Consider the following 72089-nt stretch of genomic DNA (forward strand, 5'->3'; position numbering starts at 1 on the left):
TGCCGGATACCCTCCCGGGAGATGGGGTGCTGTATAGCATAATAAAACCCGTCTAAAATGCATCCTTAAAGATGTGAGTTTTGCTGGGTGAGACAGTGGAATGTTCAACTTTGTTTATAGGGCGCTGCTTTTTCTCCAGTTGAAGGAAATGAATGAGTGGATCTGGCATTTGGGGCCTTACAATATTTAGCCTAAAAGGGGCGAAAGCCAGAATACTTTTAGTATTTGGTAAAAGGTACTTTATATTAGCTCAGTTGCACATCAACAGCTTTTCAGCAGCAGTGGACAAATATCGTATCCAGTATCTGAGACTATTTCGTACTCAGCCTCTCAGGGGTGAGATTTTCAATGTTCGAGAAATGCACTTTATATTAGCTTGTCTGCACACTAATGCTTTAATAACAGTAGACGGAAAATTAGTGAGTAGAATCAGCACTCTACAGGAACCTTTCCTGTAGACCTGAAAAAGGCATACATACGACTATTATTAAAGAAAACAAACTTAGACCCGCAAGACCCCAACAACTACAGACCAATCACAAATGGACTTTTCCTGGGCAAATTGATAGAAAGAGCAGCATTCGCCCAGATGTCAAAATTCATTGAAGACAATTCTATACTTTCAGGCTTCCAAACTGGATTCCGCCCAGGAAGAGGCACTGAATCGGCACTCATAGCAATCTGGGGTGATCTTAAAAACACAGTCGACTGCAATGGAGTTGCTGCACTACTTCTCTTGGACCTCTCGGCTGCCTTTGATACGGTTGACCATGACACCCTAATTCAAAGACTCCACGAAGCCGGCATACAAGGGACTGCTCTCGACTGGATTACTTCTTATCTTCAAAAAAGATCTAATATCATCTACTCACCCCCCCCCCTTCTTGTCCAAACCCTACCTCACAAAAGCAGGGGTCCCCCAAGGATCAATCATCTCACCTTTGCTTTTCAACATCTACATGATATCATTACCAGAACTGATCAATGATTTTCATCTCACATGCTACAACTATGCAGATGACACACAAATACTAGTTAAATTAGAATGCCCCAAAAACATTGAAAACTCAGAAATCTTCAGTTGCCTCAGAGCCATTGATCAGTGGATGACCTGGAGCCATCTCAAACTAAATACCTCCAATACAGAAATACTCATATGTAGTGACTGGAAAAGTTATGACCCTCTGTGAGTCTGGCCTGATGATCTCGGACCACCTCCTCAATTATCCAAGGAAGTTAAAAACCTTGGAATCACCATGGATTCCAAGTTAACTATGAATGCCCAAGTGGACAAATTAGCACGAACAAGCTTCATCACCTTGAAGACTCTAAGACACATCTTCCCCCACCTCGGATTTCCACACAAGTTGCAAGCTACTATCTTGCTTGTACTATCCAAACTGGATTATGCCAATGGCCTCTACCATGGATCATCTCTATCTATTATGAAAAAACTACAACATATCCAGAACTCCGCAGCCAGGCTACTATTACATGTAAAGCCATACGCCCACATCTCCCCTGCCTTGAGAGCACTACACTGGTTACCCGTTGCCAGAAGATGCACTTTCAAGCTGCTTAGTATCACCCACAAAGCTATACATGGAACAGGACCGCTTTTTATCAGAAACAAAATCACCAAATACATCCAACAAAGAAACCTCCGCTCAAGATTGGCACCCCGCCTTAGAACACCACCATACAAGAAAAAGGCTATAGGTGGTACATCCTTCTCAGTTCAAGCAGCCAAACTATGGAATTCATTACCCCCAACTATAAGAGCCACAGATAACTTTCTTGTCTTCAGAAAACTACTCAAGAGTTGGTTCTTTCCTTCATAACCACCATATTCATACAACTATGGACTGCATATGCCTATGTTGAGTTCTTTAGGAAATATATATCGCTACTAGGTCAAAACAATAAAATACACACACTCTTTAAACCTGTTTGACTAAGTATATTTATCCGTGGTTCTAATTATGTATTGTATGTACATATATGTGTGCATATGTTTGTATGTATTTATATGTGTGTGTGTATATGTTGTTTCTGTGCTTGGCGTGTTCGTGGGTCATTGCATGGCTCCTGGGTCGGTTGTTATACTAGATATCTATGAATCCCTGCTCTCATCTTATCACATTTATCTACCCACCATCATATGTCATGTCTCTATCAATCTATCCTCCATCCCCACTCTGACTCATCCCAAATCCATTCTACTACTTTCATCTCCTAAATAACTCTGCCTAAGCTCTTCCCTCCGCTTCCACATCTATCTAACTTACAAAACCTCACTCTACTACCATGACCTCCCAAACAACCCTACTAAATTTGCCCTCATTTATCTCACCCTGCTACTATGATCTCCCTAACCCTTCCACAGGATCTTCCCTCCTCCATCCCCCTTTACTCATCCCATACCCCTGGGATGAGTAAATGAGGGATATACTCCCAATTAACACTTCTGGATTTCTTTCCTCCTCCACCGTTCCATTACTCCTTGCAATCTAACTAACAAACTCTCATATCCACGGCTCAAATTAACTCATAATAATACTAAAACTGTACTCATATTTCCCGATACTAATCCATCACTAATTCTTGTTGGGTTCCGGAGTGGCGTGCTACTTGCCGAAAAGCACTTCAACTCCTCATCAGGGTTAGTACGTGCTATATAAATACCATTACAATACAATATTGCACTTAGCCTTGCTGGGGGACACGTGTAAATTATTTAAGCATTTGACTGGAGCACTTTGTGGCAGCTGATTTGAACACCAGTATTTTTGTTTTATCACGAGCCCTTTTATAATAGCTTACTTAGTCTGGTGTATAATTGTACAATTTTATCTGAGGAGAAACTTTGTATTTATTGCAAATATGGTTTTACTTTTTGGCGTAAGAACTGCTTATTTCTATGAGGAAGAGCCGCAATTTGCATGTGTTTTTATTTGTTTGCTATGCCAATCCGTTCAACACTGCTGCTTTGGCGGTAAAAGATTCAAAGGGTTATGGCAAGCGGACAGCATCTTCTGAAATTACAGTACTTTTTACTTTGCTAAATGATTCCGCATGTGGCGTGAGATGATTTGTGAATATGGATGGAGCTCAATGTAATTTTAAACGTTGTGGCAATTCATGATTCATCTTACGCTGTATGCATTACATTTGTAAAGTTAAAGCAATAATGATGAAAGATGCACTATTTGAGATTTTCCTTGTGCTTCGATTTAGATTTCCTGATCGCATTATTGATTCTTGATTGTAACGTCACACATTGAAGACAGCTCAAGGTGTTCATTTTTGAAGGTACATTTGGCAAGTGAGCTTAACCCACACAGGACAACCTCTCAACTGGCCATCCTTCTAAAGTCGAAGATGGGTAATAGCAACATCCCTTGGAATGCACCATGCAGAAGTGACTTATTATTGATGGCATACCAAAGATTGCATTTGATTAACATCACAAATGATTGTGAAGTTATTGCATTAAAGCACATGATATTAAATCGACAAAGCATGAGCAACCAGCTGATTATGACCATCTGTTCATTTAATATTAAACTAGTAGCTGGGGTCATTAAAGAAAACACAGGGTGGTAAAAATACTTAAGAGAATTCGAAGGTAAATGAAACCTGCTGCCAACTTACAAAATGTTATTCCAAAATATTGTACAGACTGCAAGATACTACATTCTTCTTAAATTAAGAATTAACATGCTTAAACATTCTCATTTTTTTCATCATAAAACGTTCGGAGCTGTGAAAGTAAACAGTCAATGTTGCTTCTCCTCGAGGTACCAATTTCCCCTAATACTTTTTTTTTTTAATAAATAAAGGATTTAGGCTCTGACTCTTTCTCACGAATGGGTTTAATAAAATCATCCGTTGTCCTCCCAACGAGGTAATGCTGCAATGTACTTTTGTGATACTGCTCAACATATTCCATTAGTATTTAGACTGCAAAGAAAAGAATATAAGTAATAAAACTCATTTAATGGGTTAGGGCCTCATCATGATTTTGGCAGTCCGACAGCAGGACTGTCAATACGACTGTGGGGAGGCACCTGGCAAGCCGACTGCCTCCCCACGCCGTATCAAGTGTACCCCGCCAGGCTGGCCAGTGCAGACAATGGGGCGGCATTGGCTTCGGCTCTCAGGGCAGTATGGCAGATGGTGCGCATTCCAAGTGTGCTGACAGGGAGGCCCTGTTCCTGCCTTTCCACCAGCCTTCTCATGGCGCTGAGCATGCCATGAAAAGGTGGGCAGAAAGGCAATTCGTGATTAGTACGGCGGTGTCGTCATCGGTATCCCCGCGCTTGACGACGACTTGCGCCACCGCCAACCCTGCAGGATTCATGATCCTGGTGGAGGCAGCATTCGGACCACCAGGATTGCAGTTGAACCGCCAAGACTGCTGCTGTCGTCCCACCACCAGAAGTAAGGCGGGCTTAGGACCGCCGTACTCATAATTAGGCCCTTAGTGTTTTATGCGCAGTTTGACATTGACAGCTAGAAGACATCGTGCCAGAGGCTTCTGAGCTAATTGCTTCAATGGATGCCTGCACCTCATGCTAGAGAGGCATGACAAAAATCACACGTTTATGGGCATGTGTGGTTGTTGTACAAGCACATTAAAAGCAAATGCATATACCTAGAGCATACATGTATCCATATGTATTTATTTATACCCATAAATCCTTGTACTGAACTGTACAATATATTCACTTTTCCCTCCACCTTTTAACTGACAAATTGTCCTACAATCAATATTTAGCACTGTTGAAACTATGAACAGAGGCTCAATGCATAATACAATTCAGTTTCCCCACAGAACACCACTACTGGATTATTCATGAATTTCTGTTGTTGGTTACTGTTCTATAAACAAGTAAAGAAAGTATATGATTCTACTCAAAATAATCAAAAGAGAAAAGAAAATCTAACAGCATTTTAATTTGCTTGTTAGTGCCATAGGAATTCATGCATAATTATGCAAACATTTAAGTGGCAAATATTAGTTTAGAGTTCCTTATAACAGTATTTAAAGGGAAATAAAAAAAATGTAATGAGATATTGATGAAAAGGCCCCAGGATTAAATGTATAGTGGAAGCATTATGATAAAAGTGGGAGTAAAGTATGTGAGGCCCTTCCGATTTTTGACTATGTGAACTGGGACTTAGCTCGAAGAAAAGTATCAGATATGGCTACTTAGATGTTAGCAAGATTGTTGGCATCATAACACACAATTATGATGGTCTATGCTAATGAATCTCAATGTGGGTGCCAGATAGGTGAACAAGACTACAAACTAGAAAGTGAAAAGAAACAAAGGTGGAAAGATGTCAAGGGATATAGTATTACAAGTACTGGGTCTCTTCATTTTCGATGCGATTCTTGGCGACACTCCACAAGAGCTGAACATTTATGGACAGTAAACAGAGGTCTACAACAAAGATGATACTGCAAAGGAGTGACAAAAGGAGGCAATGTCTCAGTAAAATGTGAATGGGAGTCTGAAAGTTGACATTACATAAAACTGGGGAAGAGGTTGGAGGCCAAATATTGTAGACAGATGCTGAAGTTATCTTACCTAGCTAACTCAAGGTTTCCAAACAGTAGCCCAAGGCTGTGTTGAGAGACTGGAATAATGAGTTGCATAGCCAGTTATATTCTCAAGAGGAAGCCACGTTTGCAGTACGAGTGGTTTCTTTGGTTTAGAAGAGGTGGGTGGGGGGAGGATTTATCACAAGTAATCCAACAGTACAGGGTTGGGAAGAGGAAACACATTTTGAAGGAGGTCTAAACTGCTTACCAACAGGAAAAACAAGGAGAAAATTTGGGTCGGAATAAAAATAAATGGGACAGCTACTGGAATACCCAGTGTTTGACTAAGCTTTGTTTCTATGGTGTCGAGTTAAGCAGTGAAACTACGCAATAGGAAAATAACTTAAACCAATGTCATGAAAGCATCAGATTCGACACGTTGAATGTCATACAAAAGCAAAGTATGTCAGAATAAAATGGGACTGTCTCCATTGTATTTCAGTCGCACCTAAGAACTTATGACTCTTACATAGTGTGCTTGGAAGGTAAATAAAGGACAGCAGTCATTTTATTGCGATAGTGGTATTTACGATTTAGGAGGAAAGAAACATGTATTAATACCAGCCCAATTATAGTTTACTGGCTAACGGCTCCTTATCTAAATGGTTTCGGAAAAAGTCTTGTATTTTCTTCCAAGCCTCCTCCTGTGCCCGAGAATGGGCTCTTGGTTCTCCCCCCCACATGACAGGCATGCCCACGAGGAAATGCATTGAGGCAGCACACATTGGGAAATATGGAGGTTCAATATAATGCCCTGTCCCGGGGTAGACAACAATATCTGGCCTTTCCTTTCCATGTGCCTGTAAAATGTCAGCTGCTGCATTGGCCATGAACTCACTCTTCCAGTTCTGATCATCCTCTCCGACAATGAAGAGTAATTTCCCTTCTGACTTCTCAACTGGAATCAAACTTTTGCGGTTCTCGGGTGCCAAGAGGTTATCCATGCATTCCACAATGTTCACAATGCCAGGCTGTGGAAAAGTGCGACGTTTTACGTCAAAGCTGATTGGAGGTAGAATCAGATCTTTGTAGTGAAGTGCAGCGCCAACAGTGGTGACAGCGCCATTGATGGTGGCAGCCGCTGTTATTCCTTTCAGCAGAGATGCCATGCTGAGGACAAGGTCACCTCCTTTGGAGTGTCCTAGGAGCCCGATCCCTGGGCCCTTGATCTGGAAGGAAAGCAACAAGGTTATAGAACATTTGGAAAAAAAAATAAAAAAAGATTGTGGTGAGCAGAGTTTCAAAGGCATTGCTCATGCCAGAAGTATCCTGTAGGAATAAGTGCCCATATTATTAATAAATACTAAGCACGGTAAACTGTACTTTTTCAAGGGCTATTTAGACAACGCAGTATGGTATTAAGTATTTTGACTTAAGTATACACATGAACAAGTTCTTAAATGTATTTATGTAAGTATTAATTAAAGAAAGTATGTGTAATGTGAAAATAAAAACAAACTGTGCCCAAATCTCTGCCAAATTTGATATCATTACTTAAAATCCCACAAATAAACACAATTATCCCACCTCTTTATGAAGCTGATATCATTTATTGAAATGCACTAAATATTCACAAAATCAGTTTACATCCTATTTCATGCGTAGCACAAACCACTATGCACTTCTATGTCTCTCATCTTGGAACACTGCACTTAATATGAAAAGGCCACACTTACTACTACTGGACAAAATGTTAAATCCTGCTCATTAAACTTCAACAAACGGAGAAACCTAGGTAACAAACTTGACTCCTATGTAGTGAAAGTTAAACCACCCTAAATAATCTCATGGTATGACTTCTCTAATGCGCTTTATACCTATCCTTTCTTTCTCATGGTCCAAATGTTAGTGTATAGGGTCATCCTGATCCTACATAATTTGGGACTTGACAGAGGACAAAGCTACAATACTTATTTGCTTCATGCTCTATAACTGTCTCCTCTCCCTTATATTTTCCTCCTCCTGTCGTCCATCTCTTTATGCTAGACAAGGATCCCATTTGGTTTTAAAACAAAAAAACTTTTCGAACTAAAAAAAACAAGAAAAAAAAAAAAAAAAAACTTGCATCTTGACGTCCAAACTGTGCCCTTTCCTTTTTTTAGGTTTTGCCTGCAGGCGCTGTGCTTGTGAAATCTATTCTATTCAATATATCTTTAAAAGGACCAACATCCTGCCTTCAATTCTTATTCGTCTGTGTGCTTGTCACTTTACCTTTCCTTTGGTTCTATTGGTTGAAGCTTCTTTTTTATACTATATCCCTTTTTTTGGCCAGGGATATAGTATTACAAATATTGTAGTCAGATGCTGAAGTTATCTTACCTAGCTAACTCAAGGTTTCCAAATAGTAGCCCAAAGCTGTGTTGAGAGACTGGAATAATGAGTTGCATAGCCAGTTATATTCAAAAGGAAGCCATGTTTGCACTACAAGTGGTTTCTTTGGTTTGTCATTATCCCGAGGCCTAAGTACTGTTTTCATACGCTTTTGGGGAAACTTTTTTTTTTTTTATGTTTTGCTTGCAGTGCTTTTTTACTGAATCTCCATGTTGGTGCCTTATGCATTTTGCTGCAGCTGTAACTAGGAAAGACCACGAGAACTCTCCCACACCCTGGGTCCAACACTGCAGGGCTTTCCTGCTTTTAACTACACAGAGTCCCCGGCAGGACCGTAAAACACTGTATAGAAGTGCAATGATGCTGCTACCATTGATTTCATGTGGATGGGCCATTCACCACGCGCTCTTCAACACAGGCAACCCTCGTGTTCCCTATCATTCATTATTTTAATTCTGGGTACTTACATTTTTTTTTTTTTAAAGTGTTTAGAATAAACTAAACAAGTGACTCCAACAGCCAAAGGTCCGCTTTTGGGGGACTTCAATGTTTTGCCTGCACGGCGCTTGCGCTGTACTTATTTACTTAATCTCCCCCAGTAGCTGCATAATGCATTTTGCTGCAGCGGCAACCAGGAGAGACCACAGGACGTCTCCCACACCCCTGGTCTGACATTAAAAGACTTACACTGAGACCCTGACGGAACCGATAAACCCTGAATAGAAGCGAACGGATGCTTTCAACATTGATCTCACGTTGACGGGCCATTCATCACGTGCTCTGCAACAAAGACGCCTCTTATATTTACTATAATTTCACTTCTGGGCACTTGAATAAAAAAAAACAAAAAAACAAAAAAAACACTGAGAATAAATTAAACAAGCTACTCCAACAACTAAAGACTGGAAAAAGCTGACAGTGCGCACACCTACCATACAATTATTTCATGTGCCCAATGTTCATATGCCTAAATTCAGACGCACACAGGCCCTTGAACAGAAATTAGTAATTGTCCTGTTGTGATGAAAAAAAATAATCTTTCGTATACTACCAGGGGAGAATCTGTAACGCAGGAAGAGAAGTGTCCGCAGCTTGACTGTCAATGGAGCGCAACTTGTAAACGGTGCCTCTAGGTCGGACCACTTTTGCTCTGGCAGCTTATACAAGCCATTTTCGCTTTTCGTGTCAGTGGTGCTCCAATTCACAAGAAATGTTTACTCTGCGTTTCAGTGAGTCTGCATGGTTTGTAACATGCGCGCTGGCTCATGTTACAGGAAACAATGATTTATTGTTTGATGATTTGCAAGCCCTTATTAACAATGTAGGATCAGAGCTGCTTTTCACTTAAGTTTTAGAAAGTGTGCTGTACAAATGCCTTGTGTAAGACTAGTCCGGACCCCATGGTGGGGGCAATGTTCACAATCTCTCTCTCTTCCCTTCTCCCCCTCCCCCCCACCCCTTATCAATTCAGGTATGAGGCTCTGGACGAGGCTGCCAAAAATAAAATAATGAAATCGCTATGTTTTCCAATCGACTGGAAGCCGGTTCCATGTACTGACTTCGACCCAGCACAAAGAAGTTGGTAATAATTGCAATTTTTCAAAATCTCACTACTGCTTTTTGTTGTGGATACCTAGAATGTTGGGCACTGTCTAGAATTTATAGGTTATCCAAGTTCCAGATGATGTCATTGGATCTGGGAGAGAAGCTGACAGTTGTGGAGGGTGAAGACGTGTTTGTGCTTGCTGTGGGTTGGTGGTATTCAATAAAGCTCATCTCGCAAACCATGTGTCTAGAGCTCAACACTGGCGACGAGGAGTCACCACCAACCCAGAACCCGTAGTTTGCCTACCTGTTTACATCTGCTATCCTGTTCTCGTTGGAGTCGGTTTATCAACGGTACCCGGCTGATGGCGATTGGGACGCTGATGGAGTTCTAGTGGCGCCGACCCTGTTCCTGTGACCCAGCAGATGTAATTTAATAGTGGCCCCCAAGCGGTGATTGAAGTGGTGAAGCGGTGAGATCTTACGCGGAGATCGAGACCTGATGTCCTGCACTCAGACGCATAGTGCTGTCTTCGAGGACAGCGTGGTATTTTTCTTTCATGCCTGAAGGTCTGTTTTACTTATTTTTTCTCAACTCCCTGAATCTTCAAGCGTGCAAGCCTTTTAACGGTCCTCTCTGCGCGAGGGGAGCTTTCTCCGAGCGCCAGAGTGCGCGAGCTCGGCAACCGTTCTTTCTTCCGGCATTGAGCTGTGTGGGTAACCATAGCGACGCGGGAGGCACGAGTGCGTGCTGCTTATCTTCTAACACACGCGTACGCGTTGTGCAACACTAGACTGTGGACTACACTTGTTTTATACGTTGTGCAACACTGGACTGTGGGCTCCCCTTGTTTTTTTGTGTCTCCAAACATTGGATGAACTTTGTTTTGAATTTAAAGACACTCACCTTCAATTGTTACTATATATATTTCTGGTTTACCTTGGAAGCAAAGTGTTTCAAATAATCTAGTATACTCACCTTTATTCTTCTGGTGCCTATTTCTATATATTGTCTGTACCTTCACCTGTCCAACTATTCTAAGGACTAAATTATTATTTTTACTAAACTTATTTAGTGCAGCACAGTGAGCCCATTATGGCTTCTCCCACGATGTCTCATTCCCCCCCCCCCTTTTTAATCAGACAAAGGAGACCCTATTCTTAATTGGAAACGCTGGAAGAATCTTTTTGACTCCTACCTTATAGCGATTGGGGGGGGAAGTTCTCTCCAGCCGCAAACAGGCTGTTCTTTTGCACAATTTGGGAATTGAGGGTAGGAACATCTATGACAGCCTGGAAACCCTATCAGTGGGAGGGGCGGAGGGAAAGCCTAGAGATATTTATGAAATGTCAGTAGCAGTTTTGGCAGCACACTTTGAATCCAAGCTCAATGTAGTTTTGGAAAGACATACATTTTTTGCAAGAGCCCAAGGGAAATTAGAGAATGTGGCGAACTTTGTTGCTGCATTGCGCACATTGGCACGCAAATGTGACATTGGCGATATCATGGATTCTCTCATCCGTGACCAGTTGGTCCGCTGTACAAACAGTAAGAGAGTTCAGGAAAAGTTGTTAATGAAGAACCCTGATTTGAAGGAGGCCATTGCAATTGTCGAGGGAATGGAGAGTACCAGCAATTGGATTAAGGAGATGAATGACCATGAGGAGGATAAGTTGTGCATGGTGCAAGCACCTCAGGTTCGGGAAGAAGTTTCGAGGGTCAGCAACGACACGGCAAACAGCTCAAATTGTTTTCAACTGAATTCTCTTTGTAGGAAGTGTGGAAAAAAGGGCCACTATGCCAGGGTCTGCAATAGTGACAAATGTAACAGATTCTGTAACTGACAATGTCAGCAAAATTATTTTGTGTATCGAACCTGATATTAACCAAATTGAGAACAATGGTAGTATCGTGGATGTTGGGCCTGTCGTCATGCCTGAGTATGCCATTAAGCTTGATGGCAAAATAATTACAGTCTTAGCTGATTCGGGATCTCCTTACACCATGGTGGGGGAAAAGAACTGGCGAGCGTTTTGGGGAGGACTTTCATTCTCTAATTGAACCCGATATTAATCCTGTTAGTTATGGTGGCACTAAGATAGAAGTAATCGGGTACAAGGTCATGAGGATCCAATTTCAGGATAAAACCACTTTAGGGAAGGTTTACGTAGCGAAGCGTGGTAATAATTTGCTAGGTTGGTGCCACCAGCGTGACATGGGAATTAAGTTAGATACCAATTCTCAGTGTCAGGTTATGGTGGTGAATGAAGATCTTGAAATTCTTAAGCAGTTTCCCCAAGTATTTAGTGACAATTTAGGATGTCTGGCTAACTTTGAACACAAGATTATACTCAAGAAGGGAGCTATTCCATCTGTGCACAAGGTGAGGAGAGTTCCTAAGTTCATGCTAGAACCTCTCAGGGCAGAATTGAATAAGCTTTTGAGCGCAGGTGTAATTGAAGAGATAGAATCATCTGAGTGGTTGGCTCCCATTGTCCTTGCACCGAAAGACAATGGGAGACAGATCCGTATGTGTGTGGATCTGAGAGATCTTAACAAGCATATATGGGTAGATCGCCAACCCTTACCTCACATTTCTGAAGAATTGTCAGGCCTGGGTGGATCGAGAGGGTTTAGTGTGTTAGACCTATCTTCAGCCTATCACCAAATAGTTTTACATCCAGATTCTAGGCATCTCACGTCATTTGTGACGCCTTTGGGAGCCTACCAATTTTTAAGAATGCCCTTTGGGTTGGCCTCCTCAGCTGCCTGTTTCCAACGAATTATGAAGAAGATCTTAGGGGAAGTCTCTGGTGTCTTATTGTTCCAAGATGATATCTTAGTCCATGGTAAGATCCTTTCTAGGTTTTGCAGAGTAATACACTAAATTTATTGCCAACTTCTCGAGTGTGACGGAACCACTGAGATCTCTCCTAAAGAAAGGGTGTGAATTTGTTTGGACAGATGAGTGTACAGCTGCCTTCACTTTTGTGAAGGATTGTATTGGAAAAATGCCCACTTTAGGACATTTTGATACGCATGCCAAAACCTTCTTGTACACAGATGCCAGTATTAAGGGACTGGGAGCGGTTTTGATCCAAAGGGTTAACCAAGAGGAGAAGGTAATTGCCTTTGCGTCCCGATCCCTCAAAGGAGCAGAACAACAGTATTCTGTTTTAGAAAGAGAGGCACTTGCGTGCACTTGGGCAGTTAAGCACTTCAGATTCTACTAGTGGGGCTTACCTTTTATTGTAAGAACAGATCACAGACCCCTTGTTCAAATATTTTCTTCTAAGAAAGGGGAAGAATTGACTCCCAGGATAAAAAGGTGGATTGAAGGATTAATGGAATATCATTTCTCTGTTGAATATGTGCCTGGGCCAAAGAATATGGTGGCTGATTTCTTGTCCCGAACGTCGGTTGATGGTGATGATGAGTCTGAAGATGAGGTGGAAGTTAATTGGGTGAGGGAGATGGCTGTAAGTGAAGATGAATGGAAGACTGCGGCCACTCAGGATTCCGATAGACGTGATCTTACTGGATTCATTGTGAGTGGTTGGCATGAGTACAAGAACGTTTCCGATTCTTTAAAGGGGTACTGGAACGTAAGGGATGAACTGTCGCTAAGTGGGGGTGAATTATTTTGTGGTACCAAGTCCATACGTCCTATGAGTCTGAGGAGTAAAATTGTCAATTTGGATCATGAGGGTCACTTAGCCAGGAATATGACTAAATCTAGACTAAGAACAATATATTGGTGGCCAGGTTTAGATCGAGATGTTGAAGCAGTGGTCAAGGATTGCTTGACCTGTGCACGAAATGACAAAAGCAAAGTTGTGACAAAATCTCCACTCTCTCCTGTCGCAGTTCCAGAGAAACCTTGGGTGAAATTAGGTCTTGACTTTATGGGTCCATTCCATCTCTTACCAGCTAATGAGCGTTATGTCATGCTCTTAGTAGATTATACCTCGAAGTGGGTGGTGACTAAATGTGTGAATTTTGTGGACACCAGAACTGTGATTGAGTTCTTAAAGGAAGAATTCTCGCGGGAGGGTGTACCAAGTCATTTAATCACTGATAACGGTGTAGAGTTAACTTCTCAGGAGATGAAGTTCTTTTTGGATTCACTAGCCATTGTACACCTGAAAACAGCCTTGTATTTACCTCAGGCCAATGGCCTTGCTGAATGCATGAACAGATTGGTAAAATCCTGTGTCCAAGAAGCAACTGAAAGCAGAGCTTCCCTGGCGGATCTTCTGAGGGACCAGTGGTGGGCATATCGTAATACCCCCAATTGTATCACTGGTATCACCCCTTTTGAATATATGAGTGGGAGGTCTGGATGTACCAAAATGTCTCCTGCCTGGTTTAGAAATAAGTTTGGTCAAGGAGATCTTGATCAAGAGAAACTTAGTAGGGCGTCTAGTTGTAGAGAGAGTTACCAATATAAGTACAAATTGCGGTATGATGACAAATATGGTGTTTCAGGTGTTAAATGGAAGGTTGATGGCATGGTGTTGCTGAAGGATCTCGGGTTCAGGACTAAGGGCAGGTCAAACTTCAAAGGTCCTTTCTGCATTAAGGAAGTCAGAAAGAATGTGGTTGTCCTGGACAATGGAGATGTGTGGAGTATGTCCAGAATAGTGAAATGGAATAACCGGGTGGCAGATTTCCCTGACTCGGGAGAATATCACCTCCTGAGGGAGCCTGAGCCTAAGACAACACCATGCATCAAAGCTTCTTCTAGATTACGCTCCAAACCAGTACGGTTGAGAGATTATGTATTTTACTAATTTTTGTAACCTTGTTATTATTTAACCTTGTGCATTGCGAGTATTGTTGTTTTCACTATACGGTTATTGCTATGTTATAATCTTTTATCCTTTTGATTCTTTAATTTTTTTTTTTGTATGTAAAGGGGATGTGTTATGGATACCTAGAATGTTGGGCACTGTCTAGAATTTATAGGTTATCCAAGTTCCAGATGATGTCACTGGATCTGGGAGAGAAGCTGACAGTTGTGGAGGGTCAAGACGTGTTTGTGCTTGCTGTGGGTTGGTGGTATTCAATAAAGCTCATCTCGCAAACCATGTGTCTAGAGCTCAACCCTTTTTTAATGTTTTCTTTGTTTCACATAACACAAGATGGATTAATGCTGTTTCTGTGTGTGTTCAATCAGGGCCAACTTTACGACGATGGTGTAGTTGCACCTGGCACTGCCTTGAGGGGTGTATGTGGTGGGACTGCTGTCTTAAAAATAGCTTTTATGTTTGAAAGCAGGTGCTGCTAATTACCTTGGGTGTCCATCAGTCTTCAGGCAACAATAAAAATAGCAAGATAATGATGGTGGTTACTGCTCATGTCTCATTTAACTCACTCAGCCTCCTCTACAATTCTTTATTTTAAAAGAGTTGTCAAAGATGCACAGCACATAAAAAAATGTCACAGTTGCAAACAACTGGAGATGCACTGAAGACCGCAGAACTGTTTTTAAGTTTCAGTAATTTATATTGCACAACTGCTCACTAAGCTACAACGGCAAAACCTAATGCATTTACCAATGCTTGTTATTCATACTGCAGATTTAATTGGAAACATTAAAGCAAAGCTTCCAAAGAGCAAGCACAACTAACCTTTAATACTAGAGGGAAAGGCAAGGGAGGAGACCCAGCTTCAGACCCTCTGTTTGAAAAACCTATCACACTGAATGTCCACCGAAATTATGTAAACTGATCGGGCTACTACAAGGGGCATCAACATAAGGGCCCCCCCATCAGTTAATCTCACCATTGAATAACACAGCTAAGACAATGAGGAACCCGAGACGACAGGCCGCACTAGGCAGACATACGGGTGAACATATGATGCAGGACACCAGGTTAGCACAAGTACAGACCAGGAACCAAACTCAGGAGTGTAGCTTGATCAATAAGATTGGGTGTGGGCGGAGCTTCAGATTTCCCAACAATCAGCTGGAATATCGCATTAAAACACATAATATGCTAAACAACACATGAGCTGGGGCGTATGAGGCAGTCAAAAGAGATGGATGTACTGTGAGGGAGAGAGGGAGAGGTGGGAGAGAGGGAGAGGTGTGAGAGAGAGGTGAGAGAGAGGGAGAGAGAGGGAGAGAGAGAGAGAGAGTGCCTACAAGAATCCCAGGTGAAATCCGACAGACATACCATACTCGACTGAAAGCACTTGTATCCAACTATTTAATAAAATTTTTAGGGGGTGTAACACCCCAAACATCCTCCCCTGAAGCTACGCTCTTGACCAAACCACCAAAATATAGTTCAATGACATACAGGGGATATACATTTGTAAGGCACTACATAAAAATGTAGTTGCAAAAGTGATATATTAACTATACAACTTGACCCAAGGAAAATACATAGAACCTGATTAAGAGTTTGGTGGTTATCCCGTCCACCTTATTACAAGTGCATTAGGATATAATGCACTTGCAATTGGATAGATGGGATATTTGCCACATACACGACGGAGTTCTCATCCGCCAAACACTAAATCAGGCACTTAAATTTGATAAACCGGTCACAGAATATACAAATTATGAATCGCTGATTATGTGAGGATGAAAACACACAAGCTGTCTCTTGAGCTTGATGACAAGAGATACATACACAAGACGATATGTACCCCATTCTGTTTTTTTTATTGTTTTATTAGTACCAACTAATGCACTACATAGAATGTCTGTCTATTTCTCTTGAGATACAAATGCACTAAATGTTCTGAGATTAAGATAGCGTAATGTTATGAAGTCAATGAGGGCCATACAGAGTATTGATCAATCAAATCTTTATTTAAATGAACAATTTGGCACCCAAATCCGTAGTCAAGAAATTATGACACAAACATCTCTGAAAAAGTTTTCCCAGACAGAGCTCAGTATTTCTATTAGCATATTTTATCGGATATGGGACACAGAGGAATGAAAAAGAACAAATTTCTGTGAAGCCCTCAAGGAGTAGATAATGAGGAGGTGATGAAAGAGCTGTCTTCTGTATCCTGGTCTTCATCAAGGAGCAAACAAATATCCAAAAAAGTAAAATTATTCATCTGGGTAACTGACTATTTTATGGTCTAATTCCCATCAATTGTCAACGTAAAGAGAGATACAAAAGAGGAGCTCTGGTGTTTCCGCCTGTCAAAAATTTAATAAAAACAATACCTTATCTGATTGCAGCACACATTTCCATTAACCACTGGAAACCATCGGTCAATGCAATGTGGTCTGTAGGCAAGAAAGTGTGTATCTGGAATGCACATGTATCATTAACATTACATACAAATAGATAATAGTTCAAATTAACGATCAAAATAGCCACCTGTTGCTGGGTAAAAAAAAAAAAAAAAAAAAAAAAAAAAAAGAAATAAACCATACACAAATATGCACATACTCATCTCCCTGTTAAGGCGGTGAATATGTTCTTGGTGTGGAATGCTGAAAAGAGACAATGCCCTCTTCAGGAACTGTAAATACAATATGAACCACACGCGTCATAATTTTTTTTTTTTTTTTTAATAAGTAGACATCTTCAAAAGGTCTATTAGCAATTTGAGTTCAAGGGACTGGGTGTAGAGTAGTAAATGGTTTGACTAACGGTTGCTGCAGTAGGCGGAGATGTCAGCAGAAACATATGCAGAGAGTCCTTGGGGGTCAGTCACAGGGCACAGGTGCGGTATTGGCAGTCACAGTCAAATACAATTGAAGGCAAGAAGGAACCACCAAGATTGGTCACAGTCCTGGCCAAGAAGTGGGGAAGCAGACCTGGGCAATCCACGTCTTCTGCAGCAGTCTACATCTACACTGGTGCCTTTATGACCCTTTCCTCCTCTCACAAGCTGGATGAAGTTTTTCTCTCTCCTAGGGGATTTATGGAGAGATGCAGCAATCGTGCTCTGTTTTTTGGCAGTGGCCACAATGCCCAGTCTATGCCTGCTTTACAACTCAAAGGTCCTCATAGAGGAGCTAGGCCTGGAGCTTGTGGCTTAGAATAAGGCAGGCAGTCAGCTCAGCAGTCAATCTACCTCTTCTATCGGGTCAAAGGAGCAGCAGAACTTTTTCTCATTCCTGGTGTAAAGTCCCTACTACATCAGAGGAGACAGACAAGTTTTCCTGCTTCTGGTTTAGTCTTTTCTCTGTGCATTTGCACAGACCTTCTTTTAATAAAATGGTGAACTTTGTTCTTGCTCACAAACCATTCAAGGAACCAAGCCACTAAAGCTTATATTGTCACTATGGTGCTCTCGGAGATGCTAGGAATCCCATAATGTCCAGTGTGTAGTTTATTAGAGGAAGTTACTAGGCTCTTGAGATGAATGTGAGAAAGAACACAGAGGACAGGAAGGAGGACTGAGTGTACATGTTACATTGGCCAACCCACTGGCGAACGTCCTGCAGGAACTTGCTTGATCCATGGGAAGATGGACACAAAGAAACCTTCTGTTAATTGAAAAGGATGTGACTCAAAATCAGATAGAAAAACTTGGCTTACAGCGAGAGGAGGATGGGACTGCAGCTAGAGGGGCAAGTAGGGAATGGGAGATAGCAGAAGTCTGACTACCACTAAACCTAAGGAGCAAGAATCCGAGTTGCATGTTCATTTATGTTAATCCATCAAGTCATTTTATAACTGTGTGTTGATCACAGATTGTTTTCCTTCTCGATTGTTGTTATGCTTCAAAATAACAACATATGTTCTGCCCAAATACACAGTAGGCTTTTTCAGGGCTCAGTGTCGACCATATAGTACAACAACAAAGAAAAGAGTTCAGAACTATTCTTGGATGTCCTCCATTGACTGATAGGGCATTGAATATTGTTTGTGGTGAATCTTACTATTCATATCAGGGCTCGAAAAATCCACTCGACCACTCGCACTGGTGAGTCTTATTTTTTCAGGTCAAGCTATTTTTAATACTTACTCATCCCTTCTGGCGAGTTGACACTGAACATGTGTTCTGTTCAGTTGAAAATTTGAGGGGCAATAAAAGATGCCTTTAAATCTTGTTCATTTGTTACATCTGCTCTATGTTCACAGACAGAGCTCAAAAGTCAGTTTTTCTTACAATTATTTTTCCTTATAACCGCAGAGTTCCAGGCCTTTGTAAGGTGAACTATGTGACCTGCTGCTTAGAATTTAAAATAAAAAGATATAGGATGTCAGGTTTTTCCTAACACACAACATTTAAATGACAAAGTCAACTGTGCAAACATTTCAAAATATATTTCAGTAGTTGTGAAAGTCCTTTTTTATATTTCTGTGTGATGAAAAAAAATATTTTAATAGGATGAAAACAAATCGGAATACTCCGCATATTGATGTGCAAAGGATATGTTTTCTAAAACCCAATGTTCAAAGATTGTTATTGCACTATATAGTTTTATCAGTAAATCTGCAAGTTAGTGGAGAGGTTTTTAGACATCTCTTGGAAAGTTACTGTGTGTAGATGTCAATATATTACCACATCATGGTTTAATAATATATTTATTAAAACTGAGTGTTTAAACAAACTGAGAAACACTCCTGCCCTGATGGCAATGTTGTTAGTAAACTAAAAGAAGTCCTACTAGGTTTTTTGGGCTAGACGTCATGGGTATGTGGGCTAGATTCTTATGATGCATGCAGCAAACTTTAGTCTACTTAATCAAACAAAAGAGTTTTTTTGTTCTGCAGAAATGCTGAGCTCATGTTTAAAGGTGCAATCGTGTGAGAATGAAGAAAAAGGTGATTCTGTAAACTATTTGAAAAAGGAGACTGTCACATAATTTGAGACCAGTTTACGAGTCAAGTACATTACCGTTAAGTCGAGTAGAGTATTTAAGTAACTTGACTTGCAAGTCTAGTAACATTTTTATAATTTTACGAGCCCTGCATATAGTGTAACCTCTTCATATGGCGAATATCCCGAGATAATAGTCTGAGATTTGCCTTATGAGGTGTTGTCTTTTATTTCCTTACTCAGACACACCACTGGGACAGAGTTTAGACAGAGCATAACACTACCACTTTATCTGTTGTGTCCTCATTTAGTCTGGAGCTGTTTCACACCCTTCTTTCAACCAAACCGATCATGCCTACTTTCAGCCCTAATGTCGGACTAGTGAGTACAAAAGAATACAAGGAATCGGGGAGGAGCCAAGATGGCACCGTAGTCGGACGCGTCTTGCGGAGCTCCGAGACGGCCTCCAGAAAAAGAGATCCTACATGCAGTAATCGCCCTCCGGAAACCGCCAACTGAGAAAAGAAAAATCCCTGTACTCCCCAGTCACCACAGATCCTGAGAGAACGGCCACGAAACGGAAAACGGCCCTCGAAAAGAACCGAAGGAAATGCGGACTAGGCCGGACAGGGCCTGAATAAAAGCGGTGCGTAGAGGGAAGCAATAGCGGAGCGGAGAAAGCAGTGAGAAGGGGTGATAGGATCCCGAGGTCCCCCTCAGAGACGCCATCATCCAGAAAGAGATTTGAAAACGGCACGAAGACCGTTGAATGATCGGAGGCGGCCTGAAGGTGAGATCCGAAAGCAGTGCTACGCAGGGAGCGGACACCGGCACTGACGACGGGGGGAACAGAAGCAAAACGGACGGGAGATCCAAGCCCCCTGAGATGCCTCAAAATGGGCAAGGGTCTGACAAGGGCCACTAAGGCCCTGAGTGCCCCACAAACGGCCTGAAGGTGAGTTCGCCAAGGCATGCCCAGGCAGGATGCAGATATCGGCTCGGTAATAGGGAGGAGCCCTAGAATCGAAGAGGAATCCGGGACGAGGGAATAAACGAGAAGCCCCCGGGGCGGTGAAGCCACCCCCCCTCCACTGCATAGATCGAAGACTAGCTGGCACCGGGACGGGGCCCCGGTGATCGACTGAGGTGGCAGACCCCTTAGACAGCAGACCAGATCCTACGACGCCCGGAGCGCAGGTGAAAAATCCAGACAAGAGACCTTGGAGGGGGGAAAGACCGGGAAAATATTTGATATGAGCTGAGGCGCCCCAGAAAAGAAGTAAGAAGCGACGATCGGAGCTGGGAATTGGCAGTTCTGGGGATGAATGTAAAAGGCCCCCCAGGGGAGTATACGACTGACTGATGTGGGATCGGTAGAGGACTCCCTCCCCCTCTGATTCCGCCCGAAGTGACCAAAAGATCTGAATATAACAAAATAGAGAGAGAAAGAAAGGTGGTCGGGAGAGACGCGGCATCGGGAGAGGTACTATCTTTATGACGAAGTAAGATCTGAACAAACAAACCCACAAGAATAAAAGGGAGGAATGAGAACCGGGTTCGGCCAAAGTTCTAGAGTCCTGGTATCCTCAGCTGGAACGGACCCACTACGGCTTTAGATAGACAGTGCCTTAGGTAAGAGATAGTACAGGACTTAGGGCCTGTGGCCCGGAACTTCTTGGCCAAGGTGGAGGCGGACACTGGATGGCAAGAGACAAAAACCCCAAACCCCCCCGCCAGGGCAAAATGGACAGATACACAAAAGTGGTAACCCCGCCGGTCCCGATCGCCGATGCAACTCCTGCTACGGACAACAATGTGCTTTTGGTGGCAATACAGGCCTCCAGGGGTGCCCTGGAGGAACGAATGGGTGAGGTGCACTCGGAGGTAACACTGCTAAGACAGGACTTGCGGAAAATAGCTGAGAGGGTCACAACAGCGGAGGCGCGCATATCAGAAATAGAAGATACTATAAGGAGTCTAAGGAAGGATGTATCGGAGCTCAAAGTAATTAACAAGGATGTAGTGTGGCGCCTTGAAGACTCGGAAAACAGAGCACGCCGTAACAACCTCCGTTTTGTGGGTTTTGCTGAAGGAATAAAAGGAACGGACATGAACGGTTTCCTTGTGAAATGGCTGAAGAAAATACTGCCACCAGATAAGTTGTCGACATGTTTCATAATAGAGAGAGCCCACAGAGCATTGGGTGCCCCCCCCCCCCCCCAGGACCCCACCCTCCAGACCAGTGATAGCCCGTTTTCTCAATTACCAAGACAGAGACACAATTTTAACGGAGGCCAGAAAGCTGGGAGAAATAAGGCACGAAAACTCGAAGATACTAGTTTTCCCGGACTATACTAGAGAAGTACAAAGACATGCCTTTGACGCGGTCAAAGCCAGGCTACGTGGCCTCCAGCTCAGATATATGCTCCTCTTCCCGGCAAAACTAAAGGTCATGTTCCAAGGGAAAACCTTATTTTTTCAGTCCCCAGAAGAAGCCTGGGACTGGATTGAGGAACGACCCAGGCTAAGGAAAGAAGAAACTGCCGAATCTAACAGGACACCTAAAGGAACTGAGGGAGCGAGACCAAAGGATTGGTCCCTCCTGGTGCGCAAAGGCAGAAGAAGACAGAGGACAAGTAGAAACACGCCCTGGAGAAATCCAAGGAGAGCTGAGGGAAGAGCAGACACTACTGACTCAGAGGGAAATTATGAAAAGAGGAACTGGTCACAAAACAAGCAGCATGATGAAGATCAGCAAACCCCAAACAAAAGATCCGGACTGAGAGAGAGTTCCCCGCACCCATTAATGGAGGCCATAGACAGGATGGAAGTTGAAAAAGACCCACAGACGATCGGAGACCCGGAGGGACAACTGCAAGATCCAAGAAGTTAAGGAAGGGAGCAGCCGTCTCTGCCCTCCTCCGAACCCACCAAAACACAACCCTGTAAATAGGGGTGGTTCGAACAATTTTCTTAGTCATACATAGTAAGGGATAACAAGGGGTGAAAGGGAGGGCCACAGACCTCCGGACTCGAGTGGGATTGGGACATGGGAAAACAAGCTCACAGGGACCTATGGGAGGTAGGGTGGGGGGAGGGAGAGGTATCTAGTATTCAACGGTTGTTTAATATATTGATTAGGTTAAGTTTCTTAATTAGCTCAAACATGCAGGCAGTGATAGCACCATTTCAAAACAAAAGAGGGATTCCCTATAGAACACAGAAGGGGGACACCGGAGATCATACTGGGTTACACACCCGAAATGGGAAAATTCATAAAGCAAGATGACCCCAAGACATAGAAATAGAGTGTCGCTCCCAGAGAGTGAAGGAGGATTCTCCGTCCTCACATGGAACGTTAATGGACTAGGGGATAAAGTTAAAACAGGTTTGGTCTCCCAATACATCAAGCGACAAAAGCCAGATATAGTACTCCTACAGGAAACTCACCTGAAAGGTACAAGATGTGGTTTTCTGGCAAGGGGCCCCTATGAGGTACTAGCGCATGCAGGCTACACATCCGGTTCTAGGGGGGTTGCAATACTGATCCGTAGGACCCCTCCTTTCAGGATCACTTGTAAATGGGAAAATGCAGATGGACGCTTTGTAGGAGTGGAGGGGGTGTGGGGACGACGTGAAGTCATGCTCATGAGCACATATGCTCCTCCGAGACTGCAAGCCCCTCTCCTGGAAAAGATTGCAAAGATATTACTGCAGTCTTCTGTCACCCTGCATGTCCTGGGAGGAGATTTTAATGATGTAATGGACCTCACACTAGACAGAACAGGGGGAAAAACAGACAGCAGGTCGGGGCACCCCATTGCATGATTTTACAGTCGCCCTGGGACTAACAGATATATGGAGATGGAGACACCCGAGGGGAGGAAATACTCGTATTTCTCAGGAGCCCATAGGGTATTCTCTCGCCTGGACTATATCTTTGCACCAGCAGGGGAAATAGGCAAGATACAAGGAGCGGAATACCTCGCTAGAGGCTTGTCAGATCATTCCCCCCCGATGGTCACTTTAGAAGGGAAATCGGAGAAAGGAAGGAGCTGGAGATTGAATCCATGGGACATGCGGGACGGGGAAGTGGCAAGAGGTTTAAGACTGGACACTGACCTCTACTTTAAAGAAAATGAAGGGTCGGTGGAATCAGCAGTGATTTTATGGGAGGCATATAAGACAGTGCTTAGAGATAGTGCGCAAAACCTGGTTGCCCAAAAGAAACGGAGAGATAATAAACAAATAGGCGAAGTAGAGGCCAAACTTATAGAGACTGAAAAAAAGGCGACATATGCTCTCAGGCTCATTGCTGAGACAACTAGAACTAGCAAAATTTGAATGCAGGGAACTAGCAGAAAAAGAGGCAGAGGCCCACCTGAGAGCAACGCAACGTAGACTGTATGAAACAGGGGACAAAGCTGGGAAGCTACTGGCATGGCTGGGGAAAAAGGAAAGGGAAGCGCGATGGGTCCAAGAAATAGAGACACAAAATTGAACCAGGGCTACTGAAGATAGCGACATAGCCGAAACATTTGCAGGCTATTATAAAGAATTTTATAAAGCTAGACCATTGGCAGAAATGGACTCCATCACTACATACTTAAATGAGATAGCCCTGCCGAGATTAGACGTGGCAGACCGAGAGGAGCTAGAGGAAGATATCACAGTAGAGGAGATTTCTGCCTCACTAGCGAAACTAAGGCCGGGTAAGGCGCCGGGCCCGAATGGATTCCCGGACGAAATCTTTAAAAGTTTTAGGGAAATATTGGCTCCACACTTATTAAATATGTACCTAGAGGCCCGAGAACCAGGGGTGCTCCCCCCAGACTTACAAAGGGCTGAAATAGCAGTAATACATAAAGAAGGTAGACCTAAAGATAAATGTTACTCTTATAGGCCGATATCCCTGCTAAATGTGGAAGTAAAGGCCCTAGCGAGTGTGCTGGCAACCAGGATCATCAAAAACATCCCCTCACTAATACACATGGACCAGACCGGTTTTATACCGGGACGATCCACAAGACATAATTTAAGAAGGGCACACATGTGGCTCGCCACGGTGTTGAACCGCTCAGAGCCCCACCTGTTCCTGGCATTAGATGCGGAAAAGGCTTTCGATGCAGTACACTGGCCATTTCTGATGGACCCTGAGAAGACTCGGCTTCGACCCCAAATATATTCAATGGGTAAAGTTGCTATACACAGGACCGGTAGCGGTAGTTAGGGTAAATGGAGTTATCTCCTCACAATTCCCTATTGAGAGAGGAACGAGACAGGGATGTACCCTCTCCCCCCTACTATTCGCCCTCACACTGGAATCCCTAGCGTGCAAGATTAGACTCTCAAACGGCATAACTGGTTTTAGACTGAGACCCGAAAGGGAAGAAGAGGAACGCATCTCGCTATATGCGGATGATGTTCTCCTATATATCATGCGCCCAGAGGTAACAATCCCGAGGTTGTTCCTCCTGATAGAGGAATACGGCAGGCATTCAGGTTATTGTATCAATTGGCACAAATCGGTATTATATATACCACAGCAGGAGACATCCCTCCCACCTCTGCTGATGCAACTACAAAAAACGAAGGAAGGATTTAAATATCTAGGGATATATGTAACCCATGAAGATAATAGAGGCCTCGAACGTAACATAGGGAGGGTAGCGAGAGAATGTAGTAACAATTTTAACAGATGGAAAACTCTTCCCCTAACGCTAATGGGCCGAGTGTCAATGATAAAAATTATCACGCTACCAAAGTTACTGTACATGCTGCAAAACACATACTACCAAATCCCCAACTGCCAATTCAAGAACATAGACAGGGATATTAGATTCTTCTTATGGGAGGGGTAACACCCGAGAGTTGCCTTAAACACGCTACAACGCAACCAATACGCGGGTGGTTTGTCACTGCCGGACATTGAGGCTTACTACTGGGCGACTCACCTAGCCAATGTCAATGACTGGATTTTCGCTGTAGATGAACATCCCACCTTTCGATTGGAGAGGCTGCAATGGGAAGGGAGATCCTGTAAGCAATTCTTATATGAAGGAAAGGGAACTAGTCATCTAGTCACGGAGGTGACCCTGCAGGCATGGAAAAAGGCTAATAAAAAGATAGGATGGTACAAATGCCCTACCATGGAGACCCCGTTATGGGAAGGAAACTGGCTACAGGAAATCAAGAAGCTTAGGGGCTTCAGGGGCTGGGACATGATTGGGATTTCCAAGATTGGAGACCTGATGTTAAACGGTGGACTCAATCCCTTTGAGTCACTACAACAAGAATATGCACTGAACGAGACACAATATTTCCAATACATAAGGCTCAAACATGCGTGGGGGAAGGAGGGGCTAACAGGACAAGAAATTGTGGAAAACTCCCCCCTTGAGAGCCACCTGTTAATAAATGAAATAATGGAGAAATCAGTATCACTGATATATAAAACCATTAACAACAACATGTCAAACACACTAACAAACCTTCGTAGCAAATGGGAGAAAGATGTAGGGCAACTGGAAGAAATAGACTGGGAGGCTGCATTGATGTTTCCGAGAGAGGTGGCAATAAGGGCAAGACTTCGCTTGATCCAATTCAAAATTCTGCACAGAGTGTATTATGATCCAAACAGACTACACAAAATGGGAAAGATCAGACACCCAAAATGTGTTAGATGCCAAGGTGAAACTGGTACCTTCATACACGTAATATGGGAATGTCCGGTGATAAGAGAGTTCTGGGAAGGTGTACTGGGAGAACTCTCGGGGGTGTTGAGCGAGACGATCCCCCCAGATCCCAAATACATACTCTTGGGCATCCCCAACGACATAGATCTACCCAGAAGGAAACTTATGCTATGCGGACTCGGACTGATGGTCGCGAAAAGAGACATAGCCAGACAGTGGGGATCCCAGGCCCGGCCAAACCTGAATACCTGGAGAAGAGGGATGGATGGATTTATGATGGGAGAAAAAATGACATACATAAACAGGGGATGCCCGCAGAAATTTCAAAAGATATGGGGAGACTGGATAACATACTACTCTATGGAAGTATAGTCAGAAACGTCCAGAGTACAGGGGTCATGTGGGCTGGTCAGAGACACTTCATGCACACCATCACCGAAATAGAATAGGGAGACTTGGGAAGACACTGCAAGAAGGTACACTTTTGGAAGGAATGTGTTTTGAAAATGTTGAGAGGAGGTGGGAATTGGGGAAGCCTCTTTCTGTGTTTCTAACAAAAATTTTAATCATGTATCTGATTGCTAGTAACTGCCTGAGCTATATTATTTTGCTGGACTCCTTGTGTCCGGGTTTAAAAGCAAATAAAAATATTAATTAAAAAAAAAAAAAAAAAAAAAAAAAGAGAATACAAGGAATCTTAGAATTCACCAGCATTCACTAACTGAGGTAAAAAAAAAAAAAAGCTGCAACTGCAGTCTTTGAATTCAAAAATTTCCGTAACAGCCATTTAACCTTGAAGAAGTCTATTGTGTGTTTTGACTAAACACATGCTGGTTGTGTTAAGTGTGCTATCAATCCGGAAAATAAATATGTGACATAAATGTTTTGATTGTTCAATGTAACTGGTTGTGTAATTGTGAAAACAAGACAAAATAGTGCTATGCTCTTATGTCGAGTGCTGTGCTGATGGTCACAAGTCACGTAGGACAGGAAACCAATGTACACATCTCACCATACAATCATATTACACTGGGAAAAAATAAAACGAGTCTCTCCAAATCTCAGGAGGTAGGTCAAGACAGAACAGAAAATACACACATCACTGGACTGTGTCTGGAAAAGATACTTCAATAATGACTTGATCAAACGGTAAACTAAAGTAAGAACATGATGTCTATAAACAGATATTCTTTCTACAACTTAGATGTAACCACAACTTTTTCTTTTCGACCTTGATATCCTTCACCTGAGGCAACCTGGTGTAAATGATGTTTACACTCCGAGCTTGACTTTCACAAAATGTCTGCATTGCTGGTACAACCTGTTTCTGTACAGAACACTTTGTAAACAACTAAAATACATTCAAGCACACTGGAGGAAGGCCCCGGGAGCATTAGACTTTATGTTAATTTAAATCACTCAAGTATTCACACCAGGTTCAATGCTACTACAAACCAACAAAAGCAGGCAAGACATTGCAAAAAAGTGCTATGTTCCCAGGAATATCGACATCTGTGCAGGAGTGCTGGCGGTCACAAATCAGGTAGGAGGGGAAACCTATGGATACTTATCCCATTGTACAATCATATTACACTGGGACAGATAGGCAATAGAATGTCCCGGAGTCTCAAGCGGAGGTCTGACATAACAGACTATAAGCTTTCTATATAGGACACCAAATGACAACTGTTCATTGAAAGGAGATAACACAAAGATATCAAGACTCAAATACAAAAAGTAGGTAGCGCAGCAAAATATTTGATTAGGGAGAATGATTTGCTTTGCCTAATGTTGACACAGACTTTCAAAATGGTGCTCTTCAAGAGAAAATTAAACTTGATCCAGCATTTGCCTATTTAACAACCTATGCAACACAAGGCAAACAAAAGTGTAAGAGTGCCAAAGTTCGAGTGGCAGCAACCGCAGATATTTCATCTGAAGGGTATGCTCAGTTGTGTCACCTCACAGTCAACAAGGGCAGTGGGTATAGCATGGACACTTATGTTGTGCGATGTTCCACTGAATGGGGGAGGGGCTGGGGGGGAAGGAGCCCACTTACACTGAAGTTATTTCCCCTAGTAACAAGGGGATAGTGGTACGCCCCTGACGTAAGGGACAAGTTAATAAAGGTGGCCAGAAGCTTGCCACCAAAGGCCAGTACACACCTACAAGCCCCAAGTCTGTGTCATGTTTGTTACTTCCCCAAGGCCTTCCTCAGCAACCCAACAAACTTCGGATGAGAGGAACCACGGCCCACGCTTGCCTGCATACCTGTGGAGGCTTCTCCTGCCCTCCGCTCCTGATCTCCTTTGGAGCGGAGGAGCACCGTGTCCCTGAGGCACCCTGCCACCCTATGCTCCGACTCACAGTTCTCCCTCCGGCACTGTGTTTTCCTAGGCCTGCGGGCGTATCTGCTGGGGCAGCCCCACCCATTGCCTCTTTAAGCGCGCTCTTTGAGGCTGCTGCAAAAGTCTAGAGGGATTGCCTGGTCAGTACAATGCCTGCAAAGTCCAAGTTCTACCATTGGGGGCCAGCTACATCAGCACAGTCACTGGCCACACACTGAAGCACCATCCCTGGCCTCTACTTTACTTCACTGCTCCCAGGTTCCCTACGGCAGCTACATTCCTGTGGCCGAGTGCTGATACATTGGCTGAGCTTGGACTACTTTTAGGAGCCATCCTTCGCTATCGACTGACAAGAGTCACTGCTGTCTTTTCATAAACCAGGAGGTAGGACACAGGTGCATTCTCTGAACTTTCTCCAGTCCTCCTCAGTGCGCAAACCTACCCTGTCAAACGTAAGTTAGGCATGAAATACACAAAATAGACCCTGACAAGCATATGTAAAAGGCCTACCGCCTGACAATGGCCCTTATCCACTGCTGTCAGTGCCATTTGTGTCATCTTCTGACACCTGTCACTGCCACCCCATGGCATCAATACCTGCACTAGAGCCGTTTGTGGCACATGGACCACACTCAGCGCAAGCGGCAAGGTGGAAGGAGTGGGTCAACGGGCTGGCAACCTATTTTGCTGCAGTGGCGCTTGATAATGACTGACGTAGGCCCATGCTGCTGCATCTGGGGGGCGCAATTATTCACAACATTAGTAAATCGGTGGCTGAGGAAGGCCTGCCATTCACCTATCAGTCCTTGAAGCGAGCCTTCCCCGTTTACTTTGAACCTTTCGCAAACCCAGACTACGAAAGATTTCTTCTTCACCAGGTCCGGCAACTTCCAGAGGAATCAGTTGACACCTTCTATGCTAGGCTCAATGATCTGGCGAGCACATGTATGTTGCCTGATGATGATGAAGTGTGAGCCCAGTTCACCGAAGGGTGTCACTCAGTGAAGCTGAGAGAACACATTCTGAGGGTTCCGAGCATGTCCATGGCGGTCATGCTCACCATGGGTTGATCAAAAGAGCTATCCTGGACCGGAAACAAGCATCCTGGGACCGGTTTCAGGGTATCACCCTTCTTCAGCCAGGCTAGCTTGATTCCAGTGGCACAGTGAGCAAGGGACCCACGTCTGGGCATACCCTTCCCACTGGGGGCAACTTTAGCAACACAAAAGGATATCCTGAAACCGGTCCCATGATGCTTGTTTCCGGTTCACGGAGGACCTGGCCTGGCAGTACGGGCTGGACTGTTCCCATGAGGAACAGGGTCAAGACTGATTTGCATATGGCTGGGTCCAAACTGGGGTGGCATGGTTAGCAAAAGAACAATGGATTAAACCCAGGTCTGTGACTGGGGGTGAGTGTTTGCAATGTTCAGCACTCCGTCCATCATCCTTTTGTGTTGCTAAAGTTGCCCCACGTGGGAAGGGTATGCCCAGACGTGGGTCCCTTGCTCACTGTGCCACTGGAATCAAGCTAGCCTGGCTGAAAAAGGGTGATTCCCTGAAACCGGTCCCAGGATACTTGTGTCCGGTCCATGGAAGACCTGGCCTGGCAGTTCGGGCTGGAATGTTCCCATGAGGAACAGGGTCAAGACTGATTTGCATATTGCTGGGTCCAAACTGGGGTGGCATGGGGAGCAAAAGAGCAATGGATTAAACCCAGATCTGTGATAGGGGGTGAGTGTTTGCATTGTCAGCAGTCCGTCCATCATCCTTTTGTGTTGCTAAAGTTGCCCCAAGTGGGAAGGGTATGCCCAGACGTGGTCCCTTGCTGACTGTGCCACTGGAATCAAGCTAGCCTGGCTGAAGCAGGGTGATACTCTGAAACCGGTCCCAGGATGCTTGTTGCCAGTCCAGGGAGGACCTGGCCTGGCAGTTCGGGCTGGACTGTTCCCATGAGGAACAGGGTCAAGACTGATTTGCATATGGCTGGGTCCAAACTGGGGTGGCATGATGAGCAAAAGAACAATGGATTAAACCCAGATCTGTGACTAGGGGCGAGTGTTTGTATTGTCAGAACTCTGTCCATCATCCTTTTGTGTTGCCCAAGAACTGACCAAGGCTAGTAAAGCCTGGGAATGAGGGCCTGTCCAAGAGGCAGCTTTTCAGGCCACTAAACAAGCCCTGTCAGCACACACCACTCTAGTATACTTTGACCCCACCGAAGAATCAGAACTTTCAGTGGATGCCAGCCCACGGGACTTGGGGCAGTCCTGTCGCAGAAAGGGAATAATGGGGAGTGGGCCCCATTGGCTTACACCAATTAAGCATTGACAGACACCGAACAACGGTATTTGTCCATTGAGAAGGAGGCCATAGCTGTCATGACTTCCAGCTCTACCTGTATGGCCAGCCCTTCACGGTTCACACTGATCACAATCCCCTCATCCCGCAGTTCAATGGGTCATCATCCAAACCACCTCCCAGGATCGAAAAAGTGGATCTTCCAACTGCAAGAGTATCAGTTTTCTGTGGTCTATCATCCAGGGGCTCAGAACCCCTCCGACTATCTCTCTCTGCACGCCAGGCCTGCTACTGCTCGAGAGTAGGCCGATGCGGAAGACGTTGAGGAAAATGTGCGGATAGTGGTGGAACGATCCCAACCTTTACCCATCTCTCTGGAGGCAATCAAATGGACCACCAAGACTAATGAGTGTTTGCAACTGGCCATATCCAGCATTATCACTGTGAGATTGCATGCATGATACACAACGTGTCATGAAGGACAGAGGAGGCACCCCTGATGTTGTCCTCCCTATAGCACGTCAGCCAAGAGCTGACAGTATCCCGAGAAAGTTGTCTCTTAAGGAGTCCGAGTCATTCTGGTGTCCCTACAACAAAGGGTCATAGACCTCGCCCATGCTGCACATCAAGGGATTGTAAAAGCAAGGCTACAATGCAAAGTGTGGTTCCCCGGGCTGGATCAGCATGTTGAGCGGACAGTGCAACATTGCCACATCTGCCAAACAGTCAGTCTGGCCAAGCCTCCTGCCCCCATCATCACTGAGCCCACCCCTCCTTGGCACAGAGCCAATGCGGACTTGGGAATTCTGCCTGATGGGTGGCACATGCTGTTCCTCATTGATGACATCTCCAAGTATCCAGAGGTCAAAGTCCTGGAATGCACAACGACTGAACAAACTATCCCACGTATAAAAAAAGATCCTGGCTACCCATGGACTCATCCAGAAACTCCGAACTGATAATGACCTGCCTTTCTCGAGCCAGGACTTCACTGAATATCTGGCCTTCCATGGTACACGCCATCGCAAGATCACACCTCGTTGGCCTCAAGCGAACAGAGCAGCAGAACGTTTTATGAGAACTTTAAGCAAAGTCCTGAGAATTTCTGTAGCTAAGGGGCAGAACAGAGTGTGCTCTCTATGCCTTTTTACAGGAGTACCAGCTCACACCTCATGCTATTACCAAAGTGTCACTGAGCTACCTGTGCATACACCGAAGGGTGGGCGACATGATTCCACATTTTGAGAGTCACTCTGCGTTACAGAACAAGTGGCTGACACTATGCCGACACTGCATCAACAATGACCGCATGTCCAAGACAGAACTTTGAGTCGGCGATCTGTTGCTATTCAAGAATCAGCATCCGGGAGGGAAAATCAAACTGCTTTTTAAACCAATGCCGTGGAATGTCACGAAGGACCGAGGGGCTCTGGTCACTGTGTGGAGAGGAAATGAGTCTATAACTAGAAATGTGTCATTCTTCAAATTATACCGATCCCCAGGTCCAGAGCATGAGGATGCAGTGCCAGATATGCCGGTTTCTACTGAGAGTTGGGCAATGTCCTGTTCCCCCACTGGACGTACCGTTGATTCCACACTGGGTGCCATGCCGGAAGTGGAGCCGCACCTAGTGAGTGAAGAGCCGCCAGTACCCGGGGATTAAGGGAGGGAAAACCCCTCCAGAGTAGACATTTTGTTCTCCCCCAAGGAAATCTGTACTCAAAGGGATGGTTCTTGGAAGTACCGTTTACGACCACAACCTAAGCCCTCCACTAGACTGAGAGATTTTGTACTAACATGAAGAGCTCAGTTGTGTAATGTGTGAGGGAAAACCAATAATATGTTTTGTTTTCCTCTAAGTGTTTTGGCCCCTTTTCTTGTGTTTTATTTTTCTTTATGGGAACAGGATGAATGTTTTGTTGTGGGCTGTTCCAATGAGTGGGGGGAACCCCAATCACATTGCAGTTATTTTCCCTTGTAACGAGGGGATAGTGGTACGACCCTGATGTAAGGGGCAAGATAATAAAGGTGGCCGGAGGCTTGGCGCCAAAGGCCAGTACACACCTACAAGCCCTGAGTCCGTGTCATGCTTGTTATTTCCTGAGGACTTCCCCAGCAACCCAACAGACACCACCTAGGGTGGAGGTGTAATTTTCCTCCTACCACCAACTTATCAAGAACTGGCAAATGAAAGACACTTCACCAACCTCCTAACTTACATGAACTCCTGCAACAGGACCTACAGGCTAATAAAGTGCACCCCGTAAACTTGTATCCCAAAACACAGACCCTTTCCTCCCTTGAGCACATCAGCCTTTATTCTTTAACCACTCGCTTCTGCTCATATCGGTTTCAAGTATTGGGTTTATGACTTGCTTCTGGTGAGGCCACAAATTAAGGCAATTCTTCAAAGAATACCTATGAGGGGGGTTACATGGCACCGTGGTAGTCTCTTGGGCAGGGGCTTGTAGTCATTATGCAGGTATCAGGGAATGTTTTAACCCTACACAAATAACACAGAAATGTACACCAAAAGCAAAGGTGTTTAAGTGTAGGTCTCCCCCGTGAAAACTCATGCTGTGATCTCGCTGGTCTGCTTTCAGAAATGAAGACTTTAAGAGCGATGTAGGCAGCATCTACATTTAAAAGTGAAGTCTACCTGAGGGTGTCGCAGCATGTAATTTACAGCATCCTCAAAATATTCCAAGTGGAATTCTTTCATTTGCTTTGGGAGGTCTTCATAGCTGTAGTACGCTAAGGCCAATGTGGCAAAGCCACGGCTGGCTAGAAGACTCGCTCTGTACTCAGGAAGTCCCCCACCAGTGCCATAAATGTCAATAATACCAGGGAAGGGACCGGGCCCTGCAAGAACAAAGAAAAAAATGAGAAAGTGTGATCTTTAGAAAATCCATGTTAGCATGTTAACACTACTGATTTGTCTTACAACCCTTTTCGGTTCTAAGCATTGCGAGTCACTCACCTGGTGGCTGAAAAAAGGTTGCTCTGACCTTGCCCTCGCGCACGGGGATCCTCTGCACCCCCTCTCCCAGGAAGCCTCGCTCGTTGGTGACCTGGGCAAGAAGGTGGCCGGGGGGGGCGTGACCCTCGTACACTTCAAAGTTCACGAAGAAGGGGGTCTGGACGTCCCTCTTCACCAGGCGCCTGTGAGGGGTCTCTGGAAGCAGCGACCACACCATCCCCATGGGCTCCACCCCCGTGTAACTGCCCCCCAGGGCCGGGGAGCTAGTCAGGTCCAGCTCCCCGCTGCCGTCCGCCCTATACCGGGCGGAGGATCGGAAAGGCACCCCGGTCTCATCAGTGAGAGAAGCCCTGAGTGTGACCTCCTGCAGCGGCGAGAGGCCACTCACTGAGATCCGCACGGGGTCATCGAACAGGCACTTGGCGGAGGGCGCTATCCGCACACTCACTGTGGACATAGGAGCTCTGCTGAGAGCGGCACGGACCCCCGCCATCCTGCTGAGAAACAGCGCAGAGACTCGCCCGTAGGTAAGCAGCATCTTGTCCCAGTCAGGGAGGAGCGTTACCTTATGTAATGAAATGTCAGCTATCTGTGAGTAGCGTCTGGAAGGGCAGACGGGGTCACGGCTATGGGCAAGACCGATGAAGGGAGATTAATCGCCTGTCAGTGCAGACGCTAATCACACCCTCCAGGGTAGGAGCGTGAACATAAAAGAGAGACTACACTGCGCCCCACCGCCCCCGGAAACTTGTGGCGCGTGCCAAGAACGTCAAGTTCTATTTCACGGAAGGTAAATAAAAGAGTATAAACGCACTTCTGGCTCCTTTGAGTCTTCAAGGAGTGAGAGTGAGGTTTTCTTTTTTTGCGGGATGAACCTATTGATACCAAGGGAGAGGAACACAATTTAGCGAGGGTGGCAAGGTTTATTTTTTGCAGTTTCACATAGCGCGAACTTTGCCCAAAAGCACTAGACCGCTGTACATGAGCACCAGATTACATTATACAAGTTAAGTGTTAAGTGTTTTTAGTTATTTGGTTTGGGCAAAGCCATAATCATAAAGTGTTTCACCCAGCAGCGAGGTTGTGACACAAAATACCGGGATCCACATGCACACACCTGCCAAGTTTTCAAACTATGTGTGACATTTCCATGGATTCAGTGTGCATATGAGTAACATTCCACTGCCAAATGTTTGACATATCAAATGACATGTTAACACAAGTAAACCAAACTATAATGTCTATTAAAGCAAACAGCGCAAATCACTCCCTTTTAAGCAATATGAAGCTCTGGAAAAGCCCTGTAGCAGCTAAATTGCACCAGTGGAAGCCCTGCTTCCCAACTTCACAAAACTGTGTGATCCTAAGAAAATATTTTACTTCACTGTTCCTCCTATTTTTCATTATCACATATCCGATCACTTTCAAGTAAGTAGGTTCGTGATAAATGCTGTACAAAAACATTCTTGACTTTTATTTAAAGGAATATAATTTTGCCCTATCTATAATAAAAATCTAGACCACTTACAGAGCTTACATGAAATGTCTCCTCTCCAAGTATTAGACTTTTGTGACTGCTGGAGGACAAGTTTGACAAAGGATCCTAGCTAGGATTGTAGCAGCCAGCCAAGGGGCACAGCACAGGTTTCTCACGTGCACAAAGGCCAAACGAGTCTGGAATGTTTATGACTTCCTACAGCCAGCATTGGATAGCAATAAAGTGAGGAGGGAGATGCTGTGCCAAATTTCCAGCCACCACCAAATGTTTCATGACAAGGTGTCACTATATCCATGACAACGTCTTCTGTTCTCCACCTGGGAGGCTCTGACAGTGTACCCAACAGCTGCAGACTCACAGCTGACACCGGGAATCACACTGTTGTCCTAAGAAAACCTCAGACAGTTTCGAGGGGCAGAAAGGAGCTGTAAGTGTATGATAATGCATTCAGCATGGTGATGCGGGAACCAGCATTGAAATGTGTTAGCCTCACTTGTGATGTGTGGCACTTGGCAGGTCTGCTTGCAGAATGTAATGAGGGGCCCCTGAGGCTTCTACATCTCAAAGATATTCATTGGCCTTTGGCTGAATACGGGGCCCCTTTGAAAGGTTGGAAGGCCCTTAAAGGGTTGCCCTGCCCAGCATCACAGGCTGTTCAGTCAATGCTGGGACTTCAACCTGGTACCCCTGTTCCAAAAGATGGCTGCTCTGGCCATTCGGCTACATCTCTTACAGAGGTGGGTGATTCCATACTGGTCAATGGTGGCAATATTGCTTGGATGATGAGTGGCTACAGGCGGCAGGGTAAACCCTTCTAAATTAAGGTGAGTTTTGAGAGATGGTGTGAGACTTATGCTTGTGTGCTCCTTCCACAATGTAAAAAATGCTTTTTGCTCAGTAGACAAGCTGCATTTTGCTGTACATTAAATTCAGATGCCTGGGATTTGTGTTAGAGGGAAATCTGTTAATATAACAAGAAAAATCAATTTAACACAGCAATATAGGTTTAATCGATTTTCAGCTGGGAACAACAGGCAGTCTCAACATAGAGGCCATGACTGAAGTTCGAAGTTCTGGTTCAAACACCAGTAGCATTTATACTGTAAAAAGCACAAAAAAACTGTGGTCAAAAGTTCAGCATTGACGTAAGCAACTACAAGCAGTACAGATAAGATAATAAGGGAGAGGTGCCTCTGGGAAGAAGCATGTGCACTTGTTGGCCTCATGGGTGGGTAAGTTACACTGACGTCATTCACCATATCTATCTTTCTGCACAACAAGAGATTATATGTTGCGTGCTGCTCATGGTAGCCCTGCCTTGTGCAAATACTTATCTGACCCTTACACAGTTCTCCTTACCACAATATGAATGACTTGTGGTTTTTAGGATCCTTGCACTAAGGCAAGATACACCCTTTTGTTCCACTCTGTACGTGCTAAGTGAAGATCTTGAAAGTGACAGTTGGTGCAGCTCCAAAAAACTCTAATTCTAATATGGCTTTGGGCCTCTTGTGTGTTTCAGCACAGCTAACTTAACATTGCAGCATGTGTATAAGTTTCCTAGGTAATAAGTGTTTGTTTGTCCTAAATATGACCTGCCTTTTCTATTGAACCCACAGTCTGTCTTTTTTTTAACATGTCATGTAATAAGCCTTTCATTACTTACATTGGTTTACAACTATCTCTAGCCTAAAATGTTTGTATTGGGATTTGGGAACTTATGTTTGTTTGTATGTGATGTATTCCTATTCTTCCTACATCATTCCCCCCTCTAGTTGATTATTCAACTACTTTTCCTACCTTCCCATCTACTAATGAAACTAAGGAAATCACCACATACCCACTACTCTGTCCCTCCCAATTTAGCTGTCATCCTTTTGCAACATGAAATTATTACCTGAAAAATAAGACACATCAAAAGCAACAACACAAACAAAGGCAACAAGGCCTTGAACAACCCCGACATTCAGGACGGCACCCATTCAACCCAGCCCTCGAACCACCCATCAGGGACACCCCCCTCATCGATCATTTTCTTTTGTAGATCATGCAATGTCTGAATGGCCTGAGTTAATGTCCCATTGTCCGCATCATTGGCCGGCACATAAGTACAACAGGCCGATCCAATCTTCTTACACACCCCTCCTTCCATGGCCGTCATTAAATCAAGTACATATCTGTGTTGCATTACCATCAGCCTAAGGACTCGGAGTTCTTCCTTGATAGCATTGAACCCATCTTCGGTTGCATTCAAGGTCTTCATCAGTTCAAAGTGCGTGATCTGCAGCCAGCGTGCAGTTGCCTTCGCCTGAATGAATGGTAGGATGCTACCAAAAAAGATTTGGGCATCAATAAATAGTCTATGTTCCTGTGGAACGTCTTTCCACACTTCAGCTCCAAGAAACTCAGCAGCTCGTTTTGTCCGGTAATGGTGAAGCAAGGTTGTTGAACGGCTCCTGGGATGGTCATGTAACTGAGAGATGTCCACACCTGGTATCACCGGGGGGGGGGGGGGTGCAAAGTCACTAGGGAGCAGAGGCCATTCCAGTTCGGGGGTAGTTGCATGTGGAGCCAGGCCCCACACATCCAGTAGTGATCCATCAGGCTGGAGGTGCCACCCTGCATATCAACGTTGTAGGTGGTGATGTTGCAGTTGAAGTTACTCCCCACCTTCACTGTCCCTTTCCCTCTGAAACAAAGAGAAATCTGTGTTAATTTCATTGCTATTCTAGGGTGTATGGTAGTCCCTGTCCATGTATATCTCTGTATGTTTGCATCCCATATTTCCTGACATTGGCCCATTATCTTATTAAAGCTTAGTAGACCTTTTATCTCGGTACCATTCCATAATGATATTGCTCTACATGAGAACTTGGCCTCGGTATGCCATTTATCATGGGCAAATACTGATCCTGTGATACTAAGAACTGGCCTGCCTGCGCAATCAGGGGGCAGGGGTTTAGCTAAATAGTTACTACATTCAGATGAAGGGTAAGACCTTCCAAAAATACCTCAACGTAATACCCATTTTTCCCAATCTGGGTGAAACATTGTTTGCCCTGCTTCCTTCATTCTTGATATCTCTACCATTATCTCTTGTTTTTCTGTCAGGACTTTTAGGACTTCTGGGGTGGTGTCAAATCTAGTTGTGTTAACTCATGCAGTAGCAGGATTAACGGGAGTTGGCTGTAGCTGTGCTCTCATTCTGCATAAAAATAGGTGCAGGAGACAATGTGTAATGTTTGGGGATACCTCTTTAGGGAAATGCACTTTATCTACTTCAGCAGCATGGGGGATGAGAGAGCATACATAACAACTGGTGTTGGATGTGGATGTGCCTATACTGTGCATGTGCTGGTACCACACATTGTCAAACAAAGCAGTATGGAGAGGGTGATGGTCAGTATCATTATCAACATTCTACGCATGCGTGTAATAATTTATATAGGATCAAAAAAATTAAAATATCCAAGGGCTAAATGCAGCAATATCAGTGCAACGAGGAGGAAAAACAAACATAAAATATATAACTTAATAGAAGAATTGTCTAAGATTGAAGCTTTAGAGGGAGGCTTTACTCTGGTTGCTTCTCCTCTTCCCCCCCTCTTTTTCCTGCTCAGTGTCCAAAGGGATGGATGGCATGGTTGGGGCCAGGCGGATGTCCTGGAGGTGGTACCATGGTTTGTGGCCTTGGACTTTCACTGCTGTAGTCGTGCTGTCTGTCACTGGGAAGGGTCCATTGAATTTGCAGTCCTTCCACTTTCTGACAAAATTGCGGATATATACTAAAGTTCCCAAAGGTAATGGTGTTTGTTGATCCTTTACAGGAGATGCGTTGGCGCGCTTCTTGGCTTCACGTGTAACCTGTTTAGAGAAGAACTTTGCAACTTTGGTTAGCTCAGACATGTATTCATTCATTTCAGTTTGTACAACTTCAGGTGCACTCTCAGTCTCCAATTTATGTCTAGTTGATGGTACAAATGTGCTCATTGTTCTGCCTGTCACTATTTGATGGGGAGTTAAATGATGATCTGATCCTGGGGTATTTCTCAAAGCAATGAGGGCTAGTGGGAGACAGTAGAACCATCTCTTTTTCAATGTCACACAAAGTTTACTTATTCTGTTCTTGAGGAGGCCCTTAAGGAGCTCCACAATTCCATTGCTTTGCGGATGATAAGATGAGGACAATTTGTGTCTTACTCCTAATTAGGTGGTGAAGTGAGAAAAGATATTATTGACAAAAAGGGTGCCATTGTCGGATCTGATCTCCTCAGGGACACCCCACCGTGGTATTACCTCACTGATCAAAAAATTAGCAGCAGACTTGGCATCACAGTGAACACAAGGTCCTGCTTCAATCCACCTTGAGAATGGTCAGATTACAACTATAAGATAGCGATAATGATTGCATCTGTCAATCATATCAATGTAGTCAATGTGCAGTTCCTTAAAGGGACCTTGTGGGTGAGGTATTGTAGAAGCTATTACCTTAAAGGTGGGATTTGGTGAATACTGCTGGCACACTGTGCAGGTGTGTATGTACATTGTAATCATCTCATGTAAGTTAGGGACAAACCAATCCTGACGTATTTGGAGGGACATATTGTCTCTAGCAGAATGTGAAGGAAGATGTACCTGGTTTAGAGGTATCAGTAGCAATGCTTGGGGCATGACAGGCTTCCCTGTTGATATTTGTCTGTATATTAAATCTGTTCCTGTTTGTGTGCATCCTCTGGCTTCCCACAACTGTTTCTCATGCTCTGGTGCATTTTCTTGTATCTCTCTTATATGCAGCTGAGCTGTCTCTGTGTAATGTCTGCATGCATTCAAAGGTGTCAATGTTTCACTAGCTAACAAACTGTGGTATGTGTATCACTAAGAGGGCGTGTTGCTGCATCTGTGGCTACCCAATCAGCCAGGGCATTTCCACAGGACACAAAATCCTGACCATTAGTGTGGGCTGCACATTTCACTACTGCAACTGCATGTGGCAGTGTTAAAGCTTGTATCAAGTCCTCTAAAAGGGGGCGGTGCATGACAGGGCTTCCATCAGACTTGAGAAATCCACGTCTATTCCACTGCATAATGCTGGAATGCACTGTTGTAGTGACGTAGGCTGAATCAGAATATACTGTTATTGTTTCTCCTTCCCCTTGTTTGAGGGCTGCCACTAAAGCTACTAATTCAGCAGCCTGGGCTGAATATTGAGATGGCAAAGTTAACTGTTCAGTTATCTGCAGTGTGTCTGAAGAGTTGTGCTGCATCGCTCTGACCACTGCAGCACCTGTATGTCTTACCCCTGTGTCCTGATCTATTGCGGAAGATCCATCCACAAAATATACAACACTACCTGGAATGGGGTCTTCTGTTGCTTGGCTACACTCATCTGGAGTATATGTGTCACAATCATGGGCATCATCGTCAGTGTCTGAAATGGGGTGTGCAAAGAAGGTAGCAGGATTGACTATGTGGCATTTAACCACCTTCAAGGATGGCAATGATAATATTATCTCGTAGCCTGATACTCTCTGTGTTGTTAGTGTTGTTTTAGCTTTCTGAATTATTGCAAACACAGCATGTTCAGCATACAGTGTCAAAGGTGCACCCATGACAATGGGAGCACATTTCTCTACTGCAAAGGCTGCTGTGGCTAGTGCTTGTTCGCAAGGGTAATGACTTTTCATGACAGAATCAAGTAGGCCACTAAAATATGCAATTGGTTTGTGGCCTAAAGGATACTTTTGGGTGCGGACAGCCGTCATCACCTGGCCATTACAGTGGCAAAAAAGAAAAAACTCTTTGTTATAGTCTGGTGTTTCTAACACTGGTGCATTTGTTATCTCTGTTTTTATCTTACTGAAGGTTTGTTTCATCTCCGTAGTCCATGTTATCCTGTCTTTCAGTGTTTTCGCCTGTTTGATAGACGCAAGCAGTGGGGATATTAAAGTACTGTAGTCAAAAACCCACTGTCTGACATAATTACATAAGCCTAGGAACTTCTGCATTCCTTTCACAGTCTCAGGTTCTGTCATCTGCTGAATGGATTCTGCTCTCCTGGGCATAACTTGGTGGCCTGATGCTGACAGTAGTTGCCCCAAGTATTGAACTTCTTCCTGGCAGTACTGTAATTTGTCCCTGTCCACCTTGTAACCTCTTTGAGCAAGGGTGCGCAACAGGGACACAATGTCCTTTCTACACTGCTCTTCTGTTGCACTACAGATTAGTAGGTCATCAACATACTGCAACACTGTGCTGTCACATTGAAAATTGGTGAGGTCATTCTTGACCGTCCTGTTAAAGACACTAGGGGACTCACAGTACCCTTGAGGTAATCTGGAATACAGGTACTGTGAACCGCGATAGGAAAATGCAGTCAAATAATGACTATCTTGGTGCAGAGGAATGCTGAAAAATGCATTCTTCAAGTCTATGACTGAAAAGTATTTAGCATCTTGGGGTATGTTGGTTAGGATGATGGAAGGGTCAGGTACTACAAATCTGGTATCACTATGTCATTAAGGGGGCGCAGGTCTTGAATCATGTGCCACAAATTTCCCTTTGCCTTCTTTATAGGGTAAATTGGGGTGTTGCAGGGGGATACACCTGGGTATATGACTCCCTTTTCCACCAATGCCTGTATAACAGGTGCAATCCCCTCCTCTGCTTCTTTGGATAGAGGGTATTGTTTCACTCTTGGCAGTATTGCTCCTTCCTTCAAAGTTATCCTAAATGGTACTGCTGTGCAGACGAGGCCTACATCATAAGGGCCTTTTGTCCATAAGTTAGAGGGTTCCTGCGCAAGGTCCTTATCTTTGATAGGACTGGAGACATTTATTGGTATCACAGGCCTTGTCTCCATTGTGGTGCGTAAAGGTACACTGTTTTGAAAAACAATCTCTGTCCTTCTAAAGTCATCAGCAAACAACTGGTCATCTGATATGTCGCCCACCTGCATGTTGGGATCATAAAAGATGACACATGCCCACATTGCACCAGTGTGGTCACTTGCCATCAGTGTCACATAGGTGGGGGACACTTCTAGAGCCTCAATTTCCAGAATGAGGTTTTTGTCTAATGTTTCAAAATAGGGGCCCTGTCGTGTAAAGAGAACGTTTTTGGGTAATTCAACTAGTTTCCATGTCAGTTCCGGTGTTTCGGCTATGATGGTGTACACTGCTCTAATAAAGGCTAAAATGTCTACAGGTCAGGCTCTAACTTGGTTACAATCTGGGGTGTGTGTAACAATTGTCATGATGCGTGTACTAGATACTCCAGGTGTTGAACAGGTCATAGTCCCATCCTCTTCAAAGTGAATAGTCATGTTTAATTTTGCCATGAGATCACGTCCTAGCAGATTAGCTGGTGCATTTGGGGAGAATAAGAAACATCCATCAACATACCTCCCCCCATTTCCATCTCCACAGGTTTAGTGAATGGAACCCTCATTACAGCCCCAGAGAACCCCTGTGTGTCCATTGATAAATTTGACAATGGCAGTCCCTTCTCACGGATACAGGACCTAGTGGCCCCAGTGTCGATGAGAAAGGTGTACTCCTTGTCATTTATGGCTACCATCACAGTGGGTTCCTCATCTGGCCTGTGGGTTAAAGATAAGACTGGACACACGAGACTTCTCCTTTGGCACCTTCATTGGGCATATCCTCCCATGTAGTTTTGCTGGAATGGGTTCCCTCCCCTGACAGTTACCCCTCCTTGTAAGTTCTGGTGCTGCAAGGTGGGCTGCACTGTCTGCTGTGGCCCATACTGTATTTGGGGCACTGATTGCTGTAACTGCTGAGGCTGTATCTGTGGTTGAGGCTGCAGTTGTATTTGGGGCTGTGGGAGATATATCACTTGGGGACTTGTGGCAGGGCGGTACCATTTGTTGGCCATAATTTGCCCTTGTCTGGTTGCTAAGTTCATCTTCCTTTTTAAACCTACAGTCTCTAATGAAATGTCCTGTCATTTTGCAATAGTGGCATGTCTGTCCACTCTGGAATGTGTTTACTCTATTTCCCCCAAACCTTCCACGCCCTCCTCTTCCATTATTCCTGTTATTGCTTCTCTGGGCATACTGGTAGGGTTGCATTGGGGTGCCTGAAGGAGGCATTCCCAGGGACACTGCAACTAACTGGGTGGTGGCAGTGGCAATTCCTTCCTCTGTTTTCTTGGCTAGTTTCTGCTGGACCAATTTAGCTGCTGCTTTCTCTATTTTATCTTTCTCGCTCTTTTCCTTTTCTTGTCTCTTCTTACAAAAATGTATTATGTGTGCTTGTATCTCTGTCCATGGTTTGGCCTCCAAGGCCACTATATTATCTAATTTATCCTGCACTTCAACTGGCAGACCCTTTTTCACTATATTGAAAAATAGTATTGCATTCTGTCCAGTTACATCCCAACTCTCCCCCACTTCCTGTGTCCATTTGTTTTCTTTCATTCTGCTAAGGAAGTGGGCTTGGTCCTCATTTGGATGCATTGTTTGTGCCGTAAGGGACCCAATGTCTGGCCTGTCTGGATACATTTTCCTCAGTTGTTTCCAAACAATTCCCCTTACTCTATTAAAGGGTGCCCCATCACGTTTTGGGTTAGTAACTGTCACATCCTTTACTCCTGCCTTTGTGAACAGTGTGTCTGTCTCATCTTCTTTAAGGGAACTTAGTAAACTCTTAATGTCCCCTATTGCAAGAGTAATCCCTGCAGTACGTTTCACCAGAGTTGCTAACCATTTCTCAGCACCCTCAGCAAGTTGTGGCAACTGTTTTTTAAGATTTTCTTTGTCCATCTGGGGCCATGGTATATATTGAGGCGCCCCTGGGCCATTGAATATTAAGGGCAATTGTGACAGGACTGTAGTCCTATTGCCAGGAGGGTGACAAGAGTCATACTTATAACATATCTCTGCCACACCCTTAAACGTTTCTGCATATAGGGGTAATCCCAGTAAGGATCCCCTGCACCCTGAAAAATGCACACATCTGCATTAGCCATGTCTCAAGGTTCAAAGGAACCCTCTTGCGGCCATGGTGTCATCTGTGATGCCAATCCGTGTGTCCAACCTGCTAGGTTGTCAGTAAAAGGGACAACATTATACTAACTATTTTCATACTGAGCTACTATTTCATTGGGCGTCAAATTATTGCCAGGACATACAGGGAATGCGTGTGCCATGTCTTTCCTCCGTGTCATTTTTCCTGCCATATCAAATGTTCCCTTTCTCTCATATGGGCGTGCATGCACCTCATCAAATACTAATCTCTGTAATTCTCTTGGCTTCTTTTGTGAAGTCTGTCCTGTCTTATTGTTTTCTTCTCCCTCACATGCATATTGTGAATGTTCCTTGTTATGGCCCTCAAGAAGGGACATTCTTTTAACATGTTCAGTGATGTCATCTAATGCCCCCTCTGATCCTTTGTAGGATTTTTATAAATCCATATCTTCTTCACCTAAGCTGCTATGTGTGGAGACTATGTCATCTAGTCCTTCTTGTTCAATCAGTTGTGGCCTAGTGAGTGCCCTTGACTGCCTCAGGGGCCCTTCCTCCTTTTCCCAAGTCACTCTTTGGTCTACCTGTCCATCTTCCTGCTCTGTGACCCACTTGCCTACACTATTCTCTTCTGCTCCTGAGTGCATGAACCTCCAGCACTTTGTGGGAGGACTTTCTGGTGTGAAAGCTAACCTTCTTGTCTCATTTTTAATATTGGTACTCGTTTTTTTCAAAACAACTTCCTTTTTTCTAGCCCCCTCCATTCTCTGTACCCCTCTTGATCCCTCATTAGGTATACCTTCATTCTTCCTAGTGGGGGACATCTCGTCCTCCAAATGAAGTGTAAATGTGGCATCTACTGTCCCTCTATATTTTGTACTGGCCCCACCTGACATTCCCCGTGGTGTACTGGCCATTTGAGGACATGGAGATGGGTGAACATATTCTCTATGTTTAGAAAAAGATTCTAATGGTGGGCTATACTCTGGGTCTGTATATCCCACAGCAGGGGGATGTGAAGAGGTGGGTAGTGAGTGTGGGGCACCAGGTTGCAATGTATACATGCCCTGTACCTTTGCACTGCCTAACCTTAATTGCACATCTTGATAGGGGGGTGGAAGAGCCGAAGGGAGGGTTTGAGGCTTTGTATTTGACTCATTCATATTTGTTTCACCAAAGACCCTCCATTGGTCTAGTGTGATCTTCCTTTTCTCTAGTTTATTTCCCTTATATTTACTCTGTAGGAAGGTGGCCATGTGTTCCATTATTGTATTATCAAATGTGCCCTCTTTGGGCCATGCATGTGCAAGTTTTAATGTTTCTTTGTGCCATTCCTTACAGTATTTTCCTATCCTGTCCCTGTCTCCTGAGAACACTTTAACCATGTGTTCTAACGGAGACCCCATGACTGTTTATTGAACTTAATCCTTCATAATATATGGTTTACACTCTAAATGGACTTCTATTTACTTCCTAGGGTATTTCCAGACTTCACATAAACTATTATTAGGCTGTGAAGGTGAACATCATATATATATATATATATATATACATATATATATATATATATATATATCCCTAATCTCTGAAAGACTTTGTTCATTTATATATATATATTGGGTAGGTGCATTTATGTGTGGCCTAAGTGGTTTGTTTGCCTGACACAACAAACAGTAATGTTATTGTGATATATATACATGTTTATACATTACTCATATCCTAAATTCCACACTGGGAGGTCCCTAATATATGCATACAGTAGGAGGTCTAATACTAAATATGAGTCTGTTATTATTGAAGGGAATTCACGTGGCTGTTGCCCATGGTTCCACTGAAAAATTGCAGTAACTTCAATATATTCACTTTCCGGCCACAAGGTGGCACCAGTGTCACACATGAAAAAATTAAAACAAAATTGTTTTTTAGAGGCCTTCAAAGGGGTGCTTTACTCTTGGAAAGACAACTGCAGCAGGTTTTGTAGATTTCAAAATAAACCATTTTATTCTAATTATGCGAAGATCCAGTTCACATCTATCTGAAAGGTAGTTAAATATATTTGTATGTATAGTAGCTGATAATTCTCCTTCTATTTGTATACCTTCTATATATGTGTGTATGTCCCAGTCTATACTATTTGATAATTCATCTAGCCTCCAATCTTGAGGCTTTATAGCTTCATAATAGGGATAATAGTTAGTAGTGTCAATATGTGTTATGGGGTTCATGAGGCTACTACACTCCTTTTAACTTGCAGGATAATGTCCTTGTATTAGTTCTTTGAATAATTATTTATAATTGTCTAACAGGCATTGCTCTTATGTCAATGTAGGTTGTTTTAAGGCCTAGAGGTGACATACTATAAATACCTAGGCATTCATAAACTTCTGACTTAAAAAATGATTCTATGGTATTGACATTGCTGGTCTACTAAGGTCAGTTCTGTTGCAGAGGGCGACAGCCTGACCGTTATAAAAATGAATAATTAATTCAGGGATGTGGAATTAATTAGTTTACTTTTTTGGGACATTACTTTACTTTTGAGTATACTGTTATAACCTAACCTCCATAAGAATAGGAGGTCTGATACTTATTCCTAAATTATACACTAAATAACATAAACTTATATATTGACATTATTATGTGGCCACATTTCTATCTATACATGCATATACATACACAGTAATTCTCAATTTCATTCTAGGGCAAACAAAATACTACTGGTCACTTCCCTCTGGATTCATAGAGGGGACAACTTTTCACTATTTGCAACTACAAATTGTGACTTCCAGACTTAAGGTCTGGGTTAGGTTGACATGAGTGTTCTTTAGAACATGCACTGATTGCTCAGCCCCAAGCCCAAGTCAGAATCGGAGTCCTGCAGTGGCAGACTGTCTCTTTGACAAAAGGCAGTCGAGAGGAGAGAGCACTTCTAAGGAGCTGAAACAACCAACACAAATTTCAAAGGCCAAGCACTAAGTCACAAATGTGTCTGAATTTGGACAACAAAGATGGGAGCATGTGTCCCATACTTTGTTGAACAGCACCTTCTCATCAGGAAAGGGAAAATTACCAAGACTTCCTTGCTGCTGGAACCAGGACTGGGAACCCAGATCTGCCACCCTCCCATCTGGGTGAAGGGCCGTTGCCCAGGAGCCAAGAACACTTGTCCTATGCCTGGAGTACCTACAGTCTGTCTGCCTGTCAAGACCAGTGGCCTCTGTTAGGAGGAGGAGGGGGAATACTTATAAACCTGCCTGTCTGCCAAGACCAGCGTATCCTGTGAGGAGGAGGGAGACTGGAGGGAGCGAGGCCCATCGGGGATCATGATGAGTGGATCCCAGTGACCACAGTGTGAGGCACCTAGTCCAATCAGGACCAATGTTGCGAGAAAGCCATCCACTCTCTGGCAGAAGGCGGTAAATTATGTCAGTGCTGCCATGAAACTGCAGGCCATCACCTGGTGCTTCTAGACCTCCAAGTTTAGAAATAGGGCCCGGTTTTGCGATGGGGCATTAGCCTTAAAAGGAGATTGTATTGATTTATTGTGTTGTGCCTTGCATGCATAATAAATTCTACTTTTACATTAAAGTCAGTATTGGACTGGACAAACAGATTACTGGGGCCACTGCGGGAATTTGATCTCTGCACCCTTGAATACCTTGCGCATGTGTACCTCCCTGAAGAGACTCTGACTGCATGACCCTTGCTATCACTGAGAGTCAAGTATGGAAGGGTGCGCTCCCTGGGGGGGAGGGCAATTTATTTTAGGCCATTTCTGCCCCCCCGGGGGCAGTTCGGCCTATTATTAGGCCGAACTGCCCCCGGGGGGGCAGAACCCTCTAGGCGCCAGGGCAATTTTTTTTTTTTTTTTTTTTTTGTTTCTTTTTTTAGAGATGGGGAGCGACCCATCAGGCAAGGGTCGCTCCCCTGGGGGGCAAATTGTATTTAGACCATTTCTGCCCCCCTGGGGGCAGATTGGCCGATTTTAGGTCAATCTGCCCCCAAGGGGGCAGAAACCACTAGGCACCGGGGATTTGTTTTTTGGCGCCAATGTCACGCAGGGGAAGCGACCCCGTAGGCAAGGGTCGCTCCCGGGGGCGGGGTGGGGGCTGTGGGGGGGGCACATTTATTTTAGGCCATTTCTGCCCCCGGGGGGGGGCAGAACCCTCAGGGCACCAGGGCAAATTTTTTTGTTGTGTTTTTTTTTTTTGTTTGTTTGTTTTTTTCGAGATGGGGAGCGACCCATCAGACAAGGGTCGCTCCCCTGGGGAGCAAATTGTATTTAGGCCATTTCTGCCCCCCTTGGGGCAGATTGGCCGATTTTAGGTCAATCTGCCCCCAAGGGGGCAGAAACCAATAGACACCTGGGATTTGTTTTTTGGCGCCAATGTCACGCAGGGGGAGCGACCCCGTAGGCAAGGGTCGCTCCCGGGGGGGGGCCTGGGGGGGGGGGCAAATTTATTTTAGGCCATTTCTGCCCCCCTGGGGGCAGATCGGCCTATTATTAGGCCGATCTGCCCCCAGGGGGGGCAGAAACCTCTAGGCGCCAGGGCAAATTTTTTTTTTGTGTTTTTTTTTGTTGTTATTTCTTTTTTTAGAGATGGGGAGCGACCCATCAGGCAAGGGTCGCTCCCCTGGGGAGCAAATTGTATTTAGGCCATTTCTGCCCCCCTGGGGGCAGATTGGCCGATTTTAGGTCAATCTGCCCCCAAGGGGGCAGAAACCACTAGGCACTGGGGATTTGTTTTTTGGCGCCAATGTCACGCAGGGGGAGTGACCCCGTAGGCAAGGGTCGCTCCCGGGGGGGGGGGTTGGGTTGGGGGGGCAAATTAATTTTAGGCCATTTCTGCCCCCCCGGGGGCAGATCGGCCTAATATTAGGCCGATCTGCCCCCGGGGGGGGGGGCAGAAACCTCTAGGCGCCAGGGCCAATTTTTTTTTTTTTGTTTGTTTCTTTTTTTAGAGATGGGGAGCGACCCATCAGGCAAGGGTCGCTCCCCTTGGGAGGCAAATTGTATTTAGGCCATTTCTGCCCCCCCCCGGGGGCAGATTGGCCGATTTTAGGTCAATCTGCCCCCAAGGGGGCAGAAACCACTAGGCACTGGGGATTTGTTTTTTGGCGCCAATGTCACGCAGGGGGAGCGACCCCGTAGGCAAGGGTCGCTCCCGGGGGCGACGGTGGGGGCTGGGGGGGGAACATTTATTTTAGGCCATTTCTGCCCCCCCTGGGGGCAGAACCCTCAGGGCACCAGGGCAAATTTTTTTGTTGTGTTTTTTTTTTTTGTTTGTTTGTTTTTTTCGAGATGGGGAGCGACCCATCAGGCAAGGGTCGCTCCCCTGGGGGGCAAATTGTATTTAGGCCATTTCTGCCCCCCTTGGGGCAGATTGGCCGATTTTAGGTCAATCTGCCCCCAAGGGGGCAGAAACCACTAGGCACCTGGGATTTGTTTTTTGGCGCCAATGTCACGCAGGGGGAGCGACCCCGTAGGCAAGGGTCGCTCCCGGGGGCGTGGGTGGGGGCTGGGGGTGCAAATTTATTTTAGGCCATTTCTGCCCCCCCTGGGGGCAGTTCGGCCTATTATTAGGCCGAACTGCCCCCAGGGGGGGGGGGCAGAACCCTCAGGGCACAAGGGCAAATGTTTTTGTTGTGTTTTTTTTTTTGTTTGTTTGTTTTTTTCGAGATGGGGAGCGACCCATCAGGCAAGGGTCGCTCCCCTGGGGGGCAAATTGTATTTAGGCCATTTCTGCCCCCCTTGGGGCAGATTGGCCGATTTTAGGTCAATCTGCCCCCAAGGGGGCAGAAACCACTAGACACCTGGGATTTGTTTTTTGGCGCCAATGTCACGCAGGGGGAGCGACCCCGTAGGCAAGGGTCGCTCCCGGGGGCGGGGGTGGGGGCTGGGGGGGGAAATTTATTTTAGGCCATTTCTGCCCCCCCTGGGGACAGTTCGGCCTATTATTAGGCCGAACTGCCCCCGGGGGGGGGCAGAACCCTCAGGGCACCAGGGCAAATTTTTTTGTTGTGTTTTTTTTTTTGTTTGTTTGTTTTTTTCGAGATGGGGAGCGACCCATCAGGCAAGGGTCGCTCCCCTGGGGGGCAAATTGTATTTAGGCCATTTCTGCCCCCCTGGGGGCAGATTGGCCGATTTTAGGTCAATCTGCCCCCAAGGGGGCAGAAACCACTAGGCGCCTGGGATTTGTTTTTTGGCGCCAATGTCATGCAGGGGGAGCGACCCCGTAGGCAGGGGTTGTCCCCGGGCAGGGGCAGGGGGGGTTTGGGGGGTCAAATTTATTTTAGGACATTTCTGCCCCCCCCCCCCTCCCGGGGCCGGCTGAGCAAGAGGCCAAACTCCACAGGTAGGCACTTTGCAAAAAACACCTCTGTTTTCTGTGAAAAAATATGTTCTGTCCACGTTGTGTTTTGGGCCATTTCCTTTCGTGGGCGCTAGGCCTACCCACAGAAGTGAGGTACCATTTTTATCGAGAGATTTAGGGGAATGCTGGGTGGAAGGAAATTTGTGGCTCCTCTCAGATTCCAGAACTTTCTGCCACAGAAATGTGAGGAACATGTGTTTTTTTAGCCAAATTTTGAGGTTTGCAAAGGATTCTGGGTAACAGAACCTGGTCCGAGCCCCGCAAGTCACCCCATCTTGGATTCCCCTAGGTCTCTAGTTTTCAGAAATGCACAGGTTTGGTAGGTTTCCCTAGGTGCCGGCTGAGCTAGAGGCCAAAATCTACAGGTAGGCACTTCGCAAAAAACACCTCTGTTTTCTTCCAAACTTTTTGATGTGTCCACGTTGCGCTTTGGGGTGTTTCCTGTCGCGGGCGCTAGGCCTACCCACACAAGTGAGGTATCATTTTTATCGGGAGACTTGGGGGAACGCTGGGTGGAAGGAAATTTGTGGCTCCTCTCAGATTCCAGAACTTTCTGCCACAGAAATGTGAGGAACATGTGTTTTTCTAGCCAAATTTTGAGGTTTGCAAAGGATTCTGGGTAACAGAACCTGGTCCGAGCCCCGCAAGTCACCCCTCCTTGGATTCCCCTAGGTCTCTAGTTTTCATAAATGCACAGGTTTGGTAGGTTTCCCTAGGTGCCGGCTGAGCTAGAGGCCAAAATCTACAGATAGGCACTTCGCAAAAAACACCTCTGTTTTCTTCCAAAATTTTTGATGTGTCCACGTTGCGCTTTGGGGTGTTTCCTATCGCGGGCGCTAGGCCTACCCACACAAGTGAGGTATCATTTTTATCGGGAGACTTGGGGGAACGCTGGGTGGAAGGGAATTTGTGGCTCCTCTCAGAATCCAGAACTTTCTGCCACAGAAATGTGAGGAACATGTGTTTTTTTAGCCAAATTTTGAGGTTTGCAAAGGATTCTGGGTAACAGAACCTGGTCCGAGCCCCGCAAGTCACCCCTCCTTGGATTCCCCTAGGTCTCTAGTTTTCATAAATGCACAGGTTTGGTAGGTTTCCCTAGGTGCCGGCTGAGCTAGAGGCCAAAATCTACAGGTAGGCACTTCGCAAAAAACAACTCTGTTTTCTTCCAAAATTTTTGATGTGTCCACGTTGCGCTTTGGGGTGTTTCCTGTCGCCGGCGCTAGGCCTACCCACACAAGTGAGGTATAATTTTTATCGGGAGACTTGGGGGAACGCTGGGTGGAAGGAAATTTGTGGCTCCTCTCAGATTCCAGAACTTTCTGCCACAGAAATGTGAGGAACATGTGTTTTTTTAGCCACATTTTGAGGTTTGCAAAGGATTCTGGGTAACAGAACCTGGTCCGAGCCCCGCAAGTCACCCCATCTTGGATTCCCCTAGGTCTCTAGTTTTCAGAAATGCACAGGTTTGGTAGGTTTCCCTAGGTGCCGGCTGAGCTAGAGGCCAAAATCTACAGGTAGGCACTTCGCAAAAAACACCTCTGTTTTCTTCCAAAATTTTGGATGTGTCCACGTTGCGCTTTGGGGTGTTTCCTGTCGCGGGCGCTAGGCCTACCCACACAAGTGAGGTATCATTTTTATCGGGAGACTTGGGGGAACGCTGGGTGGAAGGAAATTTGTGGCTCCTCTCAGATTCCAGAACTTTCTGCCACAGAAATGTGAGGAACATGTGTTTATTTAGCCAAATTTTGAGGTTTGCAAAGGATTCTGGGTAACAGAACCTGGTCCGAGCCCCACAAGTCACCCCATCTTGGATTCCCCTAGGTCTCTAGTTTTCAGAAATGCACAGGTTTGGTAGGTTTCCCTAGGTGCCGGCTGAGCTAGAGGCCAAAATCTGCAGGTAGGCACTTCGCAAAAAACACCTCTGTTTTGTTTAAAAAAAATGGGATGTGTCCACGTTGCATTTTGGGGCGTTTCCTGTCGCGGGCGCTAGGCCTACCCACACAAGTGAGGTATCATTTTTATCGGGAGACTTGGGGGAACATAGATTAGCAAAACAAGTGCTATTGCCCCTTGTCTTTCTCTACATTTTTTCCTTCCAAATATAGGAGAGTGTGTAAAAAAGACATCTATTTGAGAAATTCCCTATAATTCACATGCTAGTATGGTCACCCCGGAATTCAGAGATGTGCAAATAACCACTGCTCCTCAGCACCTTATCTTGTGCCCTTTTTGGAAATGCAAAGGTTTTCTTGATAGCAATTTTTTACTCTTTATATTTCAGCAAATGAATTGCTGTATACCCGGTATGGAATGAAAACGCACTGCAGGGTGCAGCTCATTTATTGGCTCTGGGTTCCTCGGGTTCTTGATGAACCTACAAGCCCTATATATCCCCGCAACCAGAGGAGTCCAGCAGACGTAACAGTATATTGCTTTCCATAATCTGACATTGCAGGGAAAAGTTACAGAGTAAAACGTAGAGAAAAATTGATGTTTTTTTCACCTCAATTTCAATATTTTTCTTTTTCAGCTGTTATTTCTGTAGGAAACCCTTGTAGGATCTACACAAATGACCCCTTGCTAAATTCAGAATTTTGTCTACTTTTCAGAAATGGTTAGGTTTCTGGGATCCAGCATTGGTTTCATGCCCATTCCTGTCACTGACTGGAAGGAGGCTGAAAGCACAAAAAATTGCAAAAATGGGGTATGCCCCAGTAAAATGCCAAAATTGTGTTGAAAAATTGGGTTTTCTGATTCAAGTCTGCCTGTTCCTGAAAGCTAGGAAGCTGCTGAGTTTAGCACTGCAAACCCTTTGTTGATGCAATTTTCAGGGGGAAATCCACAAGCCTTCTTCTGCAGCCACTTTTTCCAATTTTTTTGAAAAAAATGAAATTTTCACTGTATTTTGGCCAATTTCTTGGCCTCCTTCAAGGGAACCCACAAAGTCTGGGTACCTCTAGAATCCCTAGGATGTTGGAAAAAAAGGACGCAAATTTGGCTCGGTTAGCTTATGTGGACAAAAAGTTATGAGGGCCTAAGCGCGAACTGCCCCAAATAGGCAAAAAAAGGCCTGGCACAGGAGGGGGAAAAGGCCTGGCAGCGAAGGGGTTAAAATCCTGGATTTCTTACGGGAGCGTTTACATGGGGTTATCCACGTTAGCTGCTCAGTGGGCAGCAATTCGGTCTTGCAGAGCTCCTTTAAATGACCTATTAAGCTTATTGTCTTTGGTCAGTAAACTTTTGAAACCTTTTAGACTTCGAAGACCTAAAGATGATTGTTCAATCCTTTCTTGGGATTTATTCTTGGTTTTGGAGGGGCTTCAAAAGGAACCTTTTGAACTTATGGACCAGGCTGACATTTATTAGATGGGTTTCTTCTAAAATTGCTTTTTTGATTGCCATTACTTCTGCCAGAAGGCACAGGGAACTCACATCTTTGATTAAATCTATCACTTTTTAGGTTTTTTTTTCTGGACAGAGTGGTATTCAAGTCTGATCCATTATTCAACCTAAAGTATCTTCCAAGGAGATTATCCTCCGGTTTTACAGATCTCCGATAATGTTCCCTCTGCCCTTGATGTGAGGAGAACCTTGCTGATATACTTGTTCAAAAATTAAGAGTTCAGAAAGTCTTGGGGCGTTTTTGTCTCCTATAGTTCTGTCAATAAGGGAAAAAAGCAGCTATGGCTACAGTCAGCAGGTTGATTAAGCATGCAAAATCTCAGGCTTATACTTCCGTTGGGGAACAAGTTCTGTCTACTGTTCAAGCCAGATCAACTCATGTCATGGCAGCGTCTTGGGCGCAGACCGGGGGTGTGTCCTTAGAGGAAATATATAGAGCAGTCACACTTCTGTTGCATTATTGATTGTAATTGTTTTCTCATGATTCCATTAACTGTGGGCCTACCGTGTTGTAGGCAGCAATTAGGTAATTGCTGAGTACATGGTTTGTTGCACAGCATATAATTATGTCTGTTTTCACTGGCTTTGGTATATCCTCCATGGGCAGTACTGAGACGAGAAGGACTGTACTTGGAGGTAATGAACCTTTTACTTACTGGTAATCTTCATTACCCTTAGGATGGTCCCCTCATCCCAATAAATTCTCCCTCTCCCTCCCATGTCCTGTGACACAATTATATTGGCTTGGCTACGAACAGGAAATGAGGGGGGTTGCCAAAGGGATTATTTTTGCAAGCAGTGTGTTTGTATTTTTTTTATTGTGATTGGCTTGTGTAAGCAATCTCTGTGGGATGCGGGGTGACTTCCATGGTTAGTCCTGGGACGAGGAGGACCATTACAAGGGTAATAAAGGTTACCAGCAAGTAAAGTTTCATTTATTTGCATTGTCAATTAAAACCATTACAAAATTATAAAAAACAAACAAGAGTATAGTAGATAAATATGATAGGTAAATACATTACTTTGTCTATATTAATTCCCGAAGTCAGTGATAGACAACTAGATAGGCGAATCAATGGTAGGTAACAGACTGGATCGATTTTTCATTTATTTAATCTAAAGATAAACAAGGATGCTTGCTCCAAGATAAACTGTCTTCTGCCAAAGGGGTACTAATTTGTAACAGCCAATGCATATTTTATTTTACAAAATTGTCTTTTATGTACTAAGTACAATGTGACTTTAAGTGATTTATTTAAGTGATTTATTTACAATTCTTCTTAATAGTACATCAATCATTGTGGTGCTCCACTGCTCTGTAATGTTAAGTAAGCCTATTGTAGTCTGTTAAAGCTTATTCCAGGGGTTGACTCCATCTCTTTGTAGTTCTGTTTCCTTACAGATGTATAATATTTTTAGGAAACAGGTGGGGGCTTTTTTGCATAATTCTTCTTTACTAAAGTTTTGCTTTACAGATTATTTTCTTAATAAGAGGCCTCTATCTGTGCCAGCCTTCATAGATAGAATCAACGGCATACAACTCACATGTGTAGGTCAACCACAATTGAGAAGACAGTAATGGAAAATATAACAATTGATTTAATCAAACTATTCCCATTTCTACTTCTTCCCCCCACATCGCCTCAAGTTGGGGATGAACACAATCGCTCCTCCCCCATCAACCCAACACCACCAAATTGCTTCTATAGCTCAGATGCCTTCAGCCCACAGGGAAGGTCATGCTAATTACATTCAACCAAAGACCTAAGACACTCTATTGTATTGTGGCAGAAGCAGTGTGTTGGGGAGACCTCAACACATTAGATCATGTACTGGTTCCATCTGGCCTCAAAGTATAGGTGACCCATTCTTGTTACTAGTTAGCCGCGTTAGTGCTAGGACGGTGCAGATTCTGTGATACCATTCTGAGAGTGGAGCTGTATTCTTTTTTCCAATTAAATGCTATGGTTAGTTCTGCAGCCCCTTGGCAATAAAGACCCAAATGCTACTCTTGCTTAATAATTCCTCAAGTCTGCCCGTCTTTTAGTCCAAAAGAATCACAGCTGAGGAGACTGAAATCGGGTATCCCAAAATGTTCATGAGGGCAGTAGACACCCCATCCCAAAACAGGCAAAACTTCAGAAATTGCCCCCAAATATGTTAAGTGTCTCCAGTGGTGTGACATCCCTTCTAGCATTTACGATTTAGGGCCTGATTTAGATCTTGGCGGACGGGTTACTCTGTCACAAACGTGGCGGTTATTCCGTCTCCCATATTACAGTTTCCATAGGCTATAATGGAATAGTAATATGGCCGAAGGAATATCCCTCACATTTGTGACACAGTAACCCCATCCACCAAGATCTAAATTTGGCCCTTAATTGCGGAGCATTCTGTGAAGCAGAGCGCCATACCGTACTACCTGTGCCATAAATTATAGTGGATTTTCCTGCCTGCTATAGCTGTCGAAGCTGAATGTTTGTCCCTTCCCAGGCACTCCAACTATTTGCTAGAAATTTGCTTACCTAAAGTCCTTTCCCTATTGTGTCTCCAATGTTGTAGTTTTCCAGCTGCAAAAAGTACCTGACAGAGGTTAGAAATGCTGTTATTAGTGCATATCTATTTAAGGAAGAGGATCTCAAAAGGCAGGTGGCAGCCTGTTAGATGTGAGGGTCAGTGATTCAATGTCTTGTCTGTGCACATTGCAGACATTCCTTTTCAGTGAGTTGGAACACAGTGCTGCATTGTGTTGTAACCTGCCTCTGCCCCTTTATCTCTGATGTAACCTGTAGAGTTCTGGGCGCATCATGTGGAACTGTGGGTGTCCTGGGAATCTAGTGGATTATTTGGATTGTGGCTGATTCAGAGGTGGCTTTGTTACCTGTGGTGGATGTGTTTAAAGAGACCCTATACAATTCTCTACATGTTGGCAACTTCTCTTAACACCTGGGACAAGTTGGCACAGTGGGGCGACATTTAATAAGGCAACAAAGTCTGCACCTTACCCCAGTTTTCCTTCTGCAAGGATTTTACTGCTGTGCAAGGAGGTGTCACCATTTACATAAAACACCAAAGTTGCATTCTTATGTGGTTTAATACAATAGGCAACGTGCGTTCCTCTGATGCTGCTTAATATCTCACATGCAGCTCCAATTTCCGAAAGTGCTATTTGAGTCAGCGTCACATTACACAAGTGTCCTCTTGCAGCCACACAAACCACAGCTGTTGCGTTGCACCCTCTGCCAACACTTCATGAGTACTTCCTGGTTTACATGCTCTTAGATGCTTCCAATATGGGTGAGATGCTGCGTATGCAGTTCCTTTGTTTACCACTTGCTGTGTTCAAGTCCGTCTGCTGACGCGTTCTAGTCTTTCTGCTGCCATTGGATAATGCGCATGCACAGCAGTTTGGATCTTGCATCATCATTCTATGCTGGACAACATGCAGGTGGATAGTTGTTGGAGACAGTGCACACCAACCTCGTAGGTACTTTAAACCTAAACACCACGCATCTAAATGCTCACATCTCTAACACTCTCCTCATGGGATAAGAACCCAAATCTGCATTTCCGCTCCTAAATGCTGTAGTTTCAAGTGCCACATTGAAGGAATTAGGCCTAGGGAGTGCTTCAATTCACTCACTACTCCTTATTCTTCCAAAATGTCGAATTTGAAGCCAACTCCGCTTTAAAAAATCTTGTCAAAATATGGGTCCTGTGCACGCAAACTTAAGGGTAGCGTTGCTAGATCCAAATTAAACCCGTCATGGTTAAGTAGTAACATGGGCATGGCAAGGCCATCTTCACATAAGATCAAAGAATACCAGGAAAAGTGTAAGAGACGATTTTGTGGTGGGAGGTTGGCCAATCATCAGCAAGGTACCTGAAAGTGTAAAGGCATTCTGGAATGTATGTGACGAACTGAGTATTATTAGGGATGAGCTTTATAGGGGTGGAAGATTGCTTCCAACATTGAAACTACATGGAAAAATAATTAGCCTGGCCATTGGCCTAGGCCAGAACTTAACCAAAGCTAGGGTAAGAGAATTGTACTGTTGGCCAGGTGTGGACAGACAAGTGAAGGAGGTGGTTAGGGATTGCATACTTGTTTTGCTTTCACTAATGACCGAGCTGACAAAAATCTCTGGAATACACCTCTCAGTTCAAAGAAGACATTTATTATTATTTCACAACGAGGCTCCTAGAAAGGAGATTAGCATGTTGAAAGCACACGTTTAAAAATAGTCACAGCAATGAAAGGAAAACATACTAAAATGATTCTCCACTGCAATGTACACAGCAAATATATATATTTATATTATATTATGCGAAGCAAATAATGAAGTAAAAATTCATCACCGTAGGGCCTGCCAAGCTCTTCATCTTTCTCATGCCAGCATGACGATGACCCCGTTCGACTGCGAGAAAGAATTACCACCCTCACGGGACAGATATCAGGCATACAACGTAAAAAATCGTGATTGAGGTTACTCTCACTCTCGCTGTCCCACTGGGTGTTTTTATATCTTAAAGAATCAAAAGGAGCTTTCTGGAAAACAAAAAACCTCATTTAGCAATTCAAACATGCTGGCTAGTTTAGGTCTGCTTTGAAAATAACACATTTGGGTTTGGCCACAATCCCAAGATGTCAAATCAAAACAAGGCTGTTCCTTGCCGTCTGAGTATATCCTTATCAACCAAAGCTCTTGGTGAGAAAAAGCATGAAAACAAGCAATGATAAGTCCAAGTCGTTTGGACCAACTACTTTATTTCCTGTGAACGTTCCAGAGGAACCATTGTGCAAGCTGGCACTGTACTGATGTTGGTGGACTACACTTACAAGTGGGTCTCAGCGTCTTGTGTTAGTTCTATTGTGGCAAAAAGGGTTTTGGAATTTTAAGGGATGTCTTTGCATGTGAAGGCATTCACAAGACGTTTGTAACGGACAATGGTGTCCAGTTCACCTCACTGGAGATGAAGTAGTTTCTGGAGGATTTGTCAGATATGCATCATCACACAGCCCTTTAAGCCACCTGCTTATCTTAAGGATTATCCTTTGAAGTTTTAAATCTCTTTCTACAGCATTTATTGTTCTGGTGCTGAAATCACATATTGGATCCTAAGTTTATTTTAGCTTTTAGCAGTCATTATATTACAATATTCCACTGGAACTGTTTTATTCCTTTAGTTTTTAATCCTTACCCTAAACTGCTACGAGTTGTTCCAAATATCTTCTTTCAACCTTGTTTTTCTTCCATCAGGAAAGTTGTGAGCTCATAAAATGAGATAATAATTTATTACATATATTTCTGTGTGTGATTTAATATATAAAAATAGAATTAATGTGTAACACATAATGTGCCTTCTTGATTAGCCGCCACCAAGCAAAAGACCTGCACATGCACTTTGAAAATAATGCGTTAATGCTGTTTAAAAATGCTTCTCCTTTAAGAAGGGTTTTCTGTCTAGATTAATTGCTGAAATAATTTGAGTATTTCTTGTTCTCTGCTGTGTTTCAAGCAGACAAGGCCACAGTGGGAATTTATCTAACTCCCAGTGTACTAGCTGTTGATACTTTTGTATGCTTTCAGGTCCACTGTTTAACAGACTCCATTCACTAAATATGCATATTTTCTCGTGGTTATGTTTCTAACTCATGTTTTTCTCTCGAGAATACTGAAGTTTTCTGTAACAACTGTCTTGAAGCATATTTGTGCCGAACAAAGACCGCACCAAAGACGCTCTGATGCTGATGCTGAGGTCCCCCAGATGAAGCAGAAGCTGCTAAGCTGACATTTCCTTAGGGTTAGGTAATTATAATAAACTGTGCAATGTTATTTGTCTTTTGTTTTTCACGTACCAACTGATACTGTTTTAATACTGCTGTGTCTTGATAGCAACATTTGCATGAAGCCCAACATGCTAATGCTAATCCGAAGTTAGTGAAGTATTACCTTTAAGTCTGCATATTGTTATCACTCTGTTTGATGAATAAATGTATGTAATTTCTCTTACTCAAATATTGCTGCTATTGATTAGTGTTTTTGTTATTAAAATCATAGTTCTCGTTGCTTTGATTAAACTGAGATTCTTCAGGAGGTTTAAACAGCCTGTGATGTTCCTTTATCTGTACCATTTGGTGTTGAGACTAATGTTCGTGACTTTAGCATTGTTAATATAGGGAAATAAACATTTGAATTGAAACTAAAAGGTGTGGTTATTCATGGCCAAATGGGTCATTCTTGGTGCATTCTTTACAGACTCTCTAATAAATTGCATTGTTTGATGGTTGTTGTTGTGTTATATCCAATATAATTTAAACAAGTCAAAAGATTCATTGACTTTAAAGCAAAGCCGGCAGCTTTCTATAATCAATATCATTAAACATGGATAAGCCGAAGTGTGCTAACACAGTTCATTAATTAGTGCATGTTTGGGGGCGGGAGATGAGTTGTAACCTGTCTCCGCCCCTTTAACTCTGAAGTAACCTGTAGAGTTCTCAGGCATTGTTTGGAACTGTGGGTGTCCTAAGCAACCACTGGATCAGTTGGATTGTGGCTGATTCAGAGATGGCTGTTACCTGTTGTGGATGCAATTAAAGAGACCCTATACAATTCTCTATGTGTTGGCGACTTCTCTTAACACATTGTTCTAAGGTTTTGGGTGTGATAACGAGGTACATGTCAGCCCCCACTCCTCCACTGCTGAAACAAGTTTAAATAACTAAAGGTGTAAGGCAAAGAAAAAGTTCTCTGACCACAGACCTCCACAAATCTATCACAAACCTTTCATGCCATGCATCTGTCAACCACAATTTCACGTTTTCAGATTTTTTGAAAATTCTCCAGTGTGTTATATTTTCCCCATCTCTCTGCCTCTTTCTGGGCCTTAAACCACATTAATGGCCCCAGTGAGAATTATACCGCCTCTAATCCCTACTAGAATTTATAGAAAGTGCAGGAAGTGTTGTAAAGATCATATTTTTCAGTTCAGAGACCCCTTTTTCATTTCAGTTTGAAGACTTGTTATTAAACATGTAACAAGTGATGAATTACTATTTCATAAAATGCATGTTTCTGGTATGTGCTTCTATTCTAAAATGTGTAATTAATATGTCATGAAGTTTTGATAAGCAAGATCAATCAAAACACATTCAGTGATTATTAGTGATTGCTTAGTTCAGAAATTATTTCATCATTCAATTACTTTATCCATTTTAATCACTTGCTTTTAGGTTTCTTGATTTTAGTTTTAGGTTCTTGAACACATAAATGCAGACTCCATTTTGTGCAGGTTGAGACTCCATTTTGTCATAGGTCTGTCTAGAAGTCTTTAACTTCCTAGGTCTAAAGCAAAGTGGCCTTTATCTTCCCAAGGAACTGTAAATGTGTCACATCCTTTTGAGCTCTAAATGTGTCATATCCTCATCTGCGTCATATCCTATGTCAATGACATAGAGAAAAAACACCTAGGCCCTCATTACAACTTCGGTGGTCTTTCTCCAAGACTGCCGAAGCTGGGGGCGCCAGTATACCGCCAGTGCTGGCGGTATATCTGGCTCCCTATTATGAATTTTCCGCTGGGCCAGTGGATGGTAACAGTGCTTCCGTCCGCTGGCCCAGCGGAAAAGTCACTCGTAATAGAGCCGGCGGCAATGTTGATGTGCAGCGGGTGCAGTAGCACCCGTCGGGCAGTGAAATGTGCGATGGGGCTGTGCCCTGGGGGCCCCTGCACTGCCCATGCAAAGTGAATGGGCAGTGCAGGGGCCCCTAGGGGCACCCCAAGTCCCCCTTACTACCAGCCTTTCCATGGCGGTGTTTACCACCGTGGACAGGCTGACGGTTGGGGATTATGACTGGCGGTATGTTGGAGGGGCTTGCGGTATGGCCGTGGCTATTGCGCCACGGTCATAATAGCAGGCGGAACACCGCCAGCCTGTTGGCGGTGTTACTGCCAGCTTACCGCCAGCTGCTAGGGTCGTAATGAGGCCCCAGTGCCACATCAGTGTACGACAGGTACCCTTTTCAAAGTCAAATAAGAACCATAACCCAAACAATGTAGTCTAAATTGAAATATTTTATACCTTATTAGTACATCTACTGATGTATATCATTATATCAACACACTACTAAGGTGAGGATGGAAATTTCATCTTAGATAAGACACAGAATAAAAGGGCTGCCACTTGACCACTTGTCAGGCGCAGATTGTTGATCCAGATGAGTACAGCACCAGATTCCATCTTAACAGAAGAACCCTCCAGCAAGACTTTGTGAGGCTCTGCAAAGCATTCCATTCTGCCTTCACTAACTGTGCCAGGATTGTTTTCTCGCATAGATGCAATCTTCTTGTCTTTGTGCTAAAAAATAGCCTGCAAGCTATTCCAAACAGACAACAAATCATGTTGTCCAGGTATGTGCACTATTTCTGAAAGTCAGGCTTATTAATTATTCATGTGCTAGAACTAGCATAGTGATTAGAGATAGCACATTAAGGGTGTTAAGGGCTGTAAATGTAATGTTATGATTTTTCCCTATTTTGACTGTTATGGAAAAGCTTAGCAAATTTTAATCTTTTATGATGTTACCAATATTGTGTGCACAAAATCCTGGCATTTTAAAATAACTTTAAAAAAAATAATATGTGAAATGCATATTCCATTTCTAGTGCTATTGAGTGTGCAAATCATTAATGAGTGATCATTTGAATTACCACAGCTCCAAGTTAGTAACTCAAAAACATTGACACCACTTCAATTATGTATTGGGTAGGGTTCTTTAGGACTACAAATACCTGTCTTTCACATTCAGGTGCATTGAAATAAGTTCACCCGTGTCACCTGTTTGTGTGAAAACAAACCTGTAGAACTGAGCCAAAGACTCCGTTTCCGCAATAGAAGAATGTGCCCAAAGCAGTGTTTGGTGCGTATACTGTGGCAAAGATGGTCTAATTTCCCTGCAGGTGCTCATTAAGATTAAATAAAGTCCCTCCTTATCTGCTGTAATCTCTGAAACGCTCAGTAGAAGGATGCATTAAAATGGCTATCTCTGTTTGTTTACTAATAGCAGAAGAATAAAATGCAGTGAGATAGATTTTGAGTCTCATTTTGCACAGATTCTTCTTTAATAATGAGTCTCCTTCAAGATATCTGGATGCCTGTTTTTGAGGCCTTTCCAGATTTCCCCTGTGTTAATTGGGTAGTTCAGGACTTTAACTTTCAGAGTAGGGATTGTGGCCATCAGACTCCTATCTAGGGGAGGTATATTTGCAAGCAAATGCTCATGCAAGTGTTGTGATATCTCAGATAGTCCCCTAGGTGTTCTTGAATTGCCCTTTCTTTCCTAAATCCCATAAAGAACTTATAAACTAATAATATAAAACTAAACTGGACTAATTCAATTCCCTCACAACACAGAGTGATACTGGGTCTAAGATTTGACCCACAGTCTCCTGGAGTTAGGGGGAATGTGACTATTCTGGCACTGAGCTGGATGCCTAGGTCGAAGAAAGTGCAGCTGGACACCCCTGGCTCCAACCTAGCTGGCATTAACACATATATTCCTGGCAGTTTCCATAATTTTACCATAACCACACTCCTGAACCCTTCCAGATGCAGAAATCAAAAGCCAAGAAAAGAGAGAAAAGAAAGAAGTCTTCCCCCGTTGGCTTAACGTGTCCTTCCTCTTTTCAGAATTAAATGCCATTTGTGATCCCCTGAGCTAATCTTAGGAGCAGTGCGGCCCTTTGATTGTCCATCACGTGGAATTGTTGACCCTATCAAAAGTAAAGCCAACGGGATAAGCCCATCTGTATTTGATGTCACTTCTCAACTTCTTGGTGATAGGCCTGAAGTCTAGTTGACATTGAAATGTGATTTGGAGATGTGTGTATAGATGGTGCCAGGGCATTCCTGAAAGGAACCTCTCTTTTGTTGTGTGCCTGCTTTAGTACTGATTCTTTCTCTGTGTAGTAATGAAATTTGGCTAATATATCTCTAGTGGCTGTGTAGCTGGAGATCTTTTAGGGCCTACATGGTGACCCCTGTGGAGCCATACCTCTTTTACCAGTACTTTAAGATGGAGGAAAATATGGCACCCACTTAGGCTTCCACATGAGTCTGCAACATCTTCTCCGAGCCCCTAGTTTCCAGGTGGGTATTGTTCTTGAGGACCACAGTTTTGGCCAGTGTGTCCTGCAGCTGTTGATCCATGCTTTACCCTTTCAGGGAATCCTTGGATGTGCATTTTCCAGTGTTTTTATCTCCATGTCCAACAGTCTCAAGTCCACTGGGTCGACATTAAATCTAAAGCTTCATTTATTTTTCACTAAGTTCAGTTCATAATTCTTCTAGGCTCCTCTGTATGTCCCCTCTGAGTTCTTCCCTGAGCTCTGATTTGACGGAATGGAGGCTTTGTTAAGGACAGGATAGGGGGTTTTGTCTCTGTGATCTGTGAGGCAGTCTACGCCACTGCGCTTCCGCCAAGTTTGAATGCAGCCTTGGTTTCTCAATATAGGCCAAACATATGCCCCAGGATGACTTTCTTTGGGGACATATTGGGGGTGGCAGACATTATTTCCCTTTAAACAGTACACTCTCCTTCGTAGCTTAAAATGTGGTCCCCACTCTTACCCTCTCACAGTGGCCATGGGAACTTATGCGGCTCCCAGGGACATACTAGATGAGGAGACTACAAAAGGCCCAAAATGCAACCAAACACCTCAACTTCAGACTGAAAAAACACCAGCCAAACTGAAAAACTTCCCCTGGCTCTCTGTATTGGAAAGAATCAAAGTTGTGTCTGACCTTTGAGCGCAGAAGGATCTATCCTGAAATACACACAGAACAAGATTAAAAAAGAAACAACTATCCTCCCAGCTCTTCTCAACTGGAGCCAACAAAATAACTACACCAAGAGCAATAGACAAGAGCCAAAGCGACCGGAGATTAGGAGTAGTGGCACTCCCTCTCTAGAGCAACTTTCCCTCAGAAATCCATAACGCTCCACTACTCATGCTGTTCAAGCACAAACTGAAACACACTGTTATATTTGAAGATTCCTTCTTGGTAGGCAGAAGTTAGGTAGCCAGTGCATGTAGATTGACAGGTTGTAGGATTCCTGAGGAGGTTACTTAGTGGAACATCCCACCAGGAGCGTCATCCTCTCTGCTCTGCTCACTCTCTATAACTGGCATTCATCCTTCCAGTCACTCACCAACATTCTATGACATCATAAACTTCACAGGGCAAAGCAGAGCAAGTAAACAGGGGAACGGAGGAGGGAACAGCAGGTTATAACACATTGCCTTCCCTTAGGCGATATTAAAAATGCAAACAGAATTGTAAGAGACCCCAGTTTGAATAAGCAAGATAAACTGTTCACACTGTGGCTGCATCCACCAAAAATGAAAGCACATCCATACACGGGTCACACAGAACTCATGCTAACAAAATCTCCACCATGTTTAGTACCAGTTTAATAATACACACCAGGAGCACACACAGAGACTCCATATACCCTCTACTGTGTACTCTTGCAGGACCAATGACAATTACTCCTCATACCCTGACACTCTTGCAGGACTAGGGACGTAAATCATACACCTTCCTTCTACTGCACACAAAACTAAGGACATTGGTACTCCTAACCCTCTTCTTCACCAACATATTGCACTATTTTATTCCTATCTTTTAGTCTGGCTGCTACTGCTATGAGATGTCCACTGATTATAGCTTTTAACTGCAGACCACCCTGTTTGGTTTGTTTAATCCTTATTGAGCATTACATGCGGCACCATTCCAGCCAGCTTATTTTTCCCATCTGATAGAATAGAGGATGCTAAGGCAGTTGAGAAAGGTATTGGAAGGAAGATATTGATGGATGTCAGGGCATGGGAAGGAATTGTAGACAAGTTTCTTACTAAACGTACCTTATACTGCTCACGGAGGTGCCATGCTTGCATTTGTCAACATGTTGGCACATCTTCAACCTCGTAGTTGTGAATGTCATCAAACTACCTGATGTTTCAGCATCGTTGATGATTTTTAGGGTTGAGCCTGCGAGTGCATGTCCTTGCACATGCGCCTCGTATAAGAGACTCTGTTGTTTTCAGTAAAGGGTTTGGAGCTTGCCTATCGCTGACCATTTGTTGGTTAGTGTGGCACTCTTCTTTACAGCCTGGTAACTTGTCAAGGCATGTCTGGCATAATTTCCGTTCCTCTCTGTGGAGCAGGGATCAAGCACTAATTGATTTCAACTTAATTAATGCCTGTCCGCTACTCCAGACGTGACTGAGGTACTATTTTGTTCTAACTTACAGTGCCCCGCAAACAGAGGGCTTGTGACTGTTTTGTTTGTATTGCCACTTTTCCAAATTCTTGAAAGTCTCAGATTACGTGGAAAACTGGAAAGGGTGGGAGCCTGTTGCCATTTACAATTAAAACAAGGCTAGATGTTACATCAGTTCGTTGTGTTTTGCAAAAACACAAGAAAAAAACTATTTCGAGTTTTAACCACACGTAGTTTTGTGTCTATTTGAGAGCCCTTTATTTTCCACTTTGTGAAGAGGAAAGTTTTGTTTCCAAATAATAGAAAGGCTGCTTTTTCATCAAAGTACTGTGGATGAACACTGAGTCAAGAGGAGACTCGATGTTTGCTTTTCTTCTCCACACTTGCGAATGAAAAAGCCCAGCCCTCCCACTGGCTTCAGCTGCTTCCCTCCCATTATTATTAAGTCTTTAGCCTTCTCAATTTGTCAGTGTAAATAAGTAAGCAGTTGCCTCCCTCTGGTTTCTTTGTCAGCCAGATTCTTGGCAGGAACACGCAGGCAGGGACAATGAGATCAGTGTTGATCAGTCACTGTCGCAGGGTGAGAGCATACAACAGGGACATGTGTAACGAGCTCAGCTGAGCCTGCGGCGTGGGTGGGGGCGCGGAGGGAGGTGTTGAGTTGAGGTGGGCAGGGTTTTGTGCAGCTGTGACATCCTTCCCATCTTACTCACACTTTACATGCATAACCTACATTCTAACTTTTCTGTTATCTACCAATGGAATGAAGAGCTTCCAACTCACTTGGAGACAGGGGGTGTAACATGGTATCGGCTCCTACACACGGTCCCCCTGACTAGGCAGTTATTGCACAGTGTGCACACAGCAACCTGGCTTCCAGCAGGGGGTTTATTTACCATCTTACTAGGACTTTGGCAGCAGCACCAGAAGCCCATGTAATTTTGTTGGAGATGTAGGAGTGTGTGCGCTGCCGCTGACTGTGCAGGGCTCTGAGGCCGCCTCCTCTCTTTCCCCGAATAGCTCCATGATTGGCCAGAGGGGCTGGTCTTAAAACCCCACCCAACACCTGACCAACGCCCTATCAAAAACTATTAAATAGGGCTTCAAAAGGTCTATACTTATCTATTCCTGTGGCTGGCATCATGAATCGCGCACATTACTATAGTAACAGACAGTAAAAAAAATTCTAGCATTCGTGTTAAGAAGTTTTAAATTCTATTAAGGTCACGGAGGCGAGGATTATGCTTCTCTTTCCATGCTCTTTACTTTAACAGCAGCCAATCAAAACCATGGAAAACAAAAAACTACATATCCCAAAGCCTGATATGTCACGTGATAACCATAGAGGAGGACACCTATAAAGTATTGCATCACACCCATCCACTCCTCTTTCTTTGCCAACTATTCGCAACAGATTAATGTCACAGTTTTAAACATGAATCCGGCAAACGCAATCCTGGAAAAAGATGACCTGGAGAACGAAAAATATGGCTCCAACCATCCTGGAAACGTGAAACGGTGACAAAACGAAGAAAATTACTTCTCGTTATTTCCTAGGAAAAAAGAAAATTAAGACCATAAAAACTGAACATCATAAAATGATACTTATATATACTACCAAATAGGGTGGGATAGCACTGAAATACAGTAAAATATGTACATAAGCTTCATATTAACATGATGTACAACAAGATAACATAAACATACAGTGCGGTGGGATAACCCTCGCCTCCGTGTCCTTAATAGATTTGAAAAATTCTTAACGCAAATGCTAGATTTTTTTTAATTCTATGTCAGGACCGGAGACTCAGATTATGCTTGTTCAAAGCTGATTCACTACCACCGATGCAATATCCACAATAGGTTTACAGTAGAGAGTTTTAAAAGTAGAAGGGGAAGACCAGTCTGCCGCTCTTAGAATGTCCTCCATACGAGAACCCAAAGCAAAAGCCTTTGAAGCCATAGCACCTCTGGAAGAGTGGGCACCAAATTTAGAAACATCAGTGCCTGCTTCATTCAATAACCATTGCATCCATCTAGCCAGGGTGGCAGATGAAACAGGATAATAAGGCTTAACCAAGGAAATGAGCAATTGACCCCCCATATCAGAACGAAACTCTTCTGTACTCACCTCATAAGCTCTAAGACACTGTACTACACAAAGTTTGGGATTGTCCACAAAACAGGGATAAGAAACTGACTTTAGATTACATTTAGTTCTACGTTAAATAGAAAAAGTTACTCCATCAGGGGAAAACTCTCTCCCTGCTAAATCCAGCGCACTAACATCTGATACTATCTTACACAAAATTAAACATAACAACATTGTGAGTTTGGCTGAAATTTGTTTCCTAGATAAAAATCTATTGGGAGGCCCTGACTCTAAAAAACGAAGAACAATGTTCACATCCCAAAGGGAAGAGTAGCGAGGGCGAGGAGGATTGGCCAATCTGATACCTCTCATTAATTTACAAACAATGGGAAATTCTCCAAAAGGTTTGCCCTCAATAGGCAGATGTCCTGCCGAAATAGCAGACCGATAATTATTAATAGATTGATAAGCTAGACCTGATGCAGCTAAAGAAGATAAAAAATTTAGGACCAGAGAGCAATCTGCTGAAGAAGGATTCGCACCCCTAGCACCACACCAAGAACTCCAGCACTTCCAAGCCAAAGCGTATCTCTTGGGAGTACTGGAGGACCAGGAACCTGCAATGAAATCGGAAGATTGCTACGAAAGCCCTGGGATACTCCATCTTTCCCTGAAAGACGCCACACCACCAGAGATGACTGACCCCACAGCACCAACGGATGCAGAAGACCCAGAGGGTCCTGGAGTAGATTCTCATGGAAGGGAAGCAGGATCAAGTGATCGCAACTCAACTCCATTGCCAACGGAAACCATGCCTGTGACCTCCAAAGAGGGGTCACCAGAACCAGATCCGCTTGCTGACGTCTGATCTGGGCCAATACCCTGAGGATCATCAAGAAGGGGGGAAAGGCGTATCCCTGTTCTTGAGACCAGTTCTGAAGAAAAGCATCCGTGTTCGCTGCTTCCGGATCCGGCCTCCAACTGTTAAAACGTTTGATCTGCGAATTGAGGTGAGACGCAAACTAGTCTGTTCAGAAGGGGCCCCACCAAGTAGAGAGTGCCCGGAAAATTCTGGGGTGTAGTCTCCAATCGCTGTAATCTCTCAGTTGTCGCGAGTTCCAGTCCGCCACCAGGTTGGTGGTCCCTGGAAGGTACTCCGCGACTACTGAAATCCTGTGCTGAAGGCAAAAGTGCCAAAATTCCTTGGCGATCTCCGCTAAAATGCGGTAACAAGTTCCCCCCAACTTGTTGACATATCTCACCGCTGAGATATTGTCCATGCGTAGAAGGATACAACAGTTTGCCTTGAGGGGGGAGAGACTCTTGAGCGCAAATGAGCCGGCTAGGAGCTCCAAACAATTGATGTGAAGGTTCAGCTCCGTGTGGGACCATCTGTCTCCCGTGGAGACTGATCCGCAACGGGCTCCCCAGCCCCAATGACTGGCATCGGACTCTATCACTACATCCGGGGACGAGCTGAAAATAGCTCTGCCGTTCCAAGCCTCCATATGCTCTAACCACCAAATCATCTCTGTACGAGATTCCTTCGAGAGGAGAACTTGGTCCGCATAACTGAGACCCCTTTGAAGATGTGAGATTTGTAATCGTTGAAGGGCTCGGTAGTGTAGAGGGCCTGGAAAAATCGCTTGGATTGAAGAAGAGAGCACGCCCACCATGCGGGCAATCGCCCTCAATGATACAGTCTGTTTGGATAATAGAGACCTCAACTCCCTCTTGATTGACTGAATCTTCCCAGGGGGAAGAACCAATTGGGATTGAACAGAGTCTATCTGGAAACCCAGAAAGTCCATCCGTTGTGAGGGGGTCAGAATGTATTTCTGGGCATTGATTATAAAACTCAAACTCTGAAGCAGAGACACCGTGCACCCCAGCTGGGAATGCAGAAGGCCTTGATTCTGGGCCATAATCAGAATGTCGTCTAGATAAATTATTAGACGGACCCCTTGAGAATTAAGGAACTCTACAACTGGACGCATCACCTTCGTGAAGAACCAGGGGGCAGAAGACAGACCAAAGGGAAGAACTTTGTACTCGTAATACTCGCCTTCCCAAAGGAATTGAAGAAATCTCCGATGCGGAGGAAAAATAGGAATGATCAGGTAAGCGTCCTTCAAATCTAAACGGACCATTCAGTCTCCCTCTTGGAGAATGTCTCTGAACAAGTGAATGCCCTCCATCTTGAAATGACGGTACAGTAAAAAACCATTGAAGTCTTTTAAATTTCGAACCAGACGAGAACCAGCCCCTTTTTTGTCTACTAGAAACACTGGACTGATAAACCCTGAAGGGTGTTTCGGTACCTTGACGAAGGCACCTTTTGTTATCAGCGCAGAGATTTCTGCAGCGATGAGACTGTGTTCTTGAAGGGAAAAATATGTTCGACGAGGAGGGCACAGCTTAGATGGAGTTCTGCCCCCCAACATTACATCTGAACTTGAAATCAATCTCACCTGTGGATCCTGACTCCTGGGAGAAAGATTGATGGCCTTTGGATCTCCCTCTGCGGAACCTGGACCGACCAGACCTCGGTCGTGATGGGTAGAAGGTTGAAAAGGAGGAGTCAGACTCCTGAAAACTGCCTCTTCCTTGATGGTAGTAACCACATTGAGGGCCTTGTTGGTTGAAGCGGCCGAAGGCACGCCCTCTGTAGCGTCCGGCCCCTCTAAAAAGTGGACGCAGCACCCGTCTGATTGACCACTTGGGCCTTGTCCAAACTTGCATATGTTGAAACAAATTTCGAAAGTTCCTTTATGAAGGGGGAACCAAACAGTAAACCCTGAGCGACAGGGCCTGATTCAGAGGTAGCCAGATCTGCCAGCTTGGGGTCTAACTTCATCAAAACGGAGCGGCGACGCTCTGAAGATATGGCGCAATTAGCATTGCCCAGCAAACAAAGCGCTTGTTGAGCCCAACCCACAAAAATGTCAGGGTTAATGGGCTCTCCTGACTCCTTGGCTTGAAAAGCCAACTCTAAAATCTTTGTTAGTGGACCGGAAACGTCCAACAGCTTATCTTGACACCCACGCCAGGCGCGATCTATACCCTTTTTTGGATCATTGGCAGATTTTTTAAGGAAAGTGACCAGAGTAGGATCCAGTTTAGGGGTCTCAGTCACCTTGGAAGGGAAATCCGGTCTTGGGCATTCAGACCGCAGCCTGGAGCGAACCTCCTTATCAAAGCTATGTCTAATGTGGGATTGCACATAATATGCCACTTCAGGAGGTGGTAACCAAAGTGAAGACCTAGGGTGTACAATGTCTTCCGGTTCAAATGTCAGGACCCTAGGAGTAGGAGCTTCTGATGATGAGCCTTCTTTTTGCACTTGAGCGGGGGGTCATCTCCCTGCTCGGAGGAATGTTAAGAAGAAGAAGAAGCTGGGTCACTTGCAGCTTTCTTTTGCGATCCTGAATTATAATCATGCTCCCTTGCCATATTCCTAATAAGACTTTCAAAGTCCGCGGAACGCGGATTAGAACTCTGCTTAGAGGCTTGGGTATTCGCCGGTAGGGAAGGTTTCATAATGGATTGAATGCCCGACGGGGCTACCCAGCCTTGTTGCTCCGTAAAACCCAAAAGGTGGTGCTTAATATGTTTGATAGCTTGAGCTAAAGCTTGATTAACTGTATGACGCACTCCTGCGTCAAGAGCATATACCAAGTCCTGTTCAAAAGAACCAGCTGGTTCATCATTGGCTAGGTCTTCACAGCCAGCCATACTGTTACACAGCAGAGGGGCCCCAGAGGAGCAGTAGTAAGAATAAAGCAGAGTAAACAAAATTCCTTCTTTAGGACGTGGAGGGAGCTGCCCTGTGAGCAGAGACACATTTAGTGCAGGTGCAGGTTTATTGCAACCCCAGAGTACAGGCACTGGG

General features: G+C 44.3%; 1 protein-coding gene across 1 annotated transcript; it reads right to left on the reverse strand.

Annotated features, from left to right (window-relative positions):
- Positions 1-4665: 4665 nt before the first annotated feature.
- On the reverse strand, positions 4666-34273 carry LOC138260339 (acyl-coenzyme A thioesterase 1-like). The gene is made up of 3 exons (XM_069208751.1): positions 33562-34273; positions 33241-33443; positions 4666-6780 (listed from the first exon to the last, which is right to left on the reverse strand). Exons 1-3 carry the CDS (start codon positions 34097-34099, stop codon positions 6181-6183), a joined length of 1341 nt encoding a protein of 446 aa, XP_069064852.1. The 5' UTR covers positions 34100-34273; the 3' UTR covers positions 4666-6180.
- Between the last annotated feature and the right edge of the window lie 37816 nt (positions 34274-72089).

Source organism: Pleurodeles waltl, chromosome 9 (genome assembly GCF_031143425.1).
Source record: "Pleurodeles waltl isolate 20211129_DDA chromosome 9, aPleWal1.hap1.20221129, whole genome shotgun sequence".
NCBI classification, from domain to species: domain Eukaryota; kingdom Metazoa; phylum Chordata; class Amphibia; order Caudata; family Salamandridae; genus Pleurodeles; species Pleurodeles waltl.

Coding starts and splice junctions, on each gene's coding strand:
- LOC138260339 (XM_069208751.1), bottom strand. CDS start 34,099: ATGCTGCTTACCTACGGGCGAGTCTCTGCGCTGTTTCTCAGCAGGATG. Junction 33,444..33,561: donor AACCTTTTTTCAGCCACCAG/GTGAGTGACTCG, acceptor TTGTTCTTGCAG/GGCCCGGTCCCTTCCCTGGT. Junction 6,781..33,240: donor ACATGCTGCGACACCCTCAG/GTAGACTTCACT, acceptor CTTTCCTTCCAG/ATCAAGGGCCCAGGGATCGG.